The 71,475-nt window shown below is 41.4% G+C and overlaps 4 protein-coding genes across 7 annotated transcripts in view; 2 read left to right on the top strand and 2 right to left on the bottom strand.

The window, feature by feature from the left end:
* The window catches only part of LOC306981340 (regulator of nonsense transcripts 1-like), a 23,511-nt gene extending 11,389 nt beyond the window's left edge, over positions 1 to 12,122 (bottom strand). Inside the window, exons 1-11 of one of the 4 annotated variants that reach the window (XM_079580921.1) lie at positions 11,743 to 12,122; positions 11,039 to 11,181; positions 10,457 to 10,546; positions 7,404 to 7,571; positions 7,059 to 7,239; positions 4,708 to 4,869; positions 4,533 to 4,620; positions 2,884 to 3,003; positions 2,015 to 2,123; positions 1,599 to 1,758; positions 167 to 285 (exon numbers count right to left, since the gene is read on the bottom strand). In XM_079580921.1, the coding sequence (XP_079437047.1) occupies positions 167 to 285; positions 1,599 to 1,758; positions 2,015 to 2,123; positions 2,884 to 3,003; positions 4,533 to 4,620; positions 4,708 to 4,869; positions 7,059 to 7,239; positions 7,404 to 7,571; positions 10,457 to 10,546; positions 11,039 to 11,181; positions 11,743 to 11,913 (1,511 nt within the window). In that variant the 5' untranslated portion in view covers positions 11,914 to 12,122. The remainder of the gene's footprint in view (positions 1 to 166; positions 286 to 1,598; positions 1,759 to 2,014; positions 2,124 to 2,883; positions 3,004 to 4,532; positions 4,621 to 4,707; positions 4,870 to 7,058; positions 7,240 to 7,403; positions 7,572 to 10,456; positions 10,547 to 11,038; positions 11,182 to 11,742) is intronic. The other 3 variants (XM_079580923.1, XM_079580922.1, XM_079580924.1) reach the window with 3 other exon arrangements.
* Positions 12,123 to 22,765: 10,643 nt separating this feature from the next.
* Positions 22,766 to 36,016, bottom strand: LOC306981404 (pyroglutamyl-peptidase 1-like). Its single transcript, XM_079581009.1, has 5 exons — positions 35,951 to 36,016; positions 29,158 to 29,210; positions 24,791 to 24,907; positions 24,282 to 24,514; positions 22,766 to 23,064 (listed from the first exon to the last, which is right to left on the bottom strand). Exons 1-5 carry the CDS (start codon positions 35,982 to 35,984, stop codon positions 22,866 to 22,868), a joined length of 636 nt encoding a protein of 211 aa, XP_079437135.1. The 5' UTR covers positions 35,985 to 36,016; the 3' UTR covers positions 22,766 to 22,865.
* A 2,556-nt stretch (positions 36,017 to 38,572) lies between these two features.
* LOC306981203 (uncharacterized protein) lies at positions 38,573 to 44,169 on the top strand (the record flags this gene model as incomplete). Its single annotated transcript, XM_079580766.1, has 3 exons — positions 38,573 to 38,746; positions 41,903 to 42,023; positions 43,305 to 44,169. Exons 1-3 carry the CDS (start codon positions 38,575 to 38,577, stop codon positions 44,167 to 44,169), a joined length of 1,158 nt encoding a protein of 385 aa, XP_079436892.1. The 5' UTR covers positions 38,573 to 38,574.
* A 3,378-nt stretch (positions 44,170 to 47,547) lies between these two features.
* Positions 47,548 to 51,663, top strand: lsm4 (LSM4 homolog, U6 small nuclear RNA and mRNA degradation associated). The gene is made up of 5 exons (XM_079580767.1): positions 47,548 to 47,693; positions 47,941 to 47,982; positions 48,072 to 48,170; positions 49,767 to 49,947; positions 51,518 to 51,663. Exons 1-5 carry the CDS (start codon positions 47,691 to 47,693, stop codon positions 51,634 to 51,636), a joined length of 444 nt encoding a protein of 147 aa, XP_079436893.1. The 5' UTR covers positions 47,548 to 47,690; the 3' UTR covers positions 51,637 to 51,663.
* The last annotated feature ends 19,812 nt before the right edge of the window (positions 51,664 to 71,475 follow it).

Here is a 71,475-nt window from a genome sequence, read left to right as displayed (position 1 = left end):
ACTGGATTGTCTTTGGGGTTTACATTCACTGTTCATTTTGTCCACCAAGATAATTCTTCATCATTTTGAGTGGCTTTGGAGTACAGGCTCATTTTATACTTCTGAACTGTATTCGCTGACTGATACTGAAACACTGGGTACTCGAACAGAACAGTGGGAATCATACCCATTTCCTTGGCGGGACAGATGGTACACTATAGTGGCAGAAGTGACCGTCTTGCCGGTTCCAGGAGGGCCCTGGATGAGACTCAAAGGCCTCTGCAGCACCGTCTTCACAGCATACACCTGCATCGAAAAAAAGAGTAGACGTTCAATTAGGGCTGTGCAATTAATCGAAATTCGATTACGATTTTGATTACAACAGTAAACGATTACAAAATTAGCATAATCGCAAAAAATCGATTATAATTTTTTTTTTTTTTCATTTTTTCTTCTTCTAATTTTAAATTTTTGTCACTTTTTTGATGGATTTTTGTCACTATTTTTGCTGGATTTTTGTAATTTTTTTGCTGGATTTTTGTCTTTTTTTTGATGGATTTTTCTCACTTTTTTGATGGATTTTTGTCATTTTTTTGATGGATTTTTGTCACTTTTTTGATGGATTTTTGTCACTTTTTTGATGGATTTTTGTCACTTTTTTGATGGATTTTTGTCTTTTTTTTTGATGGATTTTTGTCTTTTTTTTGATGGATTTTTGTTTTTTTTAATGGATTTTTGTCACTTTTTTGATGGATTTTTGTCATTTTTTTGATGGATTTTTGTCCCTTTTTTTGATGGATTTTTGTCCCTTTTTTTGATGGATTTTTGTCACTTTTTTGATGGATTTTTGTCATTTTTTTGATGGATTTTTCTCACTTTTTTGATGGATTTTTGTCATTTTTTTTGATGGATTTTTGTCACTTTTTTGCTGGATTTTTGTCACTTTTTTGCTGGATTTTTGTCACTTTTTTGATGGATTTTTGTCATTTTTTTGATGGATTTTTGTCTTTTTTTGCTGGATTTTTGTCTTTTTTTGCTGGATTTTTGTCATTTTTTAATGGATTTTTGTCACTTTTTTGCTGGATTTTTGTCTTTTTTGATGGATTTGTGTCATTTTTTTTGATGGATTTTTCTCACTTTTTTGATGGATTTTTGTCATTTTTTGATGGATTTTTGTCTTTTTTTGCTGGATTTTTGTCATTTTTTGCTGGATTTTTGTCACTTTTTTGCTGGATTTTTGTCTTTTTTGATGGATTTTTGTCATTTTTTGGATGGATTTTTGTCACTTTTTTGCTGGATTTTTGTCACTTTTTGCTGGATTTTTGTCATTTTTTTGATGGATTTTTGTCACTTTTTTGATGGATTTTTTTAAAGGCAACAAATAATCGTTTGAATAATCGTGATTTCAATTATGACAAAAATAATCGTGATTATTATTTTTTCAATAATCGACCAGCCCTACGTTCAATCCACAAGGTGCGGAAGGGAAGGCAAATCATTTCACGGGATTTTCTTAAAGCTTAGATCGCAATTTGGATTGAATTGCTTGATCTGGTTGAGCCTTATCCCATGAAGCAGGGCAAACAACGTGCAGAGACAAAGATCCCGAATGTGGGCACCTGTGAGTGGTTGAGGTCGGGCAGGCCCTGGGCGGTGAACCGTTTGGGTAACTGGCACTTGATGGTGACGTCCTCCACCTCGTGTCCCAGCAGTTTGTGGTAAATGTAGCCAGACACCGAGGTCTCGTCCACGGCGAAGGTCTTCAGGGCACTCTGCATCCTGCCAAAGGACAAACAATACTCAGGAATTTGTGCATCCAACTGCTGTGCGTACGTGCACAAGTGTCACCATATTAGTCATCCTTCAGCACTTAGTTATAAAGGTTAGAAAACATAAAATTCGTAAAGCATAATGCATGATGGGTCCACTCAGGACAAGAAAGACTCAGCAGACACATTAGCCTATTTAAAAGTATGAAAGGGGATGAATCAACCCCTTCCATAACCTCAGATAAAACTGCAAAAAGACTTGATACCTGTCAAAGGAAGTGGATTTCCAGACAAAGTCCACCTGGTAGTTGTGTGTGATTTCCACTGGAGCCGCCTGACCTCCGCGCAGCTCGATGGCTATTTCATCCCCATAGTCTTTACACAAGTGGTCAAAGAAATCACGTCAGCAAATATGAACAATTCCACATAACAACAGGCACCGAGTTAGGCGCACATTATAACCACATCAAAAAATACAATCTGCCTGCTGACACTTCAGTCATTTCACTATACTGAAATATTTCTCATCTATAACCAGAAAACTGAATACTGTTCTATATATTAATTATTATGAATACTTGGATACATTTTCTTTTATCAAAGCCTGTAGAACAATTCTTGCTTTTTAAGAAAACTCAATAAAAATGTTGAAAAAAAAATAAGACTTTCTTTCTGAAACAACCAAGTCACTTCATTTAATACTATAATACTTTTTTCCCGGTTCCCGCTACCATGGTATTGATGACGGTACCCAGCCCACAATGGGGTGATGATGAAGAATTCATTTGCAAAAGCAGATATCGGTTTTTAATTTGTTACTGTATTCTACAGATGACTCTTTGTATTTTCATGGCACTGAAACAAATCTGGTAATGAAAAATACTGCTATGTAAAGAGACATTTGCTAATGTAGGTTGAGGTTTTTTTTTCAATGGCACTTATCTGTTTTTGCAAAGGAACTCTTTATATAATTTTTGGTACAGGATCCAAAAATGTGAACTTCTGTCAGATGGAACCCCTCAGAGACAGAGACATATTGGGGCTCTTTGCGACATATTACTACAACCTAGTATTGCAATAAAAAAAAGAGCGAATTACTGCGCTGTCTTAAATTGCACCAGTGTCTTATTTGTACCTATTTGAACTTTAAGGATACTGTCGGGGACTTTGATGACGTGGCCGACGCCTTTCCATGTGACGCCCAGGTCGCCTTTGTGCCGCAGGCAGATCTCGTCTCCCTGCATCAGCCTCATGTCTGAAAGGGAGAAAAAAAACTGTTAAAATAATACAAAAAGGGTAGCAATTAAAACTGCTTCAGTATGTTGAGAGAAAACGAGTGGAGGAAAAAACATGCAGGGATAGGGCTGGACAATTCAACAAATTAAAATCTAATAGTGAATATAACAATATAATGAATAATTGCATGGTGTGTTTTTAATGGATACTTTTATTGGCCAATCCTGTCGCAGAAACAAAGACAGGGAACTGGGCAGCAGGAAGCGCCCACTTGTTGACAAAGCGAAAGCAGTGAGAGGAGCCAGGCCAGAAGACAAAAAGCAGAACAGAGAAGCGAAGAAGAAGTCGTCCAGACACTTGATCACGTGATACAAGCAGCTGCACTAGCAAATAATGGATAAATAAACAACATGAATAATTCAACTCCTATTGAACCGGTAGGACCGAAGTCTTTAAAGGTGTGTTTGCGCGCCAACTCGAGCTGCTCGAGACCAACAGTGTGTGTTTACACGGTGCAGTGGGAATGTTGTGGACTGTGAGGCCCGTCTCGACACCAATACTAGAACATTTCTCGTCTAGAATCAGAAAACAGAACGATAATGTGTGGAAGATCTGCAAAAGTACAATATCGGGTATCTTCATTTTCAATATTTTCAAGAATTGTGTGAAAAATTTTACACTGTGGCAAAAAGAAGGTAAAAAATACTAGAAATATAAAAATTACCAAAAATTAGGGGTAAGAAATGGGAAAACGAGAAAAAAATCGGGGCAAAAAAAAGAAGTCATTTCCATATCTAAAAAAAAAGGAAATAAAAAATATTTGAGTTTTCTTTTTCTATAAGGGGGGAAAGAAATAAATGGGGGGAAAATGATTGATTTGAGCTGAAACAACCAAGTCACTCCCTTTAATGCTGCCCCTGGACCAACAGCCTCAAAACAAAGATATATATATATATATATTTCAGTACCTGTTTTCGATACCAGCATTATCTAAACTTTTTCTCGAGACCATATTGGTATCGTGTAACAGTACCCAGCCCAAGTCTTTGCTTCTGCAGGACAGAGTTAGCACGCAGTTTTGAGTCCGGGCAAATGATCGATTTACTTACCAGTGCAGGAAAGGCCAAGACATTCATTGTTTTTAATCATTAAAACTAAAAATCTAAACGAAAATGGAGTTCGAGGAATGTGGGGAAAATGATTGTCCAGCCCTATACAGGGACATGCTCTACAGCTGTTCTTTCCAAAGACCACTCAAGTGTAAAAATCTGTTTGTCTTTGATCTAATATTTGTCTTTTTTTTTCCACCTTGATGTATGACAATTTCTCCTTAATCAACCCTAAAATAGAGACACACTTTTCTGGAGACAGTCTTTGGGAAGCACAGCCGAGCAGAGAGAGCAAACCAAGCCAACATGCCACTATGGGGTGTGGGGGGAGGGAGGTAGAGGCGCCCGGGTGGAGCATGCAGGTTGGAGAAGCGGGGGCCAGAGCCGAGCCAGGCGGGTTGAACCGGATCCGGGTGAATAAGCCATCGAGTGCTACTACCACCTGAGTCGGTCTTGGGCAGAGTGAAGTACGCTATGCGCTTTTTGTTCAGTCCCAGGTCCCAGCGGATTGTGATGTTGTCCTGGGTCTGCAACACACGTGCCGTCAGTTAGGGCAGTGATTTATGAGGAATTTGTTTATTCGACAAAACATTTCATTCCTGCATCAGACCAACCTGGGACTCTTTGAGCTTCTTGTCGTAGTCGGCCTCGTGTTTGACCAGCGGGCCGAAGACGTTCTGGTACTGGTAGGCATCTTCATATCTGAGCAGGACCTGCTGGGGCGCCTCGTCCACACCAGGCTTCTCCAGGTCTTCCAGGGACGCGCCGGGGTTGTCCTGAAAGATACACTTTGTTTCAGCTCTACCAACCACATATTTTATCCCTCACACGGCTAAGTCAAGTCGATTATCGATAGCGAGCAAGAATATAACTAAAAACAGGATTAGACAGTTATGTACTGCTATACAAAAAAAAACTGTCCATAGAGCTTCAATGAAAATGAGCAGAAGCTTTGTTAACTTAAAACAATATTGATTTTAACCAGCTGTAGAGCCGACTACAGAAATATCACTTTTACTCTGGATTTCTTCTGCACAGATTAATTATTAATAACCTAATGATTTTTTTCCTTACACAACGAAGGCTCAACTTACTTGGAGAAATGGTGAGATATATAATTCTTATCAGGTGTAAAACATTTTCTGGCCTTTAAAGTGTTTTTTTTTGCTGTGTTTCTGTTCATTATTCATAAGTTCAACTTTATTTATGCCTAACTATTAACAGACAAAACATATTCAATCTCTCAACTGAAAGAATATTTTTTGGGGAGATTTGGCCTCTCTCTGCAGCCTGTACTTTCTCTCCCCTCACCCTCGCTGATACTGAGACGCTCCTCGTTTTAAACACGGCCCTGGCTGAACTCGCTACAGTAATAAAAGCCTTGGGATGTTCATGGACTTTTTTGCCTCTTTGGCTCATGGATCAGTAATAACAAGGAACTTTTCTAAGGTATATTGTTTTTGCACAACAGGTCAATGCTAACTTTAGCTCTGCTGCTAGCTAAACTTTAAGCTATTGTTGTATTAGCCTTCCTGTTTAATCCTTCATATTATTAAAGCGCTTATCGGGCGGTGTATCCTTTAAAATCCACTGTATCTTGCTCAGGCTGCAACAAGTGCAAACCTGGCTCTGTAAAGGCCTGTCCTTAAGTAAACAAGCTGCTTAGCATCGCCTCTTTTTTTTATTGTCACCGAATAAAGTCAGAGCGGACATGTGTCTCGTTTACGTTACAGTGGCACTTAAACTATGTGTATTTAATTATATTCTTGTGAATTCTAATTCTAATGAATGAGACGAGCTGTGTGCTTTTATTTTGGCGCGCTGGATCGAATCCGTTCGTCACTGTGTGGGCTGTTACCATTGTTGACCGTCAGCATGATCTGAACATTATGCACAGAGTCAATTCTCAGTCATGTGTCTCTTGGTTGGCAATCAGCTGTTTGGAACTGTGCCTATTTAAATATAAATTAAAATGGAACCTCAAATGAATGGACAAGTCAAATAATAACATACGGTAGACGGAGAACGGTCTATGTGAAAACAGCAAGTAACTAAACTGTGTTTGTGGCGTCAGAAATAGACATAATTTCAGCTATTAGTTACTTTGAGAAACTGCTACATCGAGTGAAAACACAAAACTAACATCTGACCAACTGTATGAGAACAATAAGCCAACTGTACAAACTGGCATGCTGTGTTTTGAGTCTCAAAAACAAGCTACAGTTGTAACCTACCTGAGACATCCCTGTTCCTTCCTCCGTTTTGGTCTTTACTGGGATAAAATGCTTTTGCTTGATCAGCTGTTTGAGGACAATATGCCTTTGTTTTGGTTTGATGGGGATTTGACAAGTGCTGTTACCTTGACAACTAGATAGATGCAGAACGCAACACAAGGGGGCGTGGCCTGGGCAAGGGGGAAGAAAACCTCTCATAGGAAGCACGTTTCCCTCTTTTAAGCCGTTTTCTGGCCTACTATTAACATATTTATCACACCAATAAAGTCAAGTTATAGTTATAGTTTGGGTCTTATCTTATTACATTATGTACCTGCAGAGTACAAATACATATTATTCCATTGTGTATCTAACCCTTAGGACATTTTAAGACCCTGCAGGAACCCTATTCCATTTTTTTTTTTAAATTTAATGCCAGTTTGAAACCAATTTAATGACATTTAATGCTTGTAGATTGTACATATTTGTAGTGGTAGGGGAAACCAGAGCACCCTGAGGAAATATGCAGATACTCATGGAGAGTAAAATCCAGGACCTTCATGCTGTGAGGACACGGCTCTCATCATTACGGGGACTAAATCAAGTCATACTGATGCAGCTCATTCTCCCTGTAGTGACCAGCAAAAGTTGTCTGATATCTAAACCAACCGCTCTCATTACATTAAAGAGACCAAATCCTATACAGACAGTTAAAAGCGCTTAGGAGGCTCCTTGTGTTGTGAGAGTGGTACCTTCCAGAGCTCCTCCAGCTTGTTGATCTGCTGCGCGGTGATCTGCCTGGCTCGCAGCTGCTCCTGCTCTGAAGGGATCTTGACGAGCCAGTGCAGGAAGCAGCGGTCCTGGATGAGCGGCTGCCACTGAGAGCTGTCCCAGTTGATGTCCTTCAGGCTGCTCTGACTGGCACACGGCTGTCTGTGAGGGACAGGGGAGCACGGTGGGTTAAACGTGGAAAAAGCTTTAGTCTGGAATCGGATGCTAGCAACTTCAATGATTAATAACATGTCAAACTTATGTAGAAGCTGTCTGGGGAGATGCTTGGACAGGGCTAAAGACTGCATAGCTTAATAAAAACTGACCTGCAGAGGAGCACCACCACGGAGTCGGCTTTGGCAGGAATGAAGCCCAGTAGGAAGACGTTCCTACAGCCGCAGTTGTAACATTCCAGCACGGTCTCACCCAGGGGCCCATCTTTGTGCAGCGTCACCTCTTTGCATTTGGCCCTCACCAGGTGGTTTACGATGTGGCTGTGGACCAACACAAGACACGCTTATTACACGCCTTTTCCTATTGTGTAGCACCTTTATACTTTGTGTAGGACATTTAAACCTCAGGGTAAGGCTGCGCAATTAATCGAAATTCGATCACGATTTCGATTATTACACTAGACGATCACAAAAATAGCATAATCGAGAACAAACGATTATTAAGGATGCCCTCCCGCTCGTGGGTCCTGCGTGGTTAGTGCAGTGCAGCGTGACAGAACTGTAAATAATATCGTACTAATACTTTTTATACCTAACTCTTGAGATAACACCACTGTTCAGAGCTCACCTTGTGCTGAAGGAGAACAGCTGTTCAGAAGCCTCGACATCCTTTGCTCAGGCACTGGTTTTGTTTAGTAGAAAAGTCTAAAACTCTTCTTCAGGAGCAGATCAACGGAGCTCAAAGCAAACTCTTATTACTTCATGCTGCTGTGATGATTGTTTCTGTTCCCTTTGTTTTTCACGTGCTAAAGGCTCAGGCTTTGGTTTCACATAAAAACATTAGCGCCGTGTGATGATGTCATCAGGCCGCGCGGCTCTGTTGGACAGGTGTATTGTCCAAAGAATATGTAGTCCATAGTTGTTTTTTAAAATAATAATAAAAATGAATAAATAAAATAAAGTTGTTTTTTTAAGGCAACAAATAATCGTTTGAATAATCGTGATTTCAATTATTACTAAAATAATAGTGATTATTATTGTTTCTATAATCGAGCAGCCCTACCTCAGGGAATAATTAGGAGCTTTTCACATTTACAAAGGAAGTCCCGCTCTTTCCGGGGCTTAAGTGGTTTTTGTGCTAGACGTTGTGATACTGTGGCAACTTTAGTTTCAAAAGGTGACACTTTGTATAAGTATAATGGCTGAGAGTGTAACCGTTCAGCCGTCTCACGGTTCGGTGCATCACGGTTCAAGCACAAAATAAAAAGTATTACGTTTGTTTAAAATTAAACTAATTAATTTTATATTTTGTATTTTTTGTATTTAAATGTTCATCATTAGGTAGTATTTAAATAGTCTCACAACAAAATTGGCAATGCTTTATAATTCTTTAAAGCTGCTTTATAATAAAAAGTGCCCAACAAAATAGAAAACAAAACTGCAGTGCTCTAAAGTAAAAATGAATAAATAAATAATGAGCGCAGTGCAGGCCATGCGCTCATTAAGTTTCAGTTTTGCTTTCCATACACGGCACTTGACTTAGGGCTGTTCCTGGACATTCTGCTTGGACTATTTTGGAAACAAAGCTTTTGAGGCGGATTATGACCAAATTGGATCTCGTGCATTTGTCTGGCCACTGGATCTATCGCTCATCGCAGCCTGGTCATCAGCAGGACTCGGAAAAACCTTTTCAAAGCCGTGCAGATTTCATGCGTTTTGGAGGAAATAACTGTACAGGTGCAGTGTCTGCAGCCTCCAGCTTAGCGGTAAGTGATAGCATACATGCGCTCTGTTCGGGTGCGCGACACACGCCGGGCGCCCCAGAGCTTATATATTAAGAAATAGAGACTAAATCAAGCACCGTCACTTTAATACAGTGCATATTGTCAGCTCTAATAATGGATTATAAATATATCTTTGTAATGTACAGCCTACACAGTATTGGTGCTCTCCTACACGAGTTTGCATCTTTCTTTTGAACAAACAAATTATTTTAATTGTTAAATGCCTTGCTTAATAAACTAAATATTTTCTTCATTTGGCAAAGCAAGTCCTATGGATCCCATTCTTAGCACTTACATTTCTCCACAATGTGTAGAACAAACCCTAAAGAGTTTATTAATTTTGAACAAACTGCCAAGGATTTTGATAAAGCGTCGACTTTGGCGCGACACGCACACTAGTATAAAACTGGAATGATTTCAGAAACAAAGACATACATTTTAAAAGGTGCTTTATGCAACTTTTAGTGTGTATTTGACCTTTGGGTGACCCAGTGGCTGTACCAGTGGGTTGCGTGGCGTGTTTGCTTTCCATCACAGAGAACTCTATGATGCTCCAAGATCAATTGACAGAGCCTCTCACCAGAAAACCTACAAAACCATTGATCCTGGAGCGTTGTAGACGCCGCCGTGATGGGAAGTTAAGGAACCATGCTAACCAGTCGTAGGGTCACAAGAAGGTCAATAACCCAATAATATGTATCTTCTTCCCTACATAAAAACTTGCATAATGCAACTTTAAAGCAAATTCAAGATGGTCAGCCTCCGTGTGTCTGTCCCTAAAGGTAGAAATGTATTTCCTGTTGTCGCTGCTCTGTTTTGCTTTATAATTTGCCTAAAAGCTCAAGTTTCTAATTCAGTTCTGGTTTAGTTTCTAACATATTTAGTTTAGCCGTGGGTTACAACCGGTGTAGTCTTAGTCCTCATTTAGTCCAGACTGCGGCCATCCCTAATAATTAAAAAAGTTTAGTAAGATAAAGCTTTGCTTCGCTTTAAGAAAATTATTATCTGCACACACGTTCCTGTTGCTTTTTTCAGACTCACTGAGGGTCATATATTCAGAGAGAAAAAGTACCGAAACTTGGCACCAAAAGAATATTAGTTTTTCAATACCGCCCCCTACCAAAGCTTTTTGGTTGGTACCGTTTAACTGTACCCGGCCCTAAGCCTGCCTCCCTCATTTTGCAGCAGCCCTGAGCCAGTTGTAGCAATTCATATTCCCAAATCCCGGAGTCGAAGGGATTTTATGATATCTTAAAGAGGATCAAGCAACAAAAACAACAAAAAACCTCAAGAACATACTTGTAACGATACATAATAGATGTTTAAATTTGGGTATAAATGTGGCATCAGAGTCGATATTTTGTGTCTAATTGTCAGGCTGGCCCTTGTAGTTTGCTAAACACATTTTGTAGAAATACCCACCTTCCAGATGTGTTCCCACGGCCATTGCAGAACCACTTCTTACTGGTGTTGCAGTAGACCACACAGGCTGGATCATGGATGCCACAGTAGCTAAAAGGTGGTTGAACAGAAACAGACACATTAACTATTAAAAACATCAAACAAAAATAAACATTTTGCAATTAATCTGTAAAATAAATGCTGCTTTACGACAGAACCAGGACAACGTATGTATCTCTCACTTTAAAAAAAATATGCAATGTTATGGTTGAATCATCATATTGTATACGAGTGAGGCTGTACTGTAGGCCACAGCTAAGCACTTCTACCAAATATCACACCAAGGCTAATCTGGGTAAAGTATTGCAGTTCCTTATCAAATTACAATGCTTAGAGGATGAGTTCATTTTTTTTAAACTAATAACATCTGTCCATGTGTATTATGACGTTCAGTAAATTGTTCCACCCGTTTCCACAAACTGCAACAAGTTAAGGTCAAAGGTAAAAGTACAAAAATGTTTACATGAGGTTGCACCCTAGAAACATACATACAGTTGTCAAAGATATGTCCACATTTGAAGGTGTTAGTAAGAGACTCTGTACCTGCACGCATGCACTGGCAGGTCTTTGGTGTAGTATGCATCTTCTTCATCTTCCTCAAAGTTCAGTTCTTGCAACAGCTGAGTAGTTTTGGCCACAGAGTCATCCACCCCTCCATTAAGAAGACCGTCATCCGGACCATTTAACTGAAATGGCAACAATAACATCAGAAAAACACAGCCCATGACACTTCCTCATGTAGTGTCCATGTTCTCATTATTATGTAAGCAAACTTGGAAAGTAACTTAGTTTGCAGGCCTAAATGTACGCATGCGTACATAGAATGACAGTTTCTTGCTGATTTTATCACGCAGTGAACATACATTCGTATTATCACGAATCTCAGAGAATTCTTTGCTAACACTTTACTGCTAACATATGGGAGAGCCAGGCGCCAAAATAACTCGTTTTCAGCTGAAAAATGAAGATGCTAATGAGCAAAACAAATCGTACATTTAATAACGTCGGGCAGCTCTTTCACAAGCCCATCCTCTTTATAAGGTCATAATAAATACCAGCGCACAGGAAGGGACACTTTAATAAAGTTCTAGGTTTGTCAACTAGCGTAAGGCTAATCGTTAGCTTACAGCTAAACAGCACCACTTCCATTAATAGCGAGCTTAGCAGGAAGTGCTAAGCTAGCTTGCGAGCTAACAACTGCTAACAGCGCACATCATGGGGTTTTCAGGGAAACGAAAGCCACAGACCTGTCCGTCGAGCTGGCTCTGGGTATGGCCCTGTGTCTGTGTCTGGCTGGGCAGAGTAAAGTCCGTGAAGTCAAACTCCGAGCCCTGCGTGTCCGCTCCCAGCAGCTCCGCTTCTTCAGTATCCAGGAAGGTGAGGGTCTGAGAGCTCGGCCCGTACGCCTCCACACTCATGTCGGCGAAACTTTCACCTCCCTTCAGTCACCGGTGTGCTCGTTTCACTGCGATTATCAACCCCGGTAACTTTGCTGGTCGCCTTCTGCCGCGGAGGGAGACAACGAGTCGTATTTTAAACCCAAACAGACAACGCAGCCAAAAAGAAGCTGGTACGGCAGCAGCAGGTCGGTGCTCCGCCAAAGCAGCGTGTGACGTGACGTGTGCGTGCCTGACCCACGGCGCAGATCCTCTGAGCGGGAGGAGCGACGAGGAGCGCCCACTCTGCGCTGTGTTCATGACTGTGCGCTGCGCCGCTTCCGGAGCAGCTGCCTGAGCCTCTGCCTCATGCTCAGCCTCTGCCTCTGCCTCTGCCTCTGCCACGCTCTCAGCCACGAGACCGGAATCTATGGGCAAGTCTCTGCGATGGTCTCTGCAGCCGATACAGTGGAGTTATGGGAGACCAGATGAAACCAGCTTACATAATGCACTCATCCTGATCCAGAGGTGCACCTGGCCCACAACATAACTCTTTGTAACAATATATAACATCCTACCTGCCTTTCCTGCTTTATTTATTGGAGAAGATTTTAACTTCTTCAATGTAAAATGTCATCATTCAATTTTAAGGTCTTCATTAACAACTGAATGTCTCCCCCCCTGCAGTTAAACAAAAGATATTGTCAAAATGTATGGTAAAAAAAAAAAAAAATCCATATGAAGATCCAGATATTTATCATTTCCTGTATTACCTAAAATGAAAGAATCACACTATAAGACCATGGATGATATACAAAGATTTTTAAGATTTAGATGCCAATTTCCAAATATAAAAAAAATACATTTATATTTTGAATGTAGTTAAGACATTATGGGATGATTTATATAATTGGTTGACCCTAAGCAACGTTATTGGGTGTATTTATTAAATATAAATTAAGAATTTTATTTACGCGCATTCTATTTACGTACATAGATTCCTAAATGTAAACCCCAATTTTGTTTCTTTTGACAATGAATTGTTGTCCTTATAAGGATAAAAGTGCCGTAAAACTATAGGAAAAAATATCTGTATGAACTGGTGTTTTTACTACAAAGTATTATTTATTCTATTTTATGTTTTGTGCTGCTTTAGACACCTTTTCAGCCGTGATTGGTATTGCCTTTTTGATTTAGATATTGCAATAAAGTAAAAAACATCTTATGGCATCGACTCTGTAGCATCATGTAGATTAATCTGAGCTTTAAAAAAATATATATATTATAGTGTGTGTGTGTGTGTGTGTGTGTGTGTGATGGATGAATGGATGGATGGATGGATGGATGGATGGATGGATGGATGAATTGCATGCTTGATACTAGGGCTGTGCAATTAATCGAAATTCGATTACGATTTCAATTACAACAGTAAACGATTACAAAAATAGCATAATCGCAAAAAATCGATTATAATGTTTATTTTTCTTTTTCTTTTTTTTTTCTTCAAATGTTTTTATTTTTTTCAATTTTTTTTTCACATTTTTTTTTCAAATTTTAAATTTTTGGATTTTTGTCACTTTTTCTGCTGGATTTTTGTAATTTTTTTGATGGATTTTTGTCACTTTTTTGCCGGATTTTTGTCTTTTTTCTGCTGGATTTTTGCAATTTTTTTGATGGATTTTTGTCACTATTTTGATGGATTTTTGTCTTTTTTTATGAATTTTTGTCACTATTTTTGGATGGATTTTTGTCTTTTTTCTGCTGGATTTTTGTAATTTTTTTGATGGATTTTTGTCACTTTTTTGATGGATTTTTGTCTTTTTTCTGCTGGATTTTTGTCTTTTTTTTTATGGATTTTTGTCACTATTTTTGCTGGATTTTTGTCATTTTTTTGCTGGATTTTTGTCACTATTTTTGCTGGATTTTTGTCTTTTTTTAATAGATTTTTGTCACTTTTTTGATGGATTTTTGTCACTTTTTTGATGGATTTTTTTAAAGGCAACAAATAATCGTGATAATTATTTTTTCAATAATCGAGCAGCCCTACTTGATACAACTCTGCGCATGGCAACATAACTTTGTAACTATGTCTTGTCCCCGTCAAATAATAAATACATAATACATAAATAAAAAATAAATCAATTGTCCTTTCACTGTATCTTTTTTACCGTTCATCATTATGTCTCTAGTTAAGTATCTGTTCATTCATACAAAAAGGGCTCTTAAAATGAAATATAATATTAGATGTCGATCGACCAATGATATTTTTGGCCAAATTTCGAATAATGTTTGGTCCATAGTCCTGTGAATGATGCATCTCTATGTCAGTGTTGAACTGTGGCAGCAGGGGGCGCTGTATGAGAGGCAGAGGGCTGATTTATTAAAGGGGGGGTATTATGCAAAATCGACTTTTTCAAGCTTTACATCATGTTATTAAGTCATTCCCTCATTAAAAACATGCCTGAAGTGTTGCCTTAGCACATTCACGTATTTTCGAGTAATCTGTAGAAACTCTGATGGCAGCCATTTTAGGGATAAAACGCCTGATTCCTTCAGGAAACGCCCTCGACCTCCAGGATACGCCTCCAACCTTTCGTCACCAGCCGAGTAACCAACCACTGCTCCTCAGCAGAACCCCCTCCCCGCAGTGTCTAGCCCTAAGACGTAAACAGAGTCATCATGGAGGATTAGCTTCATGTGTTGTGAACCGGAGCCACAGCAGACTTTTACAAAGACACACATCAGTGTTTCTGTTACCGAAACACCCAGGATTAAAACCGGTGACAAGAACACTTATTTCAGTGTCTGGTTCTGCTCTGGGCCTTGATGATGCACAGAGCCTCCGGAGAAAGCTAATGCTAAGCTAAACCTCGAGTCATCACGTGAAAACGAGAAATATGCACACATAAAGTCAATAAAACCACCACACACATAAAGAACCGTTTAACAATGATCACACACGGAGCCTGGCTTGTTGATTTGGAAGTTTATTGCTCACATTTCATCTACAATGGGTCATAGCCGAGTGGTTTTCTCCCGGAGCTAACAAGCTAGCCGCGATAAGCTAACGGGAAAATTCACTGAATACAAGCAGCATATTATGCATTGAAAACGTCACTAAAACAGGCAACTGCTTGAAGCAGCCTTTATGATGATCACACACGGAGCCTGGCTTGTTGATTGTGTAGTTTATTGCTCACATTTCATCTACAGTGAGTCGTAGCCGAGTGGTTTCTCCCGGAGCTAAGGCACTATTAGCCACGACAAGCTAACAACCTTCACCTTCACAACATTCATTGAAAACAGGCAGCATATTATGCACAAATAACGTCAATAAAGCAGCAACTACTCGAAGCAGCCTTTACGATGATCACACAATGAGCCTGGCTTTACACATTTGTGGTTTATTGTAGACTTTTCATCAACAATGAGCTGTAGTCGATTATAACAAGCTAACGGGGTAACCTCGAAAAACCATTGTCCACCTGCACAGATAATGTCCGTCTTTGAATCGTATGGGCTCCTGCAGATCCTGGTGTCGTCCATGGGGGTATAGTTAGAGATCCATAGGGCATGGCAGATGCAAAGAGAAAGCCTCCAAACAGCAGTTATTTTTCAGGCAAGAGCCCCGTCCAAGCGTCCGGTGTGGAAGGTTTGTCTCCAAATAATATCCTGTGTGGCCATTGTTCACAAAGTGATAAACAGTAGCTCCTTTCCAACAATAAAAAGTAAAATGCACCGATCGTAGTTTCAATACAGTTGAGACAACGAGCGCAGTGTTGTGATGCCACAGACAGCGTGTGGAGGGGGCGTGTCGGAAAGGGTCAGAGGTTCTTAAAGAGACAGGGGCCTATTTCAAGTCATTCGCTAACGCCATTTTGAAAGAGCAATTTTATACAAGGCAGTTATTCTAATTTACTGCATTTACAGACCAACAGACGGTCTCGTCATCATTGTAGTGTGATATAGACTGGTGCTATGTGGCTGAAAAAAGCATAATACCCCCTCTTTAAGGACATTCATGCTGGGTACTTCAGAGGGAGCTGTTTGAAAGACAAAAATCAGTAAATTCCTAAACAAACAATGATAAGTCTCTATCTCTTATGGTTCCGAAATAAATGTCTATAAAAATAGGTGTGCAAACTTGTGACTGATTCTCACCATGATGTTGATCCACCCCCCTGAAGCCAGGGTGTGAGAGGGCTCATTTTAAGACCCTGCCCGACTGACTCTTTCCAATACAAAAAGTTTTGATCACTTTCAGTTCCGGAGATATCGGTCTATTATCTGCCGATAGCCAATATTGTAAAATACCCAAATATCGGCCCGATGCTATTTATCAAATGTGAGTCACTAAAATGTTATAAAAATGTTAAAATGTTAAATGTTATATTCTTTAGGTTTTGTATAAAGCAGGGGTGCCCAAAGTGGGGCCCAAACAATTCTGTTGGCCCGCCAGAGAGTGACCTACTTTTTGTGTGGTTAATACTAACTCTCTTCCATTCATTCTCAAAGGTAAATATGGATGCAGTACACTTTTTGACCACCAGCGTCAAATTGGGGGCGCTGTTTCACCCCTTTCGCAAAGTTAAGGAAACACTGTTGTCGTGTCTTGGTATTTATCAATCACAGAGCATTGTAGCAGCAACTTTCACAGTTTTCCAACTTTTATTGCAAAAAGTTTGGGCACCCCTGGTATAAAGCATAAACATCCAAGAAAGGTTTAAAAAAGAGAAAGATACTATAATCTGAAAGGAAGTAACAGTAACAAGTCAGGAACTCTCTTTCAAGACACACAGCTACAATAAAGAAGGATAATGACATGAATAAAGTGGGATGTTTGATTTGAACCATTTAGTGTCATTTGTTTTGTTGAATGAATAAAAAAAAAAAAGCCACGACAGTCAGTAGTTCAGTCCTCTTTATTTGAGATTTCAATCACAAAGCCGTGTAACTGACATAGCACCAGTTGAGATTTTCTGAGGTAGCCACGATCCGACTGGACGTTATTAGCTGCTATTGCTTCACTCACTTGCAGGACATTTTTAAGGCCTTATACATGACACGGAATAAACAAGACGAAGGCACAGAGAGAGACAGTCCCAAGATTATTAGAAGCGAATATACAACTACACCAATCCAGTCAGTCCAACGATTAAAAAAAAAAAAACAGTACATTGCAGCAACATTTGCAATTCACAATATAATCTATCTACCGAGCTCGGCACTTGCATGAATGTACTGAATTTGTAGGTGTGAAAGAACAAGTCCAGTGTTTTGTTTTGAGCTAAAATCGCTTTTTAATAAATAGGGTTCTGGAAGGGAAAATCCCATTCATTTGTTTCCTGTATAGACTTCACAAAGAATTCAACTATTAAAAGTGTAAAGGCACGACAGAGGCTACTGACCCAAACCGTGATCATTTTTAGAAAGAAATTCCCAAAACAAAATGCTTTTATGAGAGTTTAGAAAGTATCAAAAAAACCACAACAACAAAAAGGGGAATTTAATAGGGCGTCTACCATTATTTATAAACTCTTAAAGGTGCATTATGTAACTTTTTATGCAATATGAAGTTGATATTATGGTGCATTCCAGGCAACTGTGGATTTTTTCCCACTTGAAAATGACGACCTATGACTTCAGAGCGTTCCGGCTGAACAAAACTGCTAAAGCAACAACAGTTAGCTAATAAGATGCTAACGTTAAATGGATGTTTCTCCACCAAAACAAAACATGCTAAATAACATTATATTGAAGGCTAGGACCAAAAGTAGGGCTGTGCAATTAATCGAAATTGGATTACGATTTCGATTACAACAGTAAACGATTACAAAATTAGCATAATCGCAAAAAATCGCTTCTAATTTTTTTTTTTTCAAATTATTATTTTTTTCTTTCTTTGTAAAGCAGACTTGCGTTATCTCAGGCCGCTGGGATTATTTTCCCTTCGCTTTTCACGTGCCGTGGCTCATGCTTTTGTCTGACATAAAAACAAACGGCGCTGTGTGATGATGTCATCAGGCCGCGCTGCTCAGTTTGCTTGCGCAGGTGTGAGGGCTGGCCAGCAGGGGGCAGGTGTGAAACAGGGACCTCTCTTTAATCAAGGCGTACTTGAAATCATTTGTACTTTTATGACTGTCCAGAAAACATAAAGTGTAGTGTATTGATTAATAAATAAATAAAATAAAGATAGACTTTTTCTTAAAGGCAACATTTCGAATAATCGTGATTTCAATTATGACAAAAACAATCGTGATTATTATTTTTTCAATAATCGAGCAGCCCTAACCAAAAGTAACGTTTACTTCACTGGTGCAGTTGTTTTGTTCAAGTTTTATCAGTAGCTGCTCTCCTCCACTGGGGGCCGCCATTACTGTCTTCTTCTCTGAGCTTTCTGGACATCATCTGGAGAATATTTCCCCTCGTTCTCCGTTTAAATGAACGGGCTTCGCGCTCGACCGGAAATGTCAGGACAACGGAAGTGCCGGGACAACGCAAAAAGTGGCACAAGTGGGAGGGGCGGAATAAGGTGAATAAGGTTTTTTTCTGGAGCGCCAAAGAGGCCACCGGGATGGAAAGCAAAGGCGTCAAGCTAACCACTCAAACATCTGCTCGGCCACTGAAAGGTCAAATAGATACAGACGGCAACGTGTCATACAAGGGGGCGTGGCCTAGCCAAGGGGGAAGAAAACCTCTCATGGGAACAACAATTTTTCACTCTTTAACCTTTTTCTGGCAGATTATAAACATATTCATCACACACACAAAATTGGGTCCAAATGGATGTTTTTTCACAGCTAATTGTTCAGCAGAAGCGAACAACGGCACTCGTTAGCATCGCTTCGCTAACGTTAGCATATGTAGCATGAAGAGGAAGAAGATCTTTATTTATATAGCGCCTTTCACAGACAAGCTAGCATAACTTCCTGGTCTGTCTCTTTGCTCTGTATCTTCATTTAGTCGAAAAATATATTCATCATTCAGCAGTTGTTAAAGTAGTCTAGTTTTCTCCCCTCTGGCTGCTTTGAACATGACCATATATGGCCTTCTGTATCTGTACGCACTAATGTGTTTTATTAAAATTTTTGTTCCAAACCAAAAGTTACATAATGCACCTTTAAAAAACAAAAAAAAACAATGGGAGATTTACTTGGGTGGGCGGGACTACAAACAAGAGGATAAAACAACGAAACAAAAGGATATTTCTAAACAATATTTAACTTAATACGCAATAATCTATGGTTCAGTTGCAGTCAATATTTAAAGGCTGGACTGATATGTGTTTTAACGATGAGGAGTCGTAGCACACTGATGATAAAAACTATAAACCTTCACGTGTGGAAGTGGCAACATCACAGTCTATGCTAAACGTTAAAAATATGCTACATGCTTATACGTGTGTAAGGTCAAAGCTACATAGGGGAGGTTAAAGTGACTGCCAAATGGAACAGGAAGTATTCACACACCGCAAGATGTTGGCAAAATAGAAGGGGGGAAACAAATGAAAGTGCTACAGAAATGAAAAATAAAAGAGGCCCGGCTGAGACTGTGACCAGAATCCCACTTCACCGAACCAGGTTATGATATAATATAAGCAGCTACAACTGATTCAGTGAAGGGGGCGGCAGAAAGCTTTTAAAATCAAATGTGAGGGATTTGGCGATGCAGCATTCGAGAACTAGGATGCAATACTCATATCTTCAATCTGCTCAATTATAGATAATATATTTTTAATGCACAATATTTGTATTTTGGACAAACGTCTGCGGGAAAAATGGTCAAACAAGGTCATTATTTCCTTAGAAATTTCAAAATAATGCTGGTTTGAATCCAATTTAATACATTTTTTGAAGGAACAACCAAAAGGATACGGACAAAGATATGTAAATATTGCAAGTATTTCCAAAATGTGCAGCCAAATGACGAGTCGCATCACCACGTTTACAGCGTTTCCTCGACAGTCGGAGTGGAGATCTGTGAAATAACATTGCACATCCGGGGTTCAGATCTCCGTGGATTTGTTAAGTCTCAATCGGGCCCCAAAAAAAAAATGAAAAAAAAAAAAAATGTGGGGGAATATGAGCTGGAACCAACCCGTTCCCTGATTCAAACCACCTTTGTAAAAGAAGGCAAATAACAACTTCTTATAAAGAAAAAAAAGGACTGAAACCACCAGCGAAGGGAAGAGTCCAACTAAACGTTTAACATAGAGCAGAACCGTTTGTATTTGTAATCTTTTTTTTTTAGACTAACTTGTTCATAGGTTGCGTTCACGTAACAGTATGACATCCTGAAGATTCCACAACTGCCATAAAGTTGAACGTCTCCTCCATCAACACGCTGAAAACTAAAGCGATGACATCCAAATTCGATTTCGTGAAGGCAACCTATTACAAAACTATCAGGGGGCTCTATCCATACTTCTTTCTGCGTTAACATTACAAAAGCAAATGTTAAACTTCCCTCAATGTGACGACTAAAACTGATAAATCAAAAAACCCTAACTCTATAAGGTGCACTGATAGAGGCCACAATGCGGGTTTTGTAACATTCGCCGAAGTAATATCAACAGGAACACAAAAGGAAAAAGGAAAAACTTGTCTTTTGAGTGTATGAAGAAGGAAATATGTGTTTGGATGATGTGGTAAAGGTCCTATATTATGCGTAATCCGTGCTTTTTAGAAGGTATGTGTCTTAAAATACCTCGTGGACTTAGTTGGGTCAAAGAATGCGCCGCCGCCGGCCGTATTGAGCCGCGTCTAATTGCTACATCTTTACAGCAGATTTCTGGGATGAATATGAGGCGGATCTTCATAACAAGAGCAGCGTTTTGCAGCTCTCCTGTTTTTAAAGGGGACATATCATGCTAAATCCACTTTTTTAGCCCTTAAGGCGAGACACTGCAGGTGAATAGGGAAAAAATGTATATTTACAGATATCAATTTGAAACTTTTGCTGTCGATCACTGGCATAAATGTGGGCAAAAATACATGGCAATTTTTCTGTTATTTTATCTTTTCATATAAGAACAAGGTGTTTTATGCCTAAAAATGCCCCAAATTTTCCATCTTTTCGGCAACGAAATCTGAATAACGGATAGAGCTACATTCAAATGTATGGTTTCATTTTATTGATGAATGAGTTACCAAGACTTTTTCAGAGGGGATTTTGGATTTCTTGTTTAGTTTTAAAATAAGCTGTTTTATAGTGGGAAAATTTGTAAAAATGTAATTTTCGCCTCATTTTTTGACATTCAAAACTCAATAAATGGGGCTTAAGGGATTAAATAATAAAAAATCCCTCTGAAAAAATCTTCCAAATATTGTTCAGTCCAAGGCTGGAAAATTTGAAGTCTTTAGGTCCGACTGACGTGGACATAGTGTCGCCACAATGACAGAAAAATGTGTTTTGAGAAAAAGGCCCTTGAAATTGCATTCTCCCATATAAGTCTATGGGGGAACATTGAATCAGTGCAATATTTAAACATGTTATTGTGAAGATTAGGGATATTTTCTGTTTCCGGGTGAAAGCTTGTATGTTCAGGACCCAAAAACTGAAAACTGAAAAAATGGAGTTTTGCCTGTAGTGTCTCACCTTAAATGCATTTTGTTGGATATTTGGAGTGATTAGAAGTACAGAAAAGTTGAAATTAGTCTCTTCAGATACTCCATTGACATCTTTATATTCTGTTTTGGTCATATTTTGCAATCTGTTCCGATTTCTCTATTCTCTATTACGTTTCTTTCCTCCTTGCTTCGATTTTGTAGTCCAAGCTCAAGGATGCCGAAGCTACGAGACGATAAGTCAAAATGTTCGGTTGTTGGATGTCGAAACCCACATGCTTCATTACACCGTCTCCCAACAATAGTCGTTGTAATACAGGCAGTATTGTAGTAGTGGGCACGGATGGAGAAGTTAGTGTAAATACAGCAACACACCATTGCGATACATCCATATGAAGGCGTTGATCTGCAGGTTCATCATCTTCATCGACTCTGGCTCGAACATGTAAGGCTGGACGGACAAGTCTTCCGGCGCGGACATTTTGTAAATAACGTGTGAATAAAAAGTTTCTGCGCCGCTATATAATCGCACCTCTCCTATGAAACTACCAAAATGGCCGAAAATGAGTTGCTCTCAGACGCACATCAGAAAAGGGGTAGAAAAGGGGCCTGTAGAGCTATAATAATGAGGAATTCAGACCCCAAGCATTGCAGTTCCGCTTTATATAGACCACAACTGTATGATTTATATGTAAAAAGGAAGGATTTAAAAGCATGATATGTCTCCTTTAAGGTCCCTCGGTGCGTGAGTTCGCGTTACCTCTGCTTTCTTGTTCATTGTACATAAGGTACCCCTATTTAAGACTTGGGTGCACATCATCCTGTTCTTTGATTGCACATTTTCCTGACTGTTCTGCGACCCCTGAGCGTTTTTTGAGAGCTGAATGAACAAGTGAATTTCTTCATTTTGAGATCAATAAAGTTCTCTCCTGTCTTATTTGAGATGAAGGACTCCTTATCACGTCTTCAAGCGCCTTTTCAGACTGAATTACAGCCGTGGCCCATTCAGAAAAGTCCCCTTCCAGATGTCTGATATCTATTTCTGACCCGTGCATCACTAGAATCTATCATGTAGAGGCGACCGACATATTCGAGTGAATTTAGACAAATAAAATAGCCGGAAAAAAGATGCTTCATGGAGAAAACCTGGACAATTGAAATCTTTAAAAAGGATAATGTAGGACCTTTACGTGTTTAAGTGCAATTTGTTTTCTGTGGATTTCGACTTTTCAAGGCGCCGTGGCATCTGTGGAATTACTCTTATGCCTTGCCTGACGTTTTTTTTTCCTTGCAACCTTTAATTTCATTATATTTGCAGGACAGGAAAACGGTTCGACTTCATAGTTTGCCTTGCAGTGGTCTGGGGGGAGGACGAAGAGGATTTCAAAGTTTGAATTTAAAACCCTCGCGTGTGAACAGCAGGAGGCGCTAGTGTGACAGTAGGTGCTGTTTACAGTGGATCTCCTCTCGTTCGTCCAGCAGCTCCAGGATGTTCTGCACGATGGCCCGCAGAGCCAGCCCCAGGGCCTCTCCGTTGTAGGGCTTCCCCAGAGGAGGCACGTGCACGAAGGCCGAGCGCCCGTGGCTCAGGTACAGCGACGTGTAGTAGGTGAAGTCACACAGGTATCTACAGAGAAAACAGACGTTTCAGATATTATGTCCAGCTTCATTCATTTATTTGGACGGGAAATTGTTCTATATTTGGCTTTCTGCAATCAAGAGGTTTTTAAATTGTTTGAAATTTAAAACAATATACAAAGCGGACTTTAGAAAAACAACTTTTGCCCGATCTGCGTTTTCACTGAGAGGTGCTCTGTTGACCTGGTTCCCCTTCGAATGATAATCCTTGACAGGATTTGGCATCTGCAAACAATGTGCAAGATCATGGATGTGCAGCGGCGGCTCTGTGCAGTCCCACATTCCCTGCTGTGTACCGTAAATGCAAATTAAAGCCCGTCTCTAAAACAGGCCGGGGCTTTTCTTAGAAACTATAGCGGTAGAAATATTCCCCATGTTAGGAATTTGTCGTGTAAATGAAAGCTCACGTGCAGGAAGTAAACAAACGGGAACCCGGGCCGAGGGGGACGCTGCGGAGGAGCTGATCCGAGCGTAACTTTGACACAGATTTAGCCACTTTTCAAACCTCCAGTGATTATATTTGGAAACAGGGCAACAAATGTTGTGTGACTCTCCAGGGTTTTAATAAAGTCACCATCGCGTCTTCAAAGCACGTCCAGCTGCTCCGTGTGCAGGTCAGTCCCACGCCTCAAAATAACTCCTCGATCAGCGCGAGCGTCTCGTCTTCTCTCGGGTCAGTCTCATGATCGATCACAAACACAAACGCTCCGTCTAAACTCGCCTTTTACACAAGAAAACAACAAATAATCCGGTCCGCGGTAAAAACGAAACAGAAACCTGCAGTGACATTGATGTCAATGCTCCGCTAACAGCAACGAAACACTTCCTGTTGTCCCGACAAAATAAAAGGCGTCAATGTTCCAGCCGCTCGGAGAGGGTTTGAAATGTTCATTAATAAATTAACCTAATATTTTAGGTGCAAATGGACACAAATCTCGTTTTTCTTCATTTTCCTGGTCGTCCGTTTTGCTCAAATAGAATTAAAGGCCTGTCTCTAATTGTGGCCTGGTTCCAATAAAGGCCTGGTCCTAGATGTCCTTGAGTAAATAAAGGCCCCGGCCTGTATTAGAGCATTTACGGTATGCAGTTTACATGTCTCTTCAATAATCTGAGAACTACACAAATCAGATTATGATCAGATTTTTGCTCTCCATGTAAACAAAGCCAATTACTAATCAATAACAAACACAGACTGAACTGAATTACCTCCCGGCGTCTTTGGAGACGGACACAGTCACTCCCAGCCCGGAGGCGCTCACCCTCTTGCACACAGACTCCATGTCGATGACCGAGTGGATGCAGTCCGGCCCCCCCGCGATGCAGCAGTGCGCGTCGGGGCACAGGCCGCTGTTGTCCCGCACTCGGTAGCCGTGGTTCCTGCCGCACTTCTCCAGAGTCACCGTGGAGGCCGACTCCGAGACGCCGACGTGGATGACCAGCTGGAGAACACAGCAAAAAAAAAACGGGTCAATACTAACGACATCCCAGTGCATTTAGCCGTCAGGGCAGTGGGGGGGCGGGAGAGAGTTGGACTGAATTGCGTCATGTGAATAAGGAGCACAATGTTCTTGGCTTGACTTAAACAGCACTCGAGTGACAGCCATCTTGAAAACCAGATCACATTATACACATTAACATCTATTATAACAGGGATCCCAGGCCTAATATTTCCATCCTCACATGTGTTACTTGTTGGCAGCCGCGTGTGTCCTTACCAGTGGGTGATACTGCTTCCACAGGGCAGGCACCAGGGTCTGCACTGTGTTGTACTCCACAGGCACTTCATAGACGTGCAGGTCCACCTCGCCGCCCAGGCCCAGCTTCTGCAGCTCCTGATGGGACATTACACCACAGCGGTCAACATCTGACATCAAGGAAGACTTTGTTCTTCAGAGACTTCTTTAGACTTTTAAAATGCTTCAAACACACGCTTGACTCTCTTTTACACTTGTGCATCAAATTCATGTGATTGACAATAAAGCTCCAGTTTATTCCCTGAAAGCTGTGAAATGTGTTTATGACTTTATCCGTGTGATGAATTGGGATGTTATGAATGCGTTAGAAAAGTTAGAAATGTAGCTAACTATTTAAGCTTTGCTTGCTAGCCGCTACCTCTCTCCTTGTAAGTAAACAAAAAAACTCAAGTACAGAGCAGGGTTTCCGTAAGGCATTAAAATTCGTAAAAATGATTATATACATTGTGCCAAAATTAAGGCTTTAAATGTCTTTAAAAAGCATTAAATTTGATTCAAACTGGCATTAAGTTAAAATATCTTGGAACTTCACAACAGATGTTGTGGGAAGACTCGTTTTAGAGCCCCTACTTTGGTGCTAGATCGGCCGATAGCTCATATAGTAAAATCCCCAAATATCGGCCGATATATCGGTCAACCTCTAGTTTTTACTGTTTTATTTTTTCACTTCCAGTAACTTGACGTTTCTCACATGCATTTTCCTACTACGGTGGCACAGAGTATAAAGCGGATCGTCTTATTACGGAGAGGTTGCCGTTGTACAATCGAAACAGACGGCTTGTCGAGTTTCACTACTTCTCGTTCCTGCGCATGTGCAGAACTATCGAGTCGTTTTACATTCAGCCATCGAGTTCCGCTTTTTCAGCAAATAACATGATTTCATAAATTTTACTGTTGAATTAGGCAGTCTATTCTACATGTAATTAGTAAATGATGTAGCTGCTAAAACAATTTGCCTTTAAATATCTGTCTGTTGAAAATATTGGCTTTAAAAACAAAAAAAGTATAAGTTTTGTCAATAATCAGAAAGCATGACCGTTCAAATGTAATAAAAGTTGCTGAGGAAAGAGTCGTCTGCTCTTTAGTTACGTAATATTATGTAAGACATAGTTTACCAGCTGTTAATAACTGTTTTTTAATGAGAGACAAAGACATGTGCACATGCGCATTGATACTGTCAGTGCAGCTCGACAAAGAAGTGCATCTCGACGTTACACCGGTTCCAGTCCCTCCTCAGACAAGTGCATGACGTCGCCGTGTCCTTGGGTAAGGCACTTCACTCACATTGCATATGTATGAATGCAGGGCATGTGTGGTCGGACAGGCCAATGGCACAGCTTGGTAACCTGCCCAGGGCAGCTATGACTACAATAGTCGTCTGTAGCAGAAAGGGAAAGACTTTTGTCAAGAGAACTATTAACAACCCATGGGTTTTTAATTGCACCACATATCACAAAGTTTTTAATGCACCACACAAGGACAGAGATGCAGGTGGGGGTCAGAACTTAATATTGTAGTTTCTTGTTTGTTTTCTTCCTTTTCTTCCTCCAAATCTAAATGGTTTATATGATTTCAATCTTGAATGTTTATCCTTCCTCATGTTCATTACCCCATTCAGTTTACCTTTACCTCTTTTATTATTGTTTCTTTACTATTATGTGTTACTATCATCATTTTTCATGTTCTACGATTTGTTTCCCATGATTTACTATTTGCTTTCATCTTTTTTTGTTTTCTCTCTTATTCATATCTCACACCTGCTCAGCACACACACCACACATCCACGCCATGCAGAACCCAAGAACGATCCAAAGAATCAAATATGTGCCCTACCCTTATGTGTCTTTCCTTTGTCTATGTGCTATTTGTAAGCTTTGTTTTATGTCAAAAAAATAAATAAAAAAAAGAGAACTAACTAATTAAGAATTAATCTTTTATCATTGTACCAAACTGTGTTTTACTCAGTGGTGGGAGAAGTCCTCAGATACAGGATACAGATGCAGGAGCAGGGAATTTACTATTAGTCCCATCATCCAACTGGACCAGCCACCACCCACTCGTATTTACTAGTTGGGCATTAGAATGGCAATAAAAAGCTTTAAACTTGCTGCTGTCTGTATAAACCCTGACAGAGCCTTTAGTGATAACACAACAATCCTCTTTACATCCGCTGAACCGTTTTAAAATGTTGCCAGTGACAATATAATGTCAGATTATTGTTATTGCAGAATTAAGTGACGCAAGACCAGAACAAATGTGCAAAACATCCTTTTTACTCACTCATTAGTTACTCATTTAGTTCCATTTTCACATTGTTTGGGTCCTGATTTTGTCATTGTTTTTCTGAGGCACGACGAGCCTGCTCTATGGGTTCAATAAATCCCACCGTCATGTGTCCAGTCCACCGCTCCCAGGCCAACCCCCCCGTGCACCCCCCCCCCGCCCTGCGCCGTGCACCGGACAGCTGACCTCCCCCTATTTGACCACGTCTGCGACCCCTGACCTCCGCACGGCCTCTTTGTTCGCCTTTAATATCCTTATCAGCGAGTGTCTAGACACCCTGACACCCAGCCCCCCCCCCCCCCGAGGAGCACAGTCCGGGGTGCTCCTCCCCAGGACATCAATAACCCACCAGACAATGACCTGGCCGTATATTACACACGTTTAAACAGCCATTAGACGACACACGGCGGCGTTCAACTCACACATGAAGCTTTTCAGAGGATGAATCAGATCATTCTTCAGCTAGTTCATTTCAAACACTTATGGTCCAAACTCATTCCTAACTTTCCCGTCACGTTGTTCATTGATATACTCGTTATAATTGGCCCACAAACGCTGACATGGGGGTATTTTCTCCCAAATAAAGAGACAGCGACAAGGAAATGGAGCACAGTGGGCCCAAATGTGTAGCCTATGCAGCAGAGGAGGCTAATCATAACGTTAGCATTAGCTTCGTACTACAGTGACGTTTCTTTTTTAGGAATGCCTTTAGCTCTGAGCCTGTTCCTACAAATTGTTAGCCGTTGAATCCCAGAGCTGATTTAAAAAAAAAAACAACAACACTCTAACCCTCATACAAATGATTAGGGAGACAGGCACAATGCTAACGTATGGGGAGGTATGTTTTCTCCTTTTCATGGCATTAATACAATTTCTACAATAATGTGGTTTGTTTACCATTAAAGGAATAGGCCACCGTTTTTACATACTGAGATATGTTCTTACCTTAGCTTTGACGAGTTCTTTAGGACCTGTCTGATCTTCCCCCGTGCCTTCAGTCACGTAAACACAGCGCAGACGGCGTTAGCATTTAGCCTCTCCCTCTCTCCTCTATAGCTCCAAAACAGGTCAAGATAGAAGCTACCAAGCTCTTCCACGTTTTCCCTATTTAAATATGGTTACGTGAAGTGTTCCACTACAAAGTATGATTACACAAAATTAAACAATGTGGATTTTCTAAGCGGATAAAAGGGGGACTATATTGTAAGGCGTAATAATACCAGGAGTAGTTCGAAATCTGCGCAGTAATCTTCACTTTACTGTGCAGTAATCTTCACTTTACTGTGCGGATGCCAAATTACTCCTGGTATTATTACGCCTTACAATATAGTCCCCCCTTTTATCCGCTTAGAAAATCCACATTGTTTAATTTTGTGTAATTATACTTTGTCGTGGAACACTTCACGTAACCATATTTAAATAGGGAAAACGTGGAAGAGCTTGGTAGCTTCTATCTTGACCTGTTTTGGAGCTATAGAGGAGAGAGGGAGAGGCTAAATGCTAACGCCGTCTGCGCTGTGTTTACGTGACTGAAGGCACGGGTGAAGATCAGACAGGTCCTAAAGAACTCGTCAAAGCTAAGGTAAGAACATATCTCAGTATGTAAAAACGGTGGCCTATTCCTTTAACATCACAACAGTGGCCATTGGATGTGTATAATCTGACCCCACAAAAAGCACTTTCAGACACTAAATTGTATCAAAAGTAAAATCTCCAAAGGTCTGTACATTCATGAATGATTTCCACGCCGCTCCTTCTTTTTATTTCTGTGGGTAAATCAGAATGTCAAAGTATTCATAAAGACCTGGACTTGACTTTGGTGGTCTGTGCTGCTAAATATGTTCAAAGTCCGCCAGAAAACATCTAAATAGAGTGAATAATGACATCTCCGACTCCTTACTCCTTTGATTATAGCAGCTGGTTTTAACAATTGCTGGCTTTTCAACATACTGTGTCATGTTTTTGTTTGCAATAAATGAATAAATGAGGATAATAGCGACTAATTCTGCAGTGTATTTTATTGTAGAAACAGTTGATGAACATACCTGTACAGCGACCCAGCTGGCATTGACTGTGTGCCCTCCAAACGGCCCAAAACCTGAAACAGATCACAGGCATGAATGAAAGTCTCATTGCAGTTAGAGTTAGACGATCTACAAAAGCTTTCAGGCTTCTTTTCCATAATAAAGACAAAGAATTGACCAATGCTTAAGTATTCATTATAATTTTAAATCTACTGAAGAGTACGGCTGAGTACCGTTATATTTTTTCCGATACCTATACTAAAATATCTGTTATCTAGAACAAGAAAACAGAACAATAATGTTTTAGAAATGTCGGGTTTGTCGTCAATGTGTGGAAATGTGTGAAAAATGGAGAATATTTTTGGGGAAATGGAGCAAAATTGGGAGAAATTGTAGCAAAAAATAAGAAGCAAAATTGGGAAAGAAATTGGGAAAATGGGACCAAAAAAAAGAAAAAAAAATGGGGGAAAAATAGGAAAAAATGGGTTAAGAGTACATTGCACCTGAAGTATATAAAATGTGACGCTCATGTTTAAAGCGCCCCCTTCTAACGCGACAGATTTGGCGACTCAAGTGTTGTAACTGAGCCTCTCGCTCCGTCACATGATCCCTCCGAGTAAAATACAAAACAAAGTCAAACATGTCGCTGTCAAACAGTTTGTTGTCGTTAGTTTGAGGCACAAACCCTAAGGCTCTTGCTTAAGCTGCACAAGAAAAACGTTGCAATATTTGACATCTGTGTTGAAGATAGTAATGATGGTATTATTGTGATACATTTCCCCACAGTGCATAGTGTACATTTTGTTTGTTTTGCTTTGTTTTTTAAAGCTTTTTTGGCCCATTTCATTGGATAGGACAGCGCAGGGATGAAGGGAGGTGAAGAGCAGGGAGAAACAATCAGCAAATTGCCGGAGCTGGGACTCAAACCCACGACACTGAGGATTCTGTGTACGTGGCAGCAGTCTTAAGCCTGATTTATGGTCAAGCTGCCAGCCATACGGCACAAGGCAAAATCGTCTGAACTTATGCTCCTCTGCGTTTATTAATATATTCTCTTTTAAATTTTTACTGCGATATATTTTATCGCAAATGAAAACACAAAAGCACTAAAACATAGGAATGTTCTAAAAACAACTGGGAAGAGTTTGTGTTGTGTATGGATCAAACAATCACTTAGCCTGTGTTCTGCAGCACGCTGACGGGAAGTCACATATGCAATATGGATATATGTTGTGATCATTTGGCAAGTGCATCTGCAAACTGTGTTTATAGAATTATTCAAAACCACAGCAGAAACTAGAGGAATGAAGTCGCTAAAACAAGCTATGAAGGCAAGCTACTGTATGTGCATATGTTATGCTAACACCAGCTAGAGTTGTGCTACACGCACACCTACACACACACCATGTTGTTTGTCCTGTGTTTTACTGTGATGTCAATACGAGCGATTATGTTGTTATTGTTTACTTCCGCAATTTTCGCCGGATGTTTGGTAGGCAGCTGATGCATACAGGTCTCTAACTCGGTTTTATAAAATGATAGATCTGTTACAGCGCAAGAGAAGCAATGCACTGTTTATGGACGTTGTTTTTGCTGATTACAGGATTTTAAAAAAATCAAATATGAAAATGTAAAATGTCTACCACGGCCAACGAATGTGACGACATCGCGATCGCTCGTATTGTAATTCTGTCTATTGTTTTATTCGCTTTTCACTCTACTGTACAGCAATGTATTGTAAGTTGCCCCTGTTTGTACAGCACTTATTAAAAAAAAGAGTTGCGTTAACAGCGGCTAAACGCTATCATCGGAAAAATCACCTTTTCCAACAGCAGTTCGATGCTGTGAAATAAATCCATGTGAGCCGCCTGTTTTAGTGAGAGCTGTCCTCTCTCCTCTGGCCGATCAGAGGCCTGCAACATGGCAATACCAGGATACGTGGGGTTGTGAAAGAGGGGATCAGGGAGTCCAGATCTTAACACCTTTGAGGATCTTTGGGATGTGCTGGAGAGGGATCTGCGTTGTGGTCACAAGGGCAGGGCGATATGGCCTAAAACCTATAGTCACGATATTAAAAAGAAATATCACGATAACGATATATTTGACGATGTAATTGACAACGGAAAAATGACTTAAAAATTCCAGCCTTACGCCTATTGGGAAGGTTAATTTAAAGATATTTCATTCTTTTTTTTTACATCCTTCATTTTATTTGACTTTTTAAACATGTGTCCCTGTGTTTATGCTGCTGTGATGGAGCTGAGCGTAACATAAATTACAGAGTAGGGCTGTGCAATTAATCGAAATTCGATTACGATTTCGATTACAACAGTAAACGATTACAAAATTAGCATAATCGCAAAAAATCTATCCTAATTTTTTTTTTTTGGCAATTTTTTTTGGGCAATTTTTTTTCCACATTTTATTTTCAAATTTTTAATTTTTGGATTTTTGTCACTTTTTGATGGATTTTTGTCATTTTTTAATGGATTTTTGTCACTATTTTTGCTGGATTTTTGTCATTTTTTGCTGGATTTTTGTCATTTTTTTGCTGGATTTTTGTCACTTTTTTGCTGGATTTTTGTCATTTTTTGCTGGATTTTTGTCTTTTTTTAATGGATTTTTGTCTTTTTTATGGATTTTTGTCACTTTTTTGATGGATTTTTTTAAAGGCAACAAATAATCGTTTGAATAATCGTGATTTCAATTATGACAAAAATAATCGTGATTATTATTTTTTCAATAATCGAGCAGCCCCACAATATATCACTGACTTGTTTTTGTTTGTCAAAACAGCAAAACAAACCTATTTTAAAATGTGCAATTGTTTCATTTTAGTCATAATGTTACTGCTACACTGCAAAAAGTATTTAACTAGATCAGTATAAACATCTCAATTTGAGCATAATAATCCAAATCTTAGTTGTTTTGACTTGGTAAGAAGTTCTTGGGCATTTGTCCTAGATTATTTCACTTGTTCTGAGATGTTTCTGACTCGTTTCAAAACATTTCGTTCTTATTTCAGGTCATTTTCTTTGCCAATGGGGTAAGAAAAACGGTCTTATCTCATTGGCAATTTTACTTTCTTATTTCAAGCGAGATTTACCCTAGAACTGGTCTGAAATGTCCTCAAACAAGCGAAGAGTGAGTGAAAACCGCTCAAAACAAGAAACATTTCCTCAATTCAAGTCATTTAAGCCAATGCTTGATATTTCCTTTTTGTAGTGTACATTTTATCATTACTTTGGTCCTGATTTAAGTATTTTCTATTTTAGCATTGTTGACACAAGAGAAATTGGGTGAGAAATATATCGTAGGATAATCGTTGGAAAGTATGCATATGTACACTATCGACTTTATCTCCACTGTCACGAAATGTGGAGGAGAAATTAGGAAAAATCAGGGAAAAGAGCAAAAAATGGGGAGAAAATAGGGGGGAAAATGTCAATAATTGCATTTTTTTTTAAATGCTGTGGTGAAATAGAAAAATAGCTAAATAATAAAACAAAATAGGGATAAAACTTGTTTTCTTTCCCTGCACTTGCCTGCTGAGGACAACTATCTTTTTGAGCGACAAAGCACTAGAAATGAAGATGTTTTCTGGCACAGTTTTGCATATTTCGGATTCGCCAGCCAACGTCATCGAGTAAGTTTGTCAATATCGATATTCATGAGTTCAAATATTCCGTTTTTCCCTCACATCGTGCAGCCCTACGTCGTCACCAAACCCGTCCGTCCAAATAGCTGTGGATCCTGAGCCGGCAGACTTGTTTATACTCCCCCCACCACACCCACACCCACTCTGTGACCCCTCCTCCCACAGCAGGTCAGGGGGTCCTCTGAGGGTCTGTCTCAGGGGGGTGGGCGTCTGACAGCCGGCTCAAAAGAAGCCCACGGCCCAGGTCGGCAGCTGTGCACCGGCTTCTATTGTGAGGGGGCCGCGTTCCCAGGCACCTCTCCTCCCTTGCATCAGCTGAGAGGGCCCGCAGATCTGCCTTTTGTGTCTGCAAACGGGCCCCTCGCTCTGGACGCCGGGGCGGAAGGCCGACGGGGGTAAAAGTTGGCACATTTGGAGGTCTTGAAAGAGCCGATGTGGGGACGATGAAGAAATATGCATAGATGTGCTGACAAACATCTGATTTTACAGTGCTTGGTCCTGAATAGACTATACAAGGGCAGAAAAAAACACTTTACACATTTTTATCTCAAATTTTTCCCCACTTTTCAACATTTTCCCCATTCTCTTCCCATTCCCAACAATTTTTTCAGATTTTTTTTTCCACACACTTCTTAACATTGGGGATAAACTCGATATTGTTCATTTGCATATCTTCCAAACAGGCCTATGTCCACCTCTAATGGATCATAAAGCCAATAAATCGCATGAGAAAATACAATGTCCTCCACAGAGTAAATGTCCCCGTGTCTCCATGGGATGATCATATAAAAACCCGCTAACTCCATGCACCTCTACCAACATGAAATGCCTCATGAATCCATCTTTTCTGAAATGTTCATGTTCATGCAAATCCTGCCGACCTTATTCTGATACCAATGGGACGACATATTTCAAAAATCAGATCGCCAAAGCTGCAAAAGTAATAATGTGCTGATTCAGTCCTCAAACTTTTCCCCCAACCCTTTCTCACATGTGTCATATTTGACCTTCCAAGTCTCGCCGGGCCAAGCTCAAATCAAAGCTAAACCTTAAAGCAGGTGTCGTAGCAAGTTACAATTTTTTAATTTATTAATTGTCTTGGAGAGTAAATACTACGCCGACAGGAAAGGCGAAGGGAGAGAGGGTTACTGTGCATCCAATTATACAATGGAAATATTTTTTTCACTCAAACTTGGCTGTAAATACTGTTTAAAGTGACGTTAGCCCGCACTTAGCTTTGCCCGTTAGCATGTTAGCTTCTTCTCCGTGATTCCATTAGTGTGTATTGCTTTCTCCGAACCGGTGGCAGTCAAGTTGCAAACATGGTTTTCTGTCCAGAGACACCAGGGGGAGATGAAAGACCCTCCAATCATCCCATAAACACTTGTATTACCCCCACAGGGACTACGGGGAGGGTTTATTAAGGTAAACACGTTACTTAGTACTGCTTTAACTGGGCGCAAAGCATGTGTAAACCAGAAAAACTTAGCATGCATGACTGAGGCATTCGTGAAATTCTTATATTACGGTTGTTCTTTTAACTAAACCCAAACCTGTCCGATACCAAAATGTGTTTTTTGGATAATGCCGACTGTACAACCCCTTATAATAATAATCAGATCTGTGTAAGCAACAAGGCACAGCTTTTGTTTAATCTGCATAACAAGCCACGCGCTTTAGGTTTTTTGCGTATTTTCTACAGGATTTGTTTTTATTTGTATTCACTTGCTGTTGTACCGGACCGGTACTTGGTATTAGGGCTGCAACTAACGATTATTTTGTAATCGATTAATCTATCGACTATTTTTACGATTAATCGATTAGTCGCTTGGCTATGAATGGTGTACGGAAATTTTATTTTTTCCATTTTTTCACACAAAGCTAAAGTGGATCCGCTTGAGGACGTGTTAATGGAGTAAACGTAAAGCAAATGTTTGTTGGAGGCTCTTGGTGCTAATTCTGCTTCTGATCGGACGAGACACAAACAGATATTCATGAAATTTACAATGTACAAAGTGTACTACATTAGGGCTGCACGATTTTGAAGTGACTTGCGATATGCGATACTGCTGTGCAATATCGCGATAACGGTATAATTGCGATATTTCACTAAACACGATATGTTCCATTTTTTCAGCAAATTGAGTCAAAAGAAGACTTAAAAAACACCCCATCAGGACCAAAACAGGGGTAGAATTTAACAAAGCGAGTAAACGTTAAACTAAAACTGAACTTTTACACATGACTTGCAAAAAAAATGGGTCGATCTCAGTCAGATGAAGGCTATGGTGATGTTGCGATATATTGTGGCTTCTCGCGATATGGATATTGCATCAGCTAATATCGCGATATGATATTTTTCGCGATATATTGCGCAGCCCTATACTACATACACTTGCTATCAAAACAAAGTAGGTTTTCATCAAAAATACTACACTTTCATGTCATTTTTGCTCTATTCGAGTCTGTGTGAAACAGAAAACGATTAATCGATTACTAAAATAGCTGTCGACTGTTTCAATAATCGATTAGTCGTCGATTAATCGATTAGTTGTTTCAGCCCTACTTGGTATTGGCAACTACTCTGAACCCAAGTATTGGTAGTGGATCAGATGGAAAAAAAAAATGGTATCTGAACAACACTACTAACTATAAAATCAAATCAAAATCTAGTTTGGACGAGACATGTGGACTAAAGTAGTAGTAGTAGTAATACTTTATACTAACCTATGTCTTTGTCTTGTACAATATTTCCTCCTATAGAAAGCTTGCACCATCTAAAAAGCAATAACCAATGCACACTCTACAAAAAAAACATTACAGGATATAGATTCTGACTTTTCAAGTGTAATCAATCAGTTATTATTAGCAAAAGTTGACCTTAAATCGTGCTATGTTATTCTTTAACTAGACAACTGAGTCATTAGCCTTATCTGCATCTTTTCCATCTTTGCAACTGTCGCAAAAATCAAACCTATAAACATGTTTTCTTTGACCCGGCGGGACAGAAAACAGCCAGACGCCATTGGCCTCTTCTTTTTGTGCAGCTCGGGTCCAGTCGCTGTAAACTTTCACGCACTTCTTCGGCCCCCCGTTCATTCTGCAACTAGTGCCCGATCATTGTTTTACACAAAAAAAAAACGAAGCCAGACCGACCTGTGACGACCACCGTCCGCTTGCGGTTGTCCATGTCCCCGTGTCCCCCGCTGGAGTCGATGCTTGTCTCGGGTCCGGGGGTTTGTTTTTTTGCGTCGTTGGAGCAGCTGATCGTTCGCTTTCTGCAGCGCGCACAGCGGACAACGCACACGGGATCGTACGGGACGGACCGGTTCAACGAGTGCAAATGCGCCCCCTCCCCTCCCTCGGCGTGAGCTGCGTGAGGGTGACGTAACCAAAAGACGCGCTGTTCCAAGACAAAAAAAAAAAAAAAAAGTAGGCCTACCTGAATTTTTTTATTTATTTATTTTATTTTAGATATTTATTTATTTTATTAACATAAAGAATACAAACTCTCGCTGAGACTTGAACAAAGGCTCTCAAAACACAAAGCATTCAGCAAAGTAGGGCTGCTCGATTATTGAAAAAATAATAATCACGATTATTTTTGTCATAATTGAAATCACGATGATTCAAACGATTATTTGTTGCCTTTAAAAAAAATCCATCAAAAAAGTGACAAAAATCCATCAAAAAAGTGACAGAAATCCATTAAAAAAAGACAAAAATCCATCAAAAAAGTGACAAAAATCCAGCAAAAAAAGACAAAAATTCAGCGAAAAAGTGACAAAAATCCATCAAAAAAAAGACAAAAATCCAGCAGAAAAAAGACAAAAATCCAGCAAAAAAGTGACAAAAATACAGCAGAAAAAAGACAAAAATCCAGCAAAAAAGTGACAAAAATCCAGCAAAAAAATGACAAAAATCCAGCAAAAAAGTGACAAAAATCCTGCAAAAACATGACAAAAATCCATCAAAAAAAAGACAAAAATCCAGCAGAAAAATGACAAAAATCCAGCAGAAAAAAGACAAAAATCCATCAAAAAAGTGACAAAAATCCAAAAATTAAAAATTAGGAAAAAAAATGTGAAAAAAAAATGTTGGAAAAAAAAAAATTTGAAAAATTGAAAAAAATAATTATAATCGATTTTTTGCGATTATGCTAATTTTGTTATCGTTTACTGTTGTAATCGAAATCGTAATCGGATTTCGATTAATTGCACAGCCCTACAGCAAAGTAAAATATTTACAATAATGGAGCAAATTCTTTTAACATAAAAGCAGTTTTAAAAGTTGGTGGCTGATTGTCCGTGCAGTTTCCCAGTCTTTTAGTGTTTTTTAGGGAGCTGTAAAACATTTTAAATTCATTGATAAAGCAGGGAAAAGATGGCTTATTACCCCTCCATTTGCAGCAATGAATATGATATTTAGCTAAAAGCACAATAATATTAATGACATCTGATAATGAAGGGTCCAAATTGTCCATATAGAGCAAAACATGTGACATGTCTAAGGGGGGAATACTAAGCTTTAAATTAATCCAACTCCGGACATCATTCCAGAAAACATTTGAATAGTGACATTCAAAAAATAAATGACAAGTAGTTTCAACATCTTGGTTGCAGAAAGTACATGGGTCAACATCAAATTTAAATCTTCTTTCAAGAAATTGGTTCACAGGGTATACATTATTTATTAATTTAAAATGAGTCTCCTTCACTTTAGGAGAAAGGCCTACCTGAGTGTCACTCGTTCCATTTTGAATCTCAGACTTACAGGCATCTCTGGAATCGCCCATATATGGTCATGTGTGAAAACAGTTAAGGGGGAAAACAATTTAGAAAAAAATCAAAACTTTCTCTAATTATTCAAATACTATTTTAACAAATGCAGAATTATGAATATGGTTTTCTACAAAATAAAGATACAAAGACATGGAGAGGAGCAAAGTAGTTCAACAGCCCATAAATGCATAAAAAAATGGAGAATTAACATGATGCTACATGTTAGCATTGGGCTAACACAGGGGTCACCAACGTGGTGCCCGCGGGCACCCAGGGGCCCTTTGGGGCATGTCCAGTAGCCCTTGGGACTTTTTCTAAAGTGTAAAACACTTCATTTTCTTGAATCTAATTCTTAAAATTACAGTTATTTCGGTTCTTGTGACTCAGTATGAGTTTAAAATAAAGCTATTTTAACATAATATGGGGTCAATATCCTATAAGTGAACAGTGTACGTTTAAGTCTTTAGGATTTGTTTTTAACTGGTTGCCCTCGAACAACTTAATGCTCTTAAAGTAGCCATAAATAGCGGAGAATGCTAACATGATGCTATATGTTAGCATCGGGCTAATGCGGTTAGCTAGCACTAGCTACAGCTGCCGTTTTTTCACTACTACTGAACAATCTGCTGTGAGAAAATATCCATATGGGCGCGATTTTGACTTGACTTTATTTATGTGTGAAATATAAGTTCATATTCCACCAGAAAATGGCTAAAAAGAGGGAAAATTGTGTTTCTCTAAGGATTCTATTTCCCCCCTCAGCGAAGTCACGCCCCCTTCTATGACGAGATGCCGTCTGTATCTCTACTTCCGGCAACACGGGGAGCTCAAGCCCCGCCCCGGACGAAATGCCTAACAGAGGATCCCAGAAAAGAGCAAAGAACACCCCTGCCACTTGGACGAAATGCTGGGAGTTTAGTGAGTCGTTCCATGTGTGAGGCGTGTCAGAGGTTATCTCGGACCACGGAACTACAGCTAGAGACAGTTTGTCGGGGGAAAATGTCTCACGGCCACACGCTGAGAGCTTTGGTGGCCGAGCGGCTGAATGCGGCCGCTGAAGAGATATTCGCGCTGTTTGAGAAGACGATATTGGAGTATGAGGAGGAGAACCAGAGGCAGCAGCAGCGCCTGGACCTGGTTCTCAACCCGACCGTGGTGTTGCCCAGAGCGGGTGAGTGTCTGTTTTCTAATGTGTATGAAAGGCTCAGAGTGGTCTAAAGGATTTCTTGTCCCTGTGTAGCCTATGTTCGGTCGGATTCTTTCCTTTCTGTAAAAAAAAGTACAGCATAGGCTTAAATAGCTGCAGTACAGTACAATCAGTGATTGATCCATGTTGTCCCACGTACTCCTTGAACCATATATTTTACTGCTGCTTATGGTAATCGACTGTAATTTAACTCATTTTAATATTAGGGCTGAAACAACTAAGCGATTAATCGTCAACTAATCGATTACTAAAATAGTTGTCAACTATTTCAGTAATCGATTGATCGTTTTCTAGCGAACACAGACTAAAATAGAGCAAAAATGACATGACAATTGTGTATTTTGGATGAAAACCTACTTTGTTTTTAAAGTGAGGGTCTGCAGTGTTTTGTACATTGTAAATTTCATAAATATCTGTCTTTGCCTCGTCCAATCAGAAAGCAGAATTAGCACAAAGAGCCTCCTACAAATGTTTACTTTAAGTTTACTCCATCAACATGTCCTCAAGCGGCGCCACTTTAGCTTTATGTGGTCAAAAAATTGAAAAAATACAATTTCCATGCACCTTTCACAGCCAAGCGATTAATCGGGAAAATAATCAGTAGATAAATCGATTATCAAAATAATCGTTAGCTGTAGCCCTATTTAAAGCAGTACTAAGTAACTTATTTACCTTAATAAATCCGTTTCGTGGTCCCTGTGGGGGTAATACAAGTGTTTATGGGGTGATTGGAGGGTCTTTCATCGCCCCCTGGTGTCTCTGGCCAGAAAACCATGTTTGCAACTTGACTGCCACCGGTCCGGAGAAAGCAATACACACTAATGTAATCACGAAGAAGAAGCTAACAGGCTAACGGGCAAAGCTAACGGGCTAACGTCACTTTAAACAGTATTTACAGCCAAGTTTGAGTGAAAAAAAATATTTCCGTTGTATAATTGGATGCACAGTGACCCTCTGTCCCTTCACCTTTCCTGTCAGCGTAGTATTTACTCTCCAAGACAATTAATAAATTAAAAAATCGTAACTTGCTACTACACCTGCAGTTGCGCTTATGGCCTCTAGGGGGAAGAGTTACTTAGTACTGCTTTAATATATTTTGTATTTTTATATATTTTCATGAGTTGTATCGATTATAAGTTTCTGGTGTTGCTGTGAGGCACGATAAGTTGCCTTATGCATGAAATGTGCTGTATATGCATATCCCCAGAATACCCTGTGACTTGAGGATCCTGCTAAAATTTTAACAATGTGAGCAATTAAACATAGAGTATTCAGTATTTAGCGCTAAAATACTCTCATAGTCAAACCTTTTACTGAAAAACTTAAATAAACCAACTTCTTTGAAAGAACATATTTTTCCCTAGTACGGATTTACTCAGTGTAAATTGTGATTTGCTCACAATTAGAGACACAAAGTACTGAAAAAAACAACTTGGAAAAGTGCAGTTAATTCAAAAATGTGCTTGAGTAAAAGAAACTGAGAACTCCCCACCTCAGTAATGACTAGATGGAAATGGAATAATACAGTGCAACAACATATCAATCATTCATTCAAGGATTGGTCTGAACCTTTCCTTTGTGTAAAAAGTCACTCTGACCATCAATTAGGACACGCTCTAAACAGGACGGGCCTCAATGCTGCAGTATAACTAGGCAGACACCTCAAAATTGGAATTGAAGTTTATTTGTATAGCATTTTTCACATGACACAAGTCCTCTAAAGCACTTTACAAAATGGTATTTTTAGACCTGAAAAGAGCATTCAAAAACGGTAAACCATGGCATCCTGTTATCCAAATTGTCAGCCTGCAATATTTCTGAAGAGATATTACAATGGTTTAAATCATATTTAAAGAATGGGAAGCACAGCACAAAAAGTAAGACCACTATGTCTTCCTATTTAGACCGCTCAGTTGGTGTGCCACAAGGCTCCATTCTGGGCCCTCTCTTGTTCAGTGTATGTATAAGTGATCTTACAGATATTTGACCTGAAGTTCACGTACAAATGTATGCCGATGATGTCATGATATATGTCCATGCGAAATCAAGTCAGAAAGCAGCAGCTGTACTTCAGAGAGCTGTTACGGGGAGAAAAATATTTTTTAGCTAAACTGTCAGCATGTTTTTCTCAATAAGGAATACGCAACCAAACTATAGCCATGATATTTTCACATCTTACATATTGCATCACAAATGGGTCTCTATCAACCTACTGCCCCTAAGCTTGTACACAAATTTTAGATAAATAACCTGTTTCATATCACTCATGTAACATTGTGAAGAAATATCAGTTATTAACGTTTGTAAAGTTCATTTTGTTTTTGAATGTCAGTTTAGTGTGTAAAATCCTGCATGCTTTGACCTCACAGTTGCCCCTGAGAATGTTTGTGAAATCTTGTGACGACGCAGGATGTAGAACAACGCAAGCCTCCCCCAGAGGAGACTGTTCTGTGAACTTTAGATCCTCTTCCTTTGTAGAGAATTGCTTCTCTGTAAAAGCTGTTGCAACAGTTTAAACTTAACCTGAAGAAGTGGTTAAAAGACGGTCAGCTTTGTGATCATTAGCACAAAACTGTTTAATCGAGGTATTGTTAAAAAAAGGTAAAAATCTTTAAACAAAAAAAAAAATGTAGATAATTGTAATTACAAGTGTTAATACTGTAACTATTGCATTTGACTGTTTGTTGAGGTGATCCTTTTGTCTGTGCTTTATCTGTGTTTTACATTGTCATAAGTGAGACTGCTCATTGTTCACTGTATAATCCTGCTGTCACTTTGCCTCTGCCCAAGGACTAGATGAAAATTAGCTTGTGCCTATTTCAAATAAATGAAAATAAGTATCCACTGTATGCACAGTGCTGGTAGGTTAAATTGTGTTGGCGCCATCTGGTGGTGGATAAAGCGTTACAACAGTGAGACTGAAAAAAAAGTGAACTTGGCACTAGCTGAGTTCATTTATTTTGGTTCAGAAATGTGAACCAAATGGTCATGAATGAGCTTGTTTAACCCATGTCCAGTATCTCATCACTGAGTTCAACCAAGAGAGGGACAGACTGCATTACTTGGTAAGCATTCATGTGAAATGTGTTATTTGTTTTTAATGTCAGTTGTCTCCTGCAGGTGTCCAGATCCCCTTGTTGAGTCCTGGCCTCGGTCTGAACTTGCAAATCCCAGAGACTGACCAGTTTAAAGAGGAGCCTGTGGAACAGAGCATCAAACAGGAGGAAGAGCCGTTCCCAGTGTAGGCTACACTCACATTTTACACTCGAGGGTTGTATGTTGTGAATGTTGTAGAGGTCTTTAAACTCAGGGTTTCTACAGAAAACCCTAGATCACCTACACTACTCTGCTCACAGTGGAAAGTGTCTTATGGTGTTCTGGTTTTGGCCGACCACTAAAAACATGTAGTAGAGGGTCTCCTGTGGGGATAGACGGGGATGTTGTGAGGAGCAAAGACTGCTGATCAGTTAACGGCAGTAATACAGCTGTGCTCACAAGCTTCTGTTGATGTTTTAAAGACGTCCAGGCGCATTAACATCTGAGAGAAGACACACTCGTGAACCAATGGTTCCCAAAGTGGGGTATGGAGCCGCCTGGTGAGGACTCACTGTTGAAAGAATACATTTATTATTTACAATGCTGTACCACTTTAAAGTGCTCATGGCAGGTTTTAATACTTTTGAAAATATGACTTATTTAGATTATTAACATCTGTTGTAAGTAATAATTCTCATTTATTTCGGTGAAGCAGCAATTTTAATGAGGAAATTCAGGAAGAAAATAATTTTCATGCCATCGACAGACGGAGGTAAAACACTTTGTGTTACATTTTTGTATGAAAAGTGCTTAATAAATAGTTTGATAAGTTCCATAGCACTCATTTCCCATTGATGTAACATGGTCGACACGTTTAAAATTGTTTGCCTCTATCTACAGTATGTCACTTCCTGTCAGTGTCCAATAAGGAAGTGAAACTATAAACATCACAAAAAATGTCTAACTAAAGAAAACCCGGTTAATTTTTTTTGTCAAAATCTTATATATAATATAATATAATTGTGTTAACTAATGTTTTAGCAAAAATGGTGTGGAATGTGTCATATGCACTTTAACAACTTTCATCCAAGACCCCAAGGAGAATTAACTTGTAATAATAGTAACGCCTTACTAACAATCTTTAAATGTTCCTCCATCTTCTAAAAGCCAGCTATAATTAACCTCTTAGCAACCGCCTTAACCAAGCGCATTTTTACCCAAATCTAGAAGCTTCTCGACTCAAGAGCAACAGTCTAACATGTTTTTGTCACATTTTTGATGCGTCTTTATCAGTTGCGCTTTTGTTGATTTTTCATCACTTTTTTGTTGTTTTTTTGTCACATTTTGTCACTTTTTTTTTTAACACTTTTCTCAAGAAGCTTTTAGACTTGGGTGAAGCCAAACTGGAGAAAATGTGCTTGGTTCAGGTGGGGGTTAAGAGGTTAAACATTGTTATTGACTTATTGTGTTTTTGATTGACTCTTAGGCCTGTGTCCATTGCTTTCTGCGTGAGCCAAGAGTCCTCACCGCTGCAGCCAGGCGAGGAGACACCGGGAGAAAACCTCCACTCAGAGCCACATTTCCACTCTGAGACCAAGGCACACGCCGATCATCCCTCGGACACCGACGACGACGACGACTGGGCCCGACCGTTCAGCTTTTCAGCCGCACAGACAGAGACCGAGGCCGACTGGGACCACTACAACCCAATCCAGATCTCAGACGGAAGCACAGAGCCCTCCACCCAAAACCCGTCTGCAGCAGAGACCGCCGCCACAGAGGCCGAGAGGAAGAAGCACCAGTGCCCTTTATGTCCGAGGGCATATTCCCGAAAGCATCATTTAGGCAGACACATGGTGGTCCACGCGGAGGAGAAGCATTACAGCTGTCCCGTCTGTGAGAAGACCTTTCCGCTCAAGTGCTCGCTGGAATCGCACATGAAAAGCCACGAGAAGGGGTTGCCGTACAGCTGCCTGACATGCAAGACGACATTCGCCAGCCCGTCGAATCTCAAACAACACGTGAAGGCGATCCACCACGGACACAGACCTTACAGCTGCTTCGTCTGCAGCAAGACCTTCACCCACAGCAGCCACCTGGCGGCTCACGTGAGGATCCACACGGGGGACAAGCCCTACCGCTGCTCCTTCTGCGAGCTCGGGTTCGTCCAGAAGTGCAACCTCAAAACGCACATGAGAAAGCACACCGGGGAGAGACCGTTCAGCTGCCGCTCCTGCAAGAAGTGCTTTGCTCAAAAGTCCCAGCTAGCGACGCACATGGAAACCTGCAGCACAAAAGGCCGACAGGCAAGGGTCCGAGGCAGGCGAAAAAGGAGACGGACGCAAGTTTAAAAGGGGGTGTCTGTATGCAGAACCCGCGCACGTTCTCTTTTCTACTGTCATTGCTGTACTATGAGACTGCGATTAGGATTCTGAAGATAAAATCAAAGTACCGTAAATGCTCTAATACTGGCCTGTATTCCATTAGCGGCCGGGTCTCTAACAGAGGCCGGGTTCGCGGCTGGCGGAGGCAAATTAAAGCCGGTCTCTAAAACAGGCCGGGGCTTTTATTAGAAACTATAACAATAGAAATATTCCCCATGTTAGGAATTTGTCTCATACTCGTGTAAATGAAAACTCACGTGCAGGAAGTAACAAACGGGAACCCGGGCCAGGGGGGGCGGGCGCTGCGGAGGCTGATCCGAGGGTAACTTTGACACAGTTTTAGCCACTTTTCAAACCTCCAGTGACTATTTGTAGAAACAGGGAAAGCAACAAATGTTGTGTGACCCTCCAGGGTTTTAATAAAGTCTCCATCGCGTCTTCAAAGCACGTCCAGCTGCTCCGTGTGCAGGTCAGTCCCACGGCTCAAAATAACTCCTCCGATCAGCGCGAGCGTCTCGTCTTCTCTCGGGTCAGTCTCATGATCGATCACAAACACAAACGCTCCGTCTAAACTCGCCTTTTACACAAGAAAACAACAAATAATCCGGTCCGCGGTAAAAACGAAACAGAAACCTGCAGTGACATTGATGTCAAAGCTCCGCTAACAGCAACGAAACACTTCCTGTTGTCCCGACAAAATAAAAGGCGTCAATGTTCCAGCCGCTGGGAGAGGGTTTGAAATGTTAATTAATAAATGAAACTAATATTTTAGGTGCAAATGGACACAAATCTCGTTTTTCTTCATTTTCCCGGTAGGCAAGGCAAGGCAAGGCAACTTTATTTATACCGCGCATTTCGTACACAAGGCAACTCAATGAGCCTAGTAGTCCGTTTTGCTCAAATAGAAATAAAGGCCTGTCTCTAATTGTGGCCTGGTTCCAATAAAGGCCTGGTCCTAGATGCCCTTGAGTAAATAAAGGCCCCGGCCTATATTAGAGCATTTACGGTAATTTAATTTATGCTTGAAACCCTAATACCAGCTCAATCCCTCTATAAACGGATAGTTTCTGAGGCTTTCATCCTGTGAAATTATTGAACTGCTGTAAAGTATCATCTCTGGCCATGTTTGCCAATTCAACAAGAGACCTGAGGGCCACCGAAAATTGGGCAGAGGGCCGCATTTGGCCCCTGGGCCGCACTTTGGGCACCCCTGGTTTCAAGCATGTTTAGTTTTTTGCTGAACTCGACCACATTTTCCTGCTTAAACGTTGCCCCTTTTGTCCAGTTTGCTTAAGCTTGATGAAATGTTGGCAAATCTTAAGAAATATAATATGCACGGATCGTTGGGATGTGACTTGCTACCGCCCGTTTAAACCCTGGTTACAGTTAATGTTCGAAATAGTGTGTGGTTAAGGGATTATCAGTGGTTTTGGGGTTCAAGACTAACAGATAATACATTTGTTTCAAGATGTTCTTCCTATAAATATAGATAAACTTTAGTAATGGAAATAAGTGGGCTAGTTTCATGCTGTTACTCAGGGTTTTGTTTTTTGACCTCTTTATCCCCCCACTGAGCACATGTTCTCCAGTTCGACTACCCAAATCTAAAAGCTTCTTGAGATAAAGAGTCAAAATAGAAGTAAACGAGGATGAAAAAGCAACAAAAAAGTTACAAAAACCCATCAAAAAAGTGAATGGCACTAGCAGCTTTTTTCCCGCTCGTGGCAACTTCATCACAACGAAAAAGACATTTCTCTGATCATTTTCAACATTCAGATCTGTTTTTATTGCAGAAAACAGTTGAATTAGGGTTAGGCATTTGTGGAATGATGTCTGAATTGTCCCATTTTTGATATGTGTAAAAACGTAACTGTACTCATTGAGTCTGAGGTTAAAAATTACACAAAATATTTCCTCGTAATTACAGATTAAGAGGAAATAATCTGTATGTCGAAACATCATTCACAAACCGAGCATTGCATCTGTGAAAAGACCGGTGCTGTACAAGATCTGTGATTTAAATAAACAGGTCTTAAAGCTCTGAAAAATCAGCTGTTTTTTTCCCACCAGTCACCAAAACATCTGGTGATAATCACGGAAATAAACAATAACAGCGAATCCTCCCAATACTGTTCTTCTGCTTCCAACAAGCAATGTCACATTAGTATAACGAAGGCCGGTCAGAGTTCTATGACTTCATTCTCGCATCATACAGGGCAGGCAGGTTAGAGAGAATCTTTGCTTTGAGACAACAGAAATATCAAAAGCACTTGAGTACTGTCAGTGCTTGCGTAAAGGTTTGATTTATGATTCAGAAATGCTAGAAATATAAACCAAAAGATTTTTTTCTGAAGAATAAATTGTATAAACACAAACTACATCTCTGTGTCAAAATAAAGTTTGCTTTTCTAACTGTGGAACGAGTAACTATCATTTTTTTTACTCATGTTAAAGTACATATACTTCATTAAAAATATGACTAGAGTAGAAGTGAAAAGTAGCCACTCTAAGGGGGTCATTTACCAAGTGTTTGCTCATGTGCAAAACAAGTAGCACGTGCAAATGTAGCTCAACAGCAGAGTCATTAACCCATTTTTACTCACACAACATTCTGGGGCCCTAAAAGGGTAACACAGGTCATTTCAAATGGTAAATTAAGTGCAACATGACCACAAATATCTATGCTATTGTCCAGTTTGCACTTGCTATTCAGCACCTGTCTTGATAAATGACCCCCTAAGAGTGAACTGCAGAGAGTTACAGCTCAGGTGGGGGAAACTGTACACAGAGCATACACTGCACAAATCTCACCTTTATGGCTGAGTGGCGAGAACAAGCCATTTTTAACGAAAAACATAAGAAGTCTCGTGTTCTGTTTGCCAGAAACCTCCGTGTGTCTTCTGGCAAACAGAAAACTGGACATCTTATGGTTTCCTTTATAGAGTTCGGGAATGTGACGTCATATCGCGTAGCATTATGTGATTAGCAGCAATTGTAAACTATTGGAGATTTTAGAAGTTATTATTCACATTAAAACACTTGGACACCACAGTGAGTTAGATGTATTCACCAGCAGTAACTCGGCAGCTAACGGAACTGTTCCACGGCTATTTTCTCCACTTTATAAACAATGTTTTTAGCAAATGTTCGTAAAAATGTTAGTAAAAATGCATGCTAACAGCTGCAAAGATGGCCGATCTCCATGGTAACTGTAGAATTTCCCGAGCTCTATAGAAATGCCACTCTGTCAGAGAATGAGGTCTTTTTGAAAGTCTGCGCTGTAAGTTGACAGCAGAGGGCGCTTATCTTATAAAACGATTGCTGTTTCCGCCAGAAACACCGGAAGTACCATAGAAGAAGAAGAATTTCCGGTAGCAAAGAGAAACGAGCCAAAATCGAGCTAGCTAGCTAACTAACAAGCAAACAAGCAAACGTAAATATCAAAGAATTACTACGAGTTACTCAACACATCTTAATCTCCGAAAGACATGGTAAAGTATTGAGCTTTGGCTTTGTTTATATGGATTTATTGTCACTGAATTGAAGATTAATGTGTAACTTGCTAAGCTAATGCAGTTAGCATTGAAGGCTAAACATGGTGCTTTGAGTAGCTCTTTGGCTCTCGGTCCTCCACAGTGCTGACTGTTTGGCACTAAAGTGATGGGGGTTGAATTAATAACAAACACAATTCAAGTTCGCTGCTTTTAGCTTATGTGGGATTTGTTTTCGCTTTTGCAGTTGCCTTTGTCGCTATTGAAGACAGCCCAGAATCATCCGATGGTGAGAAACGCCACAAAAGCCCTTTTTCATCTCAAAGTAATGTGGTATTTTCCATGAATAATTCTCTCTCTTCTTTGGGGTGTTTGTAGCTGGTGGAGCTGAAAAATGGCGAAACGTACAACGGGCACTTGGTCAGCTGCGACAACTGGATGAACATCAACCTCAGAGAAGTCATCTGCACATCCAGGGTAAAGCAAAGACAAATAGCACAATAATAATAATCTTTTCGCGTTGCACAAAATATCGCCCAATCATCATTTTGAAACTACAATGAAACGCAACATCATTAAAGGAATAGGCCACCTTTTTTACATACTGAGATATGTTCTTACCTTAGCTTTGACGAGTTCTTTAGGACCTGTCTGATCTTCACCCGTGCCTTCAGTCACGTAAACACAGCACAGACGGCGTTAGCATTTAGCCTCTCCCTCTCTCCACTATAGCTCCAAAACAGGTCAAGATAGAAGCTACCAAGCTCTTCCACGTTTTCCCTTTTTAAATATGGTTACGTGAAGTGTTCCACTACAAAGTATAAGTTAAGATAATAAGATTTTCTAAGCGGATAAAAGGGGGGACTATATTGTAAGGCGTAATAATACCAGGAGTAGTTCGAAATCTGCGCAGTAATCTTCACTTTACTGTGCGGATGCTAAATTACGTCCCATCACGTCACCATCACGTCCTGGAAGTTTTCTCAAAGCATATCCAACTGCTGTCCTTGTGCAGATAAGTCATCCGATTGGCGCGAGCGTCTCGTCTTCTCTCTGGTCTGTCATAGACGCTCCATCTGAACTCGTCTTTTACTCGAGATAACCGTTCCCTTCCGTTAATAGCAGCGAAACGCTTCCTGTTGTCCCTACAAAATTAAAGCCATCAAGGTTCGAGAAGCTGGGAGAGCACTATAGTGAAAGAGTCAGACAGAAGAATATCACGACAACTTGAGCAGTAGGTTTTATCACTCGCATAGGACTAGGGGAATATGTTTAAAGAGGGGGTATTCTGCTTTTTTCAGTCACATAGCACCAGTCTATATCACACTACAATGATGAGCAAACCTTCTGTTGGTCTGTAAATGCAGTAAATTACAATAACTGCCTTGTATAAAATGTCTCTCTCAAAATGGCTGTAGTGAATGTCTTGAAATAGGCCTCTGTCTCTTTAAGAACCTCTGACTCTTTCCGACACGCCCCCTCCACACGCTGTCTGTGGCATCAGTGGGGAGGGGGTTCTGCTGAGGAGCAGTGGTTGGTTACTCGGCTGGTGACGAAAGCTCGGAGGCGTCTCCAGGAGGTGGGGGCGTTCCTAGGAGGACTCAGGCAAACCTATCCCTAAAATGGCCGCCACCAGAGTTTTTACAGATTACTCAAAAATACGTGAATGTGCCAAGGCAACACTTCAGGCATGTTTTTAATGAGGGAATGACATAATGACATGATGTAAAGCTTGAAAAAGTCGATTTTGCATAAGAACTTGAGTAAATCAGCACATTTATTTAGATCATATCGTCATACATGCCAACAAATATCGCATTTGACCCATCCTTCGACGCAGAGCAGTGGGCGACCGCTGTGCAGCATCTGAGGATCCTTCTCCAGATGTGGAGGCCGGCTGGTGGTCAGAATCACCTGAACCGCTGAGCCACCATGCCCCCTTACTGATCAGGGTCTCTCTACTAATCGAGGGTTTCTGATAAAAATGTCCAAGATTTGACCTTTAATGGTAATTTAACTGTATCCCGAATGCAGCCTCATAGCATGGTGCGTCTGTCTGTTTCTCTGTGGCAGGACGGAGATAAGTTCTGGAGAATGCCAGAGTGCTACATCCGCGGCAGCACCATCAAGTACCTGCGGATCCCCGACGAGATCATCGACATGGTGAAGGAGGAGGTGGTGTCCAAAGGCCGCGGGCGAGGAGGAGCCCAGCAGAACAAACAGCAGGGCAAAGGCCGAGGAGGCCCCGGCAGAGGTCAGCTCACTTTAAAAGGAGACATTACATTACATTATTTACTACTTTAATGTCTTAGCTTCCACCTGAACCAAGCACTTTTTCTCCAGTTTGGCTTTACCCAAAACCTGAAAACAGCAAAAAACAAGGCAAAAACACAACTAAAAAGCCACAAAAAAGTGACACAAAAATCGATGAAAAAGTAACAAACGAAAAAATGACTAAAACGCTCAAAAAATGTGATTATACAACGCAAGAGCCAGGATTTGACCTAAAAGGCCACGTGTTTATTTGGGGCTGCACCAAAAACCATTGGAGAAATCACGACATTAATATTAAATCCCTTTGGCACTTTGTAGATAAGGAAATCCAACCCAGGCTAGTTTAGTTTAGGCGGAACTGTTAGTAGGGCTTCTCGATTATTGAAAAAAAAATAATCACGATTATTTTTGTCATAATTGAAATCACGATTATTTGTTGCCTTTAAAAAATCCATCAAAAAAGTGAAAAAAATCCAGCAAAAAAAGGAAAATCCAGCAAAAAAAGACAAAAATCCAGCAAAAAAAAAAAAAAGCACAAACATTAATAATGAACAATATCAAGTGTTAAACAGAGGAGAAATAAGCATGTATCTGAAGTTAGTGACATAAATTTCAATATTCCAACAAATATGTGTACATACATTTGTTTTAAGTTAATTTATTTGAAACTAAATCATGTCATCATTATTATTTTTTATTTATTTTTCTTACTTTATTCATCCTAAGCTTATATATTCTTGAATTTTAGTAGCTTTAAACAACTTTTTGAAAGTTTTGACTGTTTGGGACTGTTTTAACTGATCTTCCACAGATTAACACCTCTTACAGAAATACATCCACACTCTTTATTCTTTTTAGCTTTTGCTTTTTTGAAAATAGCAGTTCCTCGGAGGTTATACTGACTTTTCCTGTGTTCAAAAAGCTCCTGGATGGGAGGAGGGAGAAGATTATTAAATGCTTTGTGCACTATTACTAATGTATTTAGATCAACAAGATCATGGATTTTCAGCAGGCTCAGCTCTACAAAGATAGTTGGTGCATAGAAATCTGCTTTAGTGATAATTCTTATTGCCTTTTTTTTAGGAGTAGGAAAATAGGATGAGTATTGGATTTATAATTGTTTCCCCATATTTCCAGGCCAGGTATTAGATCATGATCCAATGGTAGCCTGCATTAATATAATAATAGCACATACTCAAAATTGGCTACATTTTTCTGACCTTATGGTGAATGAAGCGAAGTCAAAAAAATGGATTCCTCGATACTAAAAGTGGTATCGAAGCAAGATATTTATTTGAGCAGGTATCGATACTTTCTGTGTTTCCTAACCTGCTGTGCTACAATCAAACTCACTTGTTGCGTTTTCATGCTCGTTTTTGTACATTGAAGCTTTTAGATTAGAGTAAAGCCAAACTGGGGAAAATGCTCGGTTAAGGAGGAGGGTAAAGAGGTTTAAATCTGACCTTTTGGGAGCAGGCTGTTAAAATAGTTGAGTAGAAATTGCACCTCCGTGTCCTGACCTCGCTGCCGCTCTGTTGTCTTTTGTGCAGGCGTGTTCGGCGGCCGGGGCAGGGGCATGAGCGGGCCGGGCCGGGGGGGGCAGCAGCAGCAGCTCCAGCAGCAGGAGAAGAAGCCCAGCAAACCGCAGGGCATGAAGAGCCAGCACTGACCGGGCAGTGGCCACACAGACGGCGGAGCGCACCAGTCCAAACCTCCAACAGAAGCACCGCCACAGGCTTTAGCTCACTTTCCTTTTAGCGCTTCTGTAAATACGTCTTTTTATTTTTATTCACAGAGAACACGGCAGTAAGACACAATGACGAGCCAAAACACTGGGAGACTTTCAGTTCGGCGGGTGGTTTATTCATGAACACCAAAGTCATGCACTTCAACTTGTTTTAAACTATTTAAAATTGTGGTCAGTTTGTCTTTTTGTGTTGATTCTGCTGCAAAAAAAGTGCACGGCCCCAACTCGGAACATCTGCTAAAACTGATGTGTAAGTCCCAGTTTCTCCTCGGCGATGTAACATCAGCAGAAGAAAAGTGAACACGCTTATGTTTAAAAAGGCGTTGAAGATACAAATGTACAGAAAGATCAGTCATACTTTGTGAGTTTCATTTGACTTTTTGGTGACAGGAAACAATGTAATTTATTTACATGAGTGCAGGAGAATAAAAGATCTGTTTTGTTAAATTGTTGTGATGTGTCATTGTTTGCACTGATGTTGGTTCGATTTCATTCATGGATGTTCATTTGGGGCGACCGCAGCGTCCCTGTCATTATTTGAAGGCCTTTGAGACAATTCTGTGTCCGAGCACTGCAGTCATGTCCCTCTGGAGCTGAAGGCTGAACCTGTTGTGCATGTTTTACATTCAGAGAAGTCTGGATTAATGTTTGTACAACGCCTGTTGTGACATTGGGCAAGACAAAACCATTGATCGGCCAATAATGTATTACAGGGACAGGTTTGCTTTGTGTCCGATTTTCTTCTTGGTCAGAAGCCAATTGTAGCCTGAAGTTAAATGTGACTGATGTACATCATATTTGGGAGAGCGGGGTCATTTAAAACAGGTGTTTTAAGATCTAAATCTATGATAACCACAAATATGATATATGATCACAAAAGGGGCAAAAGAAAAAGTTGATAAATTAAAGACAACAGTTTAATGCACAAAAACACTACATACAAACTATTTAAATATATCTATATTTAAACCATACATTCAGGTGGAAGCTGAACCACCTGATTCAAAGGTGAAACTTACACAAAAATATACAATATTGTAATGGTCATCATAATGGTGTGTATGATCATGCAATTTTGTCTAAAAGAATAAATAAAACATTTTAATTTTCATTTGCCAAACCCAGAACCATCAATAAACAAAGGATAAACTTTAGAACTGTACGTTTACATTTTCTGAAGGTTTGGTGTTACCCCAATGCCCAAGGGTCAAATCACCCAATCTTCTCTTTTTTGAATAAAAAATAAAAGTGTTTAAGAAGAAATCGCAAACAACATCAGAAAAGAATTAAATTGACTGACACGTATTTGTTTTTGTGGCAATAATTTTTGTGGTCAATTCAAAAATGTCGCCTAGGCACTGGCCAGTACTTACATACAAAGGTGGGTTATTTTACGGCCAATGTTTTATTTTGTGTCCTTGCAAGTTCAAATCATGTTCAAATCAAATCGATAATCTTTCCTAAAAATATAGGGTTGAACTTGGCCCGACTGAGCCCGCTCTCCCCCTGAGTGCCTGCAGATGGCGGTGTTCCACCATAATCTCCTCTTCTTTAGTGCACGTGCAGAATTTACGCATGAGGTTGCAACAGAATTACAATATCCCCAAAGTTCAACATGAAATTCAAAGTGGGAGACAGCTTTCTGCTCTGTCCAAGAAGCTTTTATGAAGTAAAAAAACAAAACAAAAACATTTTACTGTTCTGGACACGTGAAGGATGCTCAGCACAACAAAGATATGACTCTACAAATGAGCCACACAACAATGATGAAATAGAGCACAGGGACCCAAGGCGAGACACTGCAGGACTTGGACATGAAACATTGCGACCCTGAACACATCTCTGGATTGGAAAACACATTCACCGCACAATGACCTTTTTAGTCATTCTGCCTCCGAGCTGCACCGAGGCCACATTTGCACAGAACTGACTTGAACGTGGACTCGAACGCACCGTCGGCTAACTCAATGTGAAACTACAGCCAGGCCCCAGACTCGTGCACACATGAGATCAGACATGATGAGAATAACGGCATTTCCCAGTGTCCCTGAAGCGGATCAAATCCTATCATGTTGTTGGGCCGAGCGCTGAAGGCAAATAAAAGCTGTGGGGGAGAAAGAGGGAGTACAAGTGCACTGAGACCTGGACTAAGCCTAGTGACCGGGTCTAAACCAGGACTAAGCAAAGGCCTGCACCAGGAGTAAACAAGGCCTAAACTAAACCAGGACTAAGCAAAGGCCTGCACCTGGAGGGAACAAGGCCTAAACTAAACCAGGACTAAACAATGTCTAAAGTTTAGACATTGTTTAGTCCTGGTGCAGGCCTTTGTTTAGACTCTAAACAAAGGCCTGCACCAGGAGTAAACAAGGACTAAACCAGGAGTAAACAAGGTCTAAACCAGGAGTAAACAAGGCCTAAACTAAACCAGGACTAAGCAAAGGCCTGCACCAGGAGTAAACAAGGCCTGCACCAGGAGTAAACAAGGTCTAAACCAGGAGTAAACAAGGTCTAAACCAGGAGTAAACAAGGCCTAAACCAGGACTAAACCAGGACTAAACAAGGTCTAAACAAAGGTCTAAACCAGGACTAAACAATGTCTAAACAAAGGCCTACACCAGGAGTAAACAAGGACCACACCAGGAGTAAACAAGGTCTAAACCAGGAGTAAACAAGGTCTAAACCAGGGGTAAACAAGGCCTAAACTAGGACTAAACAAGGTCTAAACAAGGTCTAAACCAGGACTAAACTAGGACTAAACAAGGTCTAAACAAAGGCCTACACCAGGAGTAAACAAGGTCTAAACCAGGAGTAAACAAGGTCTAAACCAGGACTAAACTAGGACTAAACAAGGACTAAACTAGGACTAAACAAGGTCTAAACCAGGACTAAACAAGGTCTAAACAAGGTCTAAACCAGGACTAAACAAGGTCTAAACAAGGTCTAAACAAAGGCCTAAACCAGGAGTAAACAAGGTCTAAACCAGGACTAAACAAGGTCTAAACCAGGACTAAACAAGGTCTAAACCAGGACTTAACAAGGTCCAAACCAGGACTTAACAAGGTCTAAACAAAGGCCTAAACCAGGACTAAACAAGGTCTAAACAAAGGCCTAAACCAGGAGTAAACAAGGTCTAAACCAGGACTAAACAAGGTCTAAACCAGGACTAAACAAGGACTAAACAAGGTCTAAACAAGGACTAAACAAGGTCTAAAACAGGACTTAACAAGGTCCAAACCAGGACTTAACAAGGTCTAGACAAAGGCCTAAACCAGGACTAAACAAAGTCTAAACAAGGTCTAAACCAGGACTAAATAAGGTCTAAACAAGGTCTAAACCAGGACTAAATAAGGTCTAAACAAAGGCCTAAACCAGGACTAAACAAGGTCTAAACCAGGACTAAACAAGGTCTAAACAAAGGCCTAAACAAGGTCTAAACAAGGTCTAAACCAGGACTAAACAAGGTCTAAACAAAGGCCTACACCAGGAGTGAACAAGGACTAAACCAGGACTAAAAAAGGCCTAAACAAAAGCTTACACCAGGACTAAACACTGACTAAACCTGGACTGCAGCCCTGATCAGGACTATCAAGGACTAGACGTTTGCTGGTTCTAGTCCACGGTGAGACATTTGCCACAGAAAGTGCTCTGGTTTCCCCCTGAAACCCCCCTGAGGAGCCCCCCCCCCAGATACTCTGAATGAAACTGTCTAAGGATGCTCGCTGTAATCCTGTCGTACATCCTCCTACGCCTGCACACCTCCACACATCTCCCCCCTCTCCATCTCCATCCTCCCCCCCTCTCCCCCCTCTCCTCCACCGTCAGCCAATCCCCTGGCTCCGCGCGAACCCCCCCCCCCCCGCCCGTCTCCGCGTGCGTCACCGGTTGCTGCCGTGTTGCCGTGGCGACCGCAGACGACGATACCCCTCTCCTCTGCATCTCGTGAAGGCGGATCACGTCACAGCCTCACCGCCCCGGGGGGGACAAGGGCGAGCGGCTATTTTTACCGGCGAGCGTCGAGCCAGCGAGCGCAAAGGGAGCACATTGTTTCATGAATAAATGAACCAAAAAAGACCAAAGCGCCTTCCAGAAACGGACGGTCCCGAAAGGATGGTGTTCAGAGGGGAGGAATGGTCTATTTTGGGGAGAAACATCCTCTGTGCAGGCCTTTTGGTAAAGTCAAGGCCTTAAACGTCATCCAAAAGCGTTAAACTATAAGCCTGAACCGAGTGCATTTTCTCTAGTTCGGCTTTACCCAAATCTAAAGGCTGCTCAAGTGGAGCTCAGACCTACAAAATGCGGCTAAAACGCTACAAAAAAGCAAAGAAATCGTGACAAAGATGCAACAAAAACATGACAAACATAACAAGGTCTTAACAAAGGCCTAAACCAGGACTAAACAAGGTCTAAACCAGGACTAAACAAGGTCTAAACCAGGACTAAACAAGGTCTAAACCAGGACTAAACAAGGTCTAAACAAAGGCCTAAATCAGGAGTAAACAAGGCCTAAACAAGTTCTAAACAAGGTCTAAACCAGGACTAAACAAGGTCTAAACAAAGGCCTAAACCAGGACTAAACAAGGTCTAAACAAGGTCTAAACCAGGACTAAACAAGGTCTAAACAAAGGCCTAAACCAGGACTAAACAAGGTCTAAACAAAGGCCTAAACCAGGACTAAACAAGGTCTAAACCAGGACTAAACAAGGTCTAAACAAAGGCCTAAACCAGGACTAAACAAGGTCTAAACAAAGGCCTAAACCAGGACTAAACAAGGTCTAAACCAGGACTAAACAAGGTCTAAACAAAGGCCTAAACCAGGACTAAACAAGGCCTAAACCAGGACTAAACAAGGTCTAAACAAAGGCCTAAACCAGGACTAGACAAGGTCTAAACAAAGGCCTAAACCAGGACTAAACAAGGTCTAAACCAGGTCTAAACAAGGTCTAAACAAAGGTCTAAACCAGGTCTAAACAAGGTCTAAACAAAGGTCTAAACCAGGACTAAACAAGGTCTAAACAAAGGCCTAAACCAGGACTAAACAAGGTCTAAACCAGGACTAAACAAGGTCTAAACAAAGGTCTAAACCAGGACTAAACAAGGTCTAAACAAAGGTCTAAACCAAGACTAAACAAGGCCTAAACAAAGGTCTAAACCAGGACTAAACAAGGTCTAAACCAGGACTAAACAAGGTCTAAACAAAGGTCTAAACCAGGACTAAACAAGGTCTAAACCAGGACTAAACCAGGTCTAAACAAGGTCTAAACAAAGGTCTAAACCAGGACTAAACAAGGTCTAAACAAAGGCCTAAACCAGGACTAAACAAGGTCTAAACCAGGACTAAACAAGGTCTAAACAAAGGTCTAAACCAGGACTAAACAAGGCCTAAACAAAGGTCTAAACCAGGACTAAACAAGGTCTAAACCAAAACTAAACAAGGCCTAAACAAAGGTCTAAACCAGGACTAAACAAGGTCTAAACCAGGACTAAACAAGGTCTAAACAAAGGTCTAAACCAGGACTAAACAAGGTCTAAACCAGGACTAAACAAGGCCTAATCCAGGACTAAACAAGGTCTAAACAAAGGCCTAAACCAGGACTAAACAAGGTCTAAACCAGGACTAAACCAGGACTAAACAAGGTCTAAACAAGGTCTAAACCAGTTCTAAACCAGGTCTACTCTAGACAAAGGCCTAAACCAGGACTAAACAAGGTCTAAACCAGGACTAAACAAGGTCTAAACCAGGACTAAACAATGTCTAAACCAGGACTAAACAAGGTCTAAACAAAGGCCTAAACATGGTCTAAACCAGGACTTAACAAGGTCTAAACCAGGACTAAAAAATGTCTAAACCAGGACTAAACAAGGTCTAAACCAGGACTACAAAATGCGGCTAAAACGCTACAAAAAAAGCAAAGAAATTGTGACAAAGATGCAACAAAAACATGAGAAAGAAATGCAACAAAACAACTAAAACATGATGACACAAACCAGAATGATCTTAGCTTTCATTAGCTTTTTATTAAACCAGGAATGTCCCACTGAGATTAAGAATCTCTTTTACAGGGGAGTCCTATAGGCTGTGAGCACCAGTCGAGAAGGCTTTAGATTGGGGTAAAACTGGAGAAAATGTGCTCAGTTAAGGTGCGGGTTAAGGGGTTAAATCGAACATAATAATATAACAGGCTATTGGAACATAATGACATCACTCAACATTTGTTACTGTTTAAGTGAATCGAAAAATATTAAAATTATGATTGAAAACATATTCAGTTGCAGTTTTGGCTGAAATTGACCACATTTTTTTTGCTCTAAAGTTGCCCACTTTTTCCAATTCTATTTCCTCCGTTTGATGAAATGCTTGCAAATCTTAGATAAAACATGCACATGTGTTTGTGGCAGTAAAACATAGTATTTGGGCATTAAAAAGCACTACATTTGACATGACTTTGCTTCTGACAGTATAAACCCTGTGGTTTGTATCTTTTTAAGTCTTTGCATAGTTTTCGTTGGAAGTTTGTTCCATTCTGTGATTGTTTTAAAGGGATGTGCTGATTGTCCTGCTGTTTTTCGTTTTGGTACATTGGTCATGGACTGGTGACCTTGTTGTCCTGACTCTGATCAGAGGTTCATTGGACAAACCTTTTTAGTGGTGAAGGTGCCGTATTATTCATAATCAATCAATCAATCAATCAATCAATCAATCAATCAATCAATCAATCAATCAATCAATCAATCAATCAATCAATCAATCAATCAATCAATCAATCAAACTTTATTTACAAAGCGCTTTTCATACCGAAAGGTATCACAAAGTGCTTTACAGATTACAACATGTAAAACAAGACGCCTGGCACAACCGCCCATATATATTATTATTATATTATTATATATATTAGGACTAAATAATAGATATCAGTTAAAAGCTAATCTAAAGGGTTTTTAAAATGGCTGCGTGAGGAAGGGTCGTACCAGGTAGTGGCAGCGCACGATTTATATTTTTTGCGCTTAAAGGAATAGGCCACCGTTTTTACACACTGAGATATGTTCTTACCTTAGCTTTGACGAGTTCTTTAGGACCTGTCTGGTCTTCACCCGTGCCTTCAGTCACGTAAACACAGCGCAGACGGCGTTAGCATTTAGCCTCTCCCTCTCTCCTCTGTAGCTCCAAAACAGGTCAAGCTAGAAGCTACCAAGCTCTTCCACGTTTTCCCTATTTAAATATGGTTACGTGAAGTGTTCCACTACAAAGTATAATTACACAAAATTAAACAATGTGGATTTTCTAAGCGGATAAAAGGGGGAACTATATTGTACGGCGTAATAATACCAGGAGTAGTTTGGCATCCGCACAGTAAAGCGAAGATTACTGCGTGGATTTCGAACGATGGATGGAGCCAAATACAGGGACATTTTAGAGGAAAACCTGCTGGAGTCAGCAAGAGAACTGAGGCTGGGGCGGAGATTCACCTTCAGCAGGACAATGACCCTAAACACAAAGCTAAATCTACAATGGAATGGTTTAAAAAACATATTAAAAAACATAACAATGGCCCAGTCAAAGTCCTGACCTAAATCCTATTGAAAATCTGTGGAAAGATCTGAAAACTGCTGTTCACAAACGTTCTCCTTCTAATGTGACTGTGATGGCCCCCCCCTGCTGGGCCTGTAACGCTAATGTTTGTTTTGTGCCTATGAAGGTGGGCAGCAGGTGGCGACCGGGGTCCCCAGGGGGCCCGGTGGGACTTCCGGGTTGCCCAGGTAAAAGGGCCGGGTTTCCGCCGCTGTCTCTCTCTCTCTCTCGTCTGCGGCTCCGGGTGGAGGTCGACATCCCCCGGAGAGCTTGGACCGCTCCTCCTCGCCAGGCCACGCGTGTGGCCACTCGTTCTTTTTGTTGTTGGACTCTTTAAATAAATGCCTTAACCAAGGCTTAAAAAGCGTCATGGTGTCGGTCTCCCCCATTCTTTGTTGCGGCTTCCGAGCCGGGTCGTAACAAGTGGGGGCTCGTCCAAAAAGTTTTTTTTCCCCTAGAGATTCGGATCAGTCAACTTTTGTGGCGCGTTTTTAGTTGGTGCGTTTTTTTTTCAGTTTTGGAAGCGGAGGGTGAGATGCCTTTGCTCCAGTGCGCATCGGAAGTTTGACCTACTTTTGGTTTTGTTTCGCAAATGAATGAAGTGACGTCAGCGCTGTAGTAACGGAGTTCGGACAGCGTGGGGAGACACGGCTTCGTGAGGGTTGGGATCGTCATGGCAAGTCTGGGAAGAATACAGGTGAGTGTCGTGCCTTTTGTGTATTTTGTGCAATAGTCCGGTGGGTTTCAGCGTGGTGGCCTTATCTCCTGGTAGGCGGAGAGGTGCTGCTGCTTCAGGCTTCACCTTTTTGTTTTTTCATAGTGTCGTGGGGGGCGTGCGGCTTTCGAGCTGCTGCGGCTGGTGTTCAATGCGCGAGCATTGATCTCGGGGGGACTCCGTGGCTAACTCAAGCCGCTGGTTTCGTCCTTAATTTTCCCACTGCCGAACCACGTGAAGAGCTAGGCATAGTTGACTAGGTGAGACTGGTTAGGTAGGTGAAGAATAGAGGGGATATTGGTTGCTTTTGGCCCGTGGCGTTGCACAGGTTTGCATTGGCACTTCACTTCACAGTGTACGATCCAGAGTTGCTGTTTTTTGTTTTTTGTTGTGCTACGTAGTGCGTGGTTTAGTGCGCGCGGATTGGCCTATACTTATTTTTTTGGCTAGAGGATGGAGGTGGAGGTTTTTGTGGCTGACCCAACGGCGGGGAAGCTTGATGAGTGCAATAAGAGTGAGCTGGTTGCCATAGCTGCTCATTATGACATCCGGATTGTAAAACAGGATAGGAAAGACGAGATCAAACAACAAATCCACACCGCCTTGGTGGAGAAAGAGATTCTGCCGCCTATGGATAGTCGGGCTGTGGAGTTTGGGTTCGACCCTGAGCTGCGGAAAATGGAGATACGGCTGGAAATGCGTCGGTTGGAACTCCAAGAAATGGAAATCCATCAGCGCCAAAGCAGGGATAATCAGGAGTTTGAACTGCGGAGGTTGGAACTTGAAGCTGGTGCGAGACGTGAGTCGGTGGGGCCGGCCGGTCTGCGTAGCGGTGCGGGGGATATGGGGTTTGATGTGAATAAGTGCATTCGTCTTATTCCGCCGTTTACAGAGAAAGATGTTGACAAATTTTTTCTTTTGTTTGAGCGGGTGGCTAGGACACTGAATTGGCCTGAGGATGTGTGGACTTTACTCTTGCAGGTTGTGTTTACGGGTAAGGCCCAGGAGGCCTACGCTTCATTGTCTCTGGAGGACAGCCTTAAGTATGACACGGTTAAGAAGGCAGTGGAAAGAGCGTATGAGTTGGTTCCGGAAGCATATCGCCAGAAGTTCAGGAGTTTTAGAAAAGCAGAAAAACAAAGCTATGTGGAGTTTGGTCGCGATAAAACGGGACTGTTTGATCGCTGGTGCGCTTCCCAAAACGTGACGGGTTTTGAGCAGTTACGGGAGCTGATGTTGATGGAGGAGTTCAGGAATTGTATACCGGACAAAATTGCTACTTACATTAATGAACAGAAAGTGGCCAAGGTGTCGGATGCAGCAACATTGGCTGACGAGTACGCGTTAACTCACAAGGAGTTTTTGCACCGGACAAATGGGGCAAAACATGTTGAGTTCAAGGGACCAGGGGATTCTAGAGGACCGCCTGTACGGGACAGCGATCGGGTCTGTTATCATTGTCAAAAAGTCGGACACATTAAAGCAGACTGTCATTTGTTGAAAAACAAGTCCAAGGGGCTTCACGCTAATCCAAAGGGGGCTGGTTTGGCTGCGCCTGTTGGTCCTGCTGTTGAACGGAAAGTTGAAGGTGTCCGTTCTGACGCATGTGACTCGTATCGTCCTTTCATTCGGGAGGGCTATGTGTCATTGGCCGGGAGTGACAGAAAGGTGCGCGTTAAAATACTCCGAGACACCGGGGCGTTTGACTCGTTCATTCGGGCCGATGTGTTACCGTTGTCCAGTGAGTCGGAGACTGGCACGTGTGTTCCGGTTCGGGGAATGGGGTTGAACGTGCTGTTTGTTCCGTTACATAAGGTGTCTCTGGAGTGTGAACTGTTTGTTGGGGAGGCTGAGTTGGCGGTGCGTCCTGCGTTGCCAATAGAGGGCGTCTCTGTGATTTTGGGTAACGGGTTGGCGGGGGCGCGTTTGTGGTTGGACGCGGTCCCGTTGCCTGTGCCTGTTAAGACGGAGCCAGCGCCGCTCATAGTTTCCCAGCCAGATGAGAACAGTAAGGAGTTTCCTACTGTGTTTACAGCATGCGCGGTAACTCGTGCTATGGCGCGTACGCAGGTGGTAAAAGAGGACTGTGGAAAGAATGTGCAGTTGCCGTTGTCTAATTTCCCTGTGTCTCTGTCTCGTAGTGAGCTGGCGGTGGAGCAACAGACTGACATGTCTCTAAAAGATCTGTTTGATCAGGTGCGTCCGTTGAGCGAGGCGACTGAGAGTGCGTGTGGGTACTTCCTGAAGGACACTCTGTTGGTGAGGAAGTGGTCACCACATGCGGGGATCGTTGGGGATCCTGTGTTTCAGATCGTGGTACCAAGTAGATTTCGCTCTGCGGTGTTGAAGGTCGCACATGACGAGTCTGGCCACTCGGGCGTGAGGAAAACTTACGACCGGGTACTGAGACAGTTTTTCTGGCCTCGTCTGAAAAAAGATGTCTCGTCGTATGTAAAGACATGTCATGTTTGTCAGCTTACCGCCAAGCCCAATCAGGTGTTGAAGCCGTTCCCGTTGAGTCCAATTGTTGTTGCATCCGAACCATTTGAGCACTTGATCATTGACTGTGTTGGCCCTTTGCCTCGGTCAAAGGCTGGGTCTTTCTATCTGCTAACTGTAATGTGTCAAGTTACTCGCTATCCAGCTGCCTATCCGCTACGAACAATAACTGCTAGGGCTGTGGTGCGTGCGCTTACTCAGTTCATCTCTGTGTTTGGCATTCCGAAGGTGATACAGTCAGACCAGGGCACTAACTTTTCATTGCATTTGTTTGCCCAGGTCTTGAAGCAGCTTCGGGTGCGGCACAGTAGAGCGACAGCGTACCATCCCGAGAGCCAGGGGGCTTTAGAAAGGTTCCATCAGTCACTGAAGTCTCTCCTGCGCGGTTATTGTACGGAGTTGGGTGGAGACTGGGAGGAGGGCTTGCCCTGGTTGATGCTGGCAGCCAGGGAGGTCACTCAGGAAAGCATGGGGTTTAGCCCAAATGAGTTGGTTTTCGCGCACACTGTGAAAGGTCCGTTAGCTGCTGTGGCGGGGACGCTGAAAGAGCCAGATCCTCCGAAGAAATTGGTGGATTATGTTAATGGTTTCAGGAGACGGCTGTACGTGGCGAAGGAGATGGTTAGGGCGAAAATGACTGAGACCCAGGAAAAGATGAAAGCACTGTTCGATCGGCGCTCAGAAGCGCGCTCTTTTCTGCCGGGTGATCAGGTTTTGGCCCTGTGTCCCATCATAACTTCTCCCTTTCAAGCAAAGTTTTCTGGGCCGTATACAATTCTTGAACGAAAGTCAGAACAAAATTACTTGCTCTCAATGCCTGAGCGTCGGAAGAAGACGCAGTTGTGTCACGTAAATCTGTTGAAGCCTTATTATGCAAGGGATGTGCAGGAGGCTGGTGCTCATGCTGCGTGCACGGTTGACACTGTGGGGGCCGAGGGGTCTGGTACCATGGCCAGTGCACCGCCGCCTGTCGTGGGGGGTGGTGGTGACGCTGGTCCCGTGGGCAGCGTAAACCTGTCTGTTGTGGGGGATGAGTGTAACGCTGGTACATGGGATGGTGCATTGACGCAGGGGCGGCTAAAAAATTCAGAAACCTTGGGCAAATTGGGCACTCTGTTTGCGCATTTGCCACAGGAACGGGCTGACCGGCTTGCGGAGTTAATTCATCGATTTCCAAGCTTGTTTTCAGATACACCTGGACGCACGCATCTGGTTGAACATGATGTGGATGTAGGAGAGGCCAAACCGATTAGGCAGCGCTTCTATAGGGTCAACTTTGAGAAGCGTAAATACTTGGACGCGGAAGTAGAGTATATGCTGAACAATGGAATAGCCGAACCAAGTGCTTCTAGTTGGGCTTCGCCTTGTATCTTGGTTCCTAAGTCTGACAGCACGCCACGGTTTTGTTCGGATTTTCGGAAGCTGAATGCCGTTACAAAGCCGGATTGTTTTCCTTTGCCTAGAATGGACGATTGTGTTGACCAGGTGGGCTCTGCTAAGTTTGTCAGTAAATTCGATCTCCTGAAAGGTTACTGGCAGGTGCCGTTAACCAGACGCGCTCGGGAAGTATCTGCGTTTATCACTCCTACAGGCTTGTATTCCTACTCAGTGATGCCGTTCGGGTTGAGAAATGCACCGGCGACGTTTCAACGTCTAATGAACAGAGTGGTTGGTGACATGTCGGGCTGTGCAGTGTATTTGGATGATGTCGTTGTGTACTCCGATACTTGGGACGAACATGTGGAGCGCATTGAGGAGCTTTTCACTCGTTTGGCGGAGGCGGGGCTCACTGTCAATCTTGCGAAGTGTGAGTTTGCGAAGGCGACAGTGACATACTTGGGTCGCGTGGTAGGCCAGGGGGAGGTCCGCCCTGTGGCAGCTAAAGTTCAAGCTGTAGAGCAATTCCCTGTCCCGGTGACGAAAAAGGAGCTCATGCGTTTCCTTGGGCTTGTGGGCTATTACAGATGTTTTTGTCAGAACTTTTCATCTGTAGTTGCGCCCTTAACCAACTTGCTACATAAGGAGGTGAAATTTGTGTGGTCTCCCCTTTGTCAGCAGGCGTTCGAGCAGGTGAAAAGGCTCCTCTGTGCTGCTCCCGTGTTGGCTGCGCCGCGTCTCCAACAGCCGTTCCAGCTTTATGTGGACGCTAGCCATGTGGGTGCTGGAGCTGTCCTTACACAGCGGGATGAGTTCGGTATTTGTAGGCCGGTCAGTTTCTTTTCTAAAAAATTCAATAAACATCAACTTAATTATTCCGTAATTGAAAAAGAAACCTTGGCGCTAATCCTGGCTTTGACTCACTTCGACGTGTATTTGAGCGGCGGAGCTAGCGTTGTGGTGTACACGGACCACAACCCGCTCACCTTCCTCTCCACGTTGAAGTGTCCCAACCAGCGGTTGGTCCGATGGGCATTGTTCCTTCAAGCGTACAACTTAGACATTCGGTACATTAAAGGTACTGACAACGTAGTGGCGGACGCTTTGTCACGCGCGCCAGTATAGTCGGGTCTGCCTGTGTGTGTTCTCCCCCTTCCTCTTTCTCGCTGTCTCTGTCCCTTAAAACGCTTCTGTGTGCACCAGTTGCCGGGCGGAGCGCAGTCCAGTTGGAGTGGAGCCGGGGTGTCTACAGGTTGGGCCGCACGGGTCTACCAGCTGAGCACAAGAATATGCACGATAATTTGAGCACTGAGCAATGTATTGGTGGTGGCCGGCACTTGTGTCTTCCTGTAAGGTGAGCACCAGCGTTGTCGCAGGGTTCCGCCGGGAACCTGCTCTTTATGGGCGGGGGTGTGATGGCCCCCCCTGCTGGGCCTGTAACGCTAATGTTTGTTTTGTGCCTATGAAGGTGGGCAGCAGGTGGCGACCGGGGTCCCCAGGGGGCCCGGTGGGACTTCCGGGTTGCCCAGGTAAAAGGGCCGGGTTTCCGCCGCTGTCTCTCTCTCTCTCGTCTGCGGCTCCGGGTGGAGGTCGACATCCCCCGGAGAGCTTGGACCGCTCCTCCCCGCCAGGCCACGCGTGTGGCCACTCGTTCTTTTTGTTGTTGGACTCTTTAAATAAATGCCTTAACCAAGGCTTAAAAAGCGTCATGGTGTCGGTCTCCCCCATTCTTTGTTGCGGCTTCCGAGCCGGGTCGTAACAGTGACAGAGCTGGAGTTGTTTTGTAAAGAGGAATGGGCTAAAATGTCAGTCTCTACATGTGCTAATCTAGTAGAGTCAAACCCCAAAAGACTTTCTGCTGTTATTGTAGTAAAAGGGGGTCCCACAAAGTATTCATTCAGTTGTCTGTTACTTGTGTGTGAACGTTCAGTAAAAAAATCAAAATAAAATCTTTATGTTTAGGGTTGTAAACATGACAAAATGTGCAAAAGTTCAAGGTGTATGAATACTTTCCAGAGGCACTGTATGTTGCAGATGTCAACTCCTTATAACTGTATTGTGAAGTAACTTCACTTATTGCTGTTTATTTAAATCTATTTTACTGCTAATAATACATGGGCAGATCCACTCGGAGAGAGGGGGCGGACTTAACTGAACCGAAGCGTCTCGTCTTCCGGGTTTGCAAAATACTTATGTTTCTCACAAAAAATAGTACTCCATAGTGGTAGAGGTACAATATATCATATAAATGCCTATACTTTACTTTGGGATGACTAAAATAGCAGGATACAGATCCTTTAAAATCTGTGATTACGTTTTAGTCACATCTGCCCTGGTGTGATTTAAAATGACTGGTCTGCAGAAGGTTTGGTGTGTTCTTCACTACAAAGCATGATCAGATGGTAAATGGTCTTTTCTACTTAGAGGCGCTCAGTGCGCTTCACAGCAAGGAAACACTCCCCCACTTTGATTCACGCCCCCGTGTACGCAGACACGGGAGGCAAAGTGGGGGAAGTGTCTTTCCCAGTGACGGGAGCTGGAATGCTGGGCTTTACTTTTATTATTACTTTCTCTCTCATTTTACAAACTCGCTGAATGAAACTCACAAACTTTCACCTGGAAACAAATAAATTATATTTTTGTCAATATCTTATTCCTGCCAAATTCATGGAGTTTTGAATCCCTAAAAAGACAAGACAAAATGTATAGTTTTTACAGATATATTCATCAAGGTCAAGCTGGCTAAACTTTATGGAAGCCTGTTTTCGCCATGTTAAAAAATAAAAGGGGAAGTCAAAATTACGAGATTTAAAGTCATAATTTTGTGTTTAAAACACAAAATTTCGAGTTTAAATCTCGAAATTACGACTTTTAAACTCTCGAAATTACGAGTTAAAATCTAGAAATTACGACTTTTAAAACTCAGAATTTCGAGATTTAAACTCGGAATTTGGAGTTTTTCAGATCTGTGATCATAGACGTCGGTACGGCGGGACAGCGGAACCACTGTTGCAGATGTAAACAAACAGTCATGTAGGATTAGCTTCATCGTGTTGTGAACCGGAGCTACAGCAACTCTTACAAAGACACACAGAAGTGTTTATTTTACCTCAACACCCAGGATTAAAAGCAGTGACAAGAAAAGTTATTAAAAATGGCTGTATCCACGATAGGAATGTGTTTAGGCCTCAATGATGCAGGGCATTCCCAGAGCTAATGCTACGATCGTAGCATTATGAACTTCGATGAACTTCGGATGATCATGATCATGTGAAAATGAGAAATATGCCTGAATAAAGTCAATAAAACCACCGTCTACATAAAGCATCACTTTAACAACGATCACACACTGAGCCGGGCAGGTTTATTACTCACACTTCATGTACAATTGGCCGTAGCCGATTGCTTAGCACCCGCAGCTAACTAGCTTCTTAGCAGCTCTAGCATCCAGCTCCAATAATGGATCTTGTGGAATTAGGTATTATACACTAAACACGTCAATAAAGCTGTAACCACATAATTCAGCCTTGAGGATTATCACACACTGGGTCAGGATTGACGCATTAATTGCAGACTTTCTTTTTAATCAACAATGAGGTGTTTTGCACATGCTAGCCGGGCAAACTAGCCATTGTCCACCAGCATCGCCCTTTTATCAAGCGGGGAGACCATAGGGTGTCCATAGGACATGGCAGAGGCAAAGAGGCACGAGTTTGCCCCAAAATAGCAGTTGTTTTTCAGGCATGATACGATTCCAAGATCCGGCTCTGCTGCCAGATCAAGCTCCACAGTTCAGACGCATCAGACAGGAAAGAGAACGGCAACAACATCCGGATTTTCAAAGTAAAAAAGGGCTGACCTCTATGATTACGGATCTTAAAAACTCGTTATTCCGAGTTTAAATCTCGTAGTATGACTTTAAATCTTGTAATTTCGACTTCCTGTTGGGCTTTTATTTTTTAACATGGCGGAAACGGGCTTCCATAAAACTTACATCAGAAGAAGAAGAATATTTTCAGACAGAATGAAATAACCCTCAGATAAAAGGGAGGAGCCAAGTCTTGTCTATAAAACATTAAATGTTTTATAGACTCACTGAAAGTGGATCCTCAGTATTCTTTTGTTTTGATTATTTCAGTGACATGTGTGAAATTTGGAGGCAAATGATTAAGGCGAGACGCTGCAGGAAAGGAGGGAATTTCTTCGTAATGCCTTGCCCTTCCTGATCAGGTGCCGTCTGTAATGAGTAATGATCCAAGTGTTCCTCATAGCTGTGCACAATGAGCCGTTCAGTTTATGGTCTCGCCTTTATTTAAACATAATCCAAGGACAAAATGCGACAATCACTGTAGCATTTGACCGTAATCACTGACTCTGTTCCCCTCTCTGCTGTGACGTGTTTATTATTTATCTGCTCACCACAGTGTGACGTAAAGAGCGAGTGAAGCTGCAGTTCTTGGCTTTTCCCTCACAGTGAAGTCTTTTCTTTTATGCATATTAAACAAAGCCATATAGCCTCGTCTTTTTTTAACACATCCCACAGTGGACACAAACATCATCCATAAAGTAAGTCAGGGGACCTGGGGGGAGGGCTTGTTGAGTGAGGGCTATCACAAACTCTCAGCTGGCCCATGCTACACCCCACTGCACTATACAGGGGAAAAGGAAACCGTAGTGGAGAATGACAACAAGGAAATAACAGGACAAAAAGAGTATTGTAGTACACAGAATATAATATGTCTGTCCCGACATAAGGCGAACTCGTGATGATGATGTCAAGCGTTTTGAATGTAATAATTAGAAACAACATTAGATTGGTATTGGAACCAACACCTGAAAGAACAGTGTAAACCTGTGATTAAAGGAGCTATCCCTCATTTTTTTTATTTTCTGTATTGGAATAAAATTTGTTTTGTCCTTTATTGTATGGTAAAAGCAGACATTTATCAAAAAAACACTGGTTTTAAAGGGGGGGGGGGTATTATGCAAAATTGACTTTTTCAAGCTTTCCATCATGTTATTATGTCATTCCCTCATTAAAAACATGCCTGAAGTGTTGCCTTGGCACATTCACGTATTTTTGAGTAATCTGTAAAAACTCTGATGGCGGCCATTTTAGGGATAGGTTTGCCTGAGTCCTCCTAGGAACGCCCCCACCTCCTGGAGACGCCTCCGAGCTTTTGTCACCAGCCGAGTAACCAACCACTGCTCCTCAGCAGAACCCCCTCCCCACTGATGCCACAGACAGCGTGTGGAGGGGGCGTGTCGGAAAGGCTCAGAGGCCGATTTCAAGACATTCACTACAGCCATTTTGAGAGAACAATTTTATACAAGGCAGTTATTCTAATTTACTGCATTTACAGACCAACAGAAGGTTTGCTCATCATTGTTGTGTGATATAGACGGCACGGTAGCGCAGCGGTTAGCGCTCTCGCTTCACAACTAGAAGGTCCGGGTTCGATTCCCACCTGCACGGGGCCTTTCTGTGTGGAGTTTGCATGTTCTCCCCATGTCTGCGTAGGTTTCCTCCGGGCACTCCGGTTTCCCCTACCACTAAAAACATGCACAATAAGCCATGATGAATGATGTGTGTGAGTGATTGTATGGTGGTGGTCAGAGGGTCCGTTGGCGCAGACGTGTGTAGTCGTGAAAGCGCTTCTGTCAGTCTCCCCCAGGGGAAACCGAAGCTACAAAACGTAGTTTACCACCATGGAGTGAATGTACAATTGTAAAGCGCTTTGTGACTATGTCTGTGAAAGGCGCTATATAAATAAAGATCTTCTTCTTCTTCTTCTAGACTGGTGCTATGTGATTGAAAAAAGCATAATACCCCCTCTTTAAAGCCTTTGAAACAGTCATAAAATGTCAGGCTAGTCTGCATTCTTTACAGTGAAGTGACAGTTTTCCTTACTGAAAGTTGTGAAACCTGGTTTAAACTCAGTCCCTGTGATGAATATTGATGTTGTAAATCCATGAGGAAAGTTTGAGATGAGTTTGGACCAGAAAATAGCAATTTGAAATTTGATTGACGCTGTTTCTTTGTGCAATCAGGTCTAGCTCCTTTCATCTCTAATTACATCTTCAAAAGTAAGATTCATCAATGCAGTAATACCTTTTTAGGTATACTTCATCCTATCAGCTGTTTCTTTTTTTCTTTTGGTTCATTCAACTTGTTTATGTTTATTATGTTACGTAAATGTATATTGAATTGAAGATAGGTGAGGGGGGCACAGCCAACTTTAATCGATTGTAGTGATTAAGATATTAAGATAATTTGTGTAAAATGATTAAGACGAGAAGCTGCCGGAAATGTAAGACTTTCTTATAAACGTCATGTTGCCGCTCCCGGATCATGAGTAATGATTTAAGTGTTCCTCATAGCTACAATGAAAAAAACCCTTTGGCTTAAGGCACAATGAGCTGTTGTTACAGTTCGATGAGTCCTTCAGCCGCATTTTGTAACAACAGTTCAAACAAAGCGTCACTGAAGACTTCTGTTATGTCATAAATGTGTAGCTCGATAAATACAGATCAGAAGTAGTGGGCGGGGCTTGCTGGATCTGAAATATACATAGAAAGGATATTATATAACGCAATTATTGCCTCTCTCACAAACTCGACCCTAATCATTTTTCATATTTATAATATTCATACATTAAATACCGTAAATGCTCTAATACTGGCCTGTATTCCATTAGCGGCCGGGTCTCTAACAGAGGCCGGGTTCGCGGCTGGCGGAGGCAAATTAAAGCCGGTCTCTAAAACAGGCCGGGGCTTTTATTAGAAACTATAGCGGTAGAAATATTCCCCATGTTAGGAATTTGTCTCATACTGGTGTAAATGAAAACTCACGTGCAGGAAGTAAACAAACGGGAACCCGGGCCGATGGGGACGCTGTGGAGGAGCTGATCCGAGCGTAACTTTGACACAGATTTAGCCACTTTTCAAACCTCCTGTGACTATTTGTGGAAACAGGACAAGCAACAAATGTTGTGTGACCCTCCAGGGTTTTAATAAAGTCACCATCGCGTCTTCAAAGCACGTCCAGCTGCTCCGTATGCAGGTCAGTCCCACGTCTCAAAATAACTCCTCGATCAGCGCGAGCCTTTTACACAAGATAACAACAAATAATCCGGTCCGCGGTAAAAACGAAACAGAAACCTGCAGTGACATTGATGTCAAAGCTCCGCTAACAGCAACAAAACACTTCCTGTTGTCCCGACAAAATAAAAGGCGTATAAAAAAAATAAAGTAAATGTTATTATCTGTATATAGGGATGATTGTGTTATGACCATCCCCACCCCCGCCACGATTCAACCTTTTATTTACCCTGTTTTGGTTTGTTTTGTGTTCGTATCTGTCCTTGGTGTTTTATTTTGGTCTTTGTGATTTTCTGTTTGACTGCCCCACGTGACTCGCCCGCCCCGCCCTGATGTGTTTCACCTGTGCCCCATTTCCTCAGGTAATTTATACCTCTGTGTTTCCCTCGTCCTCTGTTTGTCTTCTCTGGATTTTGTTATTTTGGTTTCCGTCGTCCCACCATCACACCTTGACAATCAGCATAATGGTTTGAGATTAGAATTTAATCTCATTTAATTTAAT

This window comes from Gobius niger (assembly GCF_951799975.1).
Source record: "Gobius niger genome assembly, chromosome: 22".
NCBI classification, from domain to species: domain Eukaryota; kingdom Metazoa; phylum Chordata; class Actinopteri; order Gobiiformes; family Gobiidae; genus Gobius; species Gobius niger.
The sequence above is the reverse complement of the archived record's forward strand: the minus strand, read 5'-3'. Positions and strand labels throughout refer to the sequence as shown.

What these genes read in the sequence shown, in the direction of transcription:
- LOC306981404 (XM_079581009.1), bottom strand. Translation starts at nt 35,984, where the DNA reads ATGGACAACCGCAAGCGGACGGTGGTCGTCACAG. An exon ending in GCGGACGGTGGTCGTCACAG is followed by an intron (nt 29,211 to 35,950) that starts GTCGGTCTGGCT and finishes GATCTGTTTCAG; the next exon opens with GTTTTGGGCCGTTTGGAGGG. An exon ending in GTCTCCAAAGACGCCGGGAG is followed by an intron (nt 23,065 to 24,281) that starts GTAATTCAGTTC and finishes TTTTCTCTGTAG; the next exon opens with ATACCTGTGTGACTTCACCT.
- lsm4 (XM_079580767.1), top strand. An exon ending in CAGCCCAGAATCATCCGATG is followed by an intron (nt 47,983 to 48,071) that starts GTGAGAAACGCC and finishes GGGTGTTTGTAG; the next exon opens with CTGGTGGAGCTGAAAAATGG. An exon ending in CCGAGGAGGCCCCGGCAGAG is followed by an intron (nt 49,948 to 51,517) that starts GTCAGCTCACTT and finishes TCTTTTGTGCAG; the next exon opens with GCGTGTTCGGCGGCCGGGGC.